Source organism: Homalodisca vitripennis, chromosome 2, assembly GCF_021130785.1.
Source record: "Homalodisca vitripennis isolate AUS2020 chromosome 2, UT_GWSS_2.1, whole genome shotgun sequence".
Lineage (NCBI taxonomy): Eukaryota > Metazoa > Arthropoda > Insecta > Hemiptera > Cicadellidae > Homalodisca > Homalodisca vitripennis.
Window position 1 is genome coordinate 192914451 of NC_060208.1, and position 72089 is coordinate 192986539.

The 72089-nt window shown below is 30.2% G+C and overlaps 1 long non-coding RNA gene across 1 annotated transcript; it reads right to left on the minus strand.

Moving 5' to 3' along the window:
* Nucleotides 1–23849: 23849 nt before the first annotated feature.
* On the minus strand, nt 23850–27670 carry LOC124353385. The gene is made up of 2 exons (XR_006921594.1): nt 27194–27670; nt 23850–24064 (listed from the first exon to the last, which is right to left on the minus strand). It is a non-coding gene; the product is annotated as an uncharacterized LOC124353385 (long non-coding RNA).
* Nucleotides 27671–72089: the final 44419 nt, after the last annotated feature.

Consider the following 72089-nt stretch of genomic DNA (forward strand, 5'->3'; position numbering starts at 1 on the left):
TCAGCACTATGCTGATAAGAAATAATTATGAATAAGCTGTAATAATTTGAATATTGCTCGGTATTTGTGTCCTGTACGTGAATTTAATATATGTACATAACTGTGGATTTTGATAAAAAGTCTATGCAAAAGGAAATTTCCTTGTAGACGAGTTTCAGAAGTAATTTTTTCAAGTAAGTTAAATTTTAGCACAAATGTTTGTCTGTAAATTTACTAACAAGCGATTTAGAGTAGTTCTATAAAAGTAAATAATTTATAAAGACTGTAATCTGGAGGTAAGCTTAGAATCAGTACGTTTTTTAAAAGATATAGTAAAGAGAGTTCAATAAATAAAAATCATTAATGCATACATTGCAATGCCATTGGTTTAAACGATTTTTATTAACTAAAACTTTTCTTTTCTAAAAGAAAACGAACAAGTTTAAAATGTAAATTTTTTCAAAACTACTCTTATGTGTTACGGTGTTTTAGTCTGCAGTTAACAGTTTACAAGCAAGTAAACAATGTTATGACTGTATACAGTAATCTAAATTAATTATAACAAGTATTATTGTGATTTTGTGAAATAATAAACGGATTTAGATCATTTTAAAATTTTAGATATTTTAATATAATGATTTATGTTACTATCAATTATATTTATACTTATTTTAGCTACTGTTCTAGCTACGACTGGACGTTCTGAAGTTAGTTTGATATTTTAATAGGTACGAAATCCTGTCTCTCGAGATGCTGGACAAATTAATTTCTGTCAATCTATTATTATAATCCTAAAAACGAGCTTACCTGTATTTTTTGAAATTTTTATAAGATGTAGCGTACTTGTACATTGTTATATTACTAGTATACTTATAAGTGGAAATATGTTATATGACAGTTTTTAAAGGGTAAAACAAAACGATAGATTGAGAGGTAACTCATGATACACAATTCATATAAAATGTTTAACCAATAATAAATGGTTCCCTATTTTGAGATCCCTTTCAGATTCTATAAAATATACACACAAGAGTTATATTTTGTCCGCTATTGATTTGTCCTAAGTGAGAATAGTAGTTTACGTGTGAATGAATGAGAGCCACTTTTTTCGCCACTCGTTATATTTACTGTCTTAATCTTTTGTTTTACAATTTTATTTTGTGACGTAATTAATTTATATATTTATAACCTTAAACATTATGTTTATTTTATATTCATATTATAATTGTATTTTATGGTTAAAATAAAAATAATAATGTATAATTTTACGTATTAATGCTCCAATATTGCTATTCATATTTTATCAACAATTGGATTGAGGTTTTTCGTAATTGCAAATAACTATGTTTGTATTGAGTGTAAAAGTACGTATAGATCATATATTTATTTGTCTAGTCAAATAAAAAGCTTATACACTTATTTATTACTGCAGTAAATGTGCAGTGCATTTTTTATTTGCACCCTGAATCCTTTATTTTTTTTTTTACTTTTATCATTGTAATAATTATGATTGCTTGTTCTAATAAAACACTTATACCGTTCAACTTTTAGACGCTCTAATACTTTAAATATCTATAACATGTAGTATTTCAAGAAATGTGTCAATGTGTATCTCCTTGCTAGGTGGCAAACCCGACACTTAGATAAATGTTTTGGGACAAAAACGTGCAAATTTCAAGAGTTTTATATACTGTGAAATTGATTCATGTATATAGAATACAATATTTAAACTACATTTGAATTTATTAAAATCACTTAATCCTTTAACTAGACAAGAGGGCTGACCATAAAACTCAGACGCTGCTTTATATACATGAGAAGCCGTTCGGCCTGGGCTCGGAAATTGATCTTTACCACATTGTTGGAGTAAAGTTCGTTATTGTACCAGATCTATCCTGAGGGTAATCTATGCAAATGCTTTAGAGTAGGGTAGATACTTTAAGACATTTTTGAACTATTTTCGTTATTCTTTTATTTTAATATCGATATAAAATTATATTTATTACAGAAATATTTAGTTAAATCCTTCTAAAGTATTCTTGATATGAAAAATATAAAAAAAAAAATAATTTAAATGCATAATGATATTACTAATATTATTTATATTTTACTATAAAAACTACATAATTAAATATTGTTATATGACATATAGCAACTACAGTAAAGTTATGATTTAATTCATTATGAAACTAAGAGCTAATACGTTATATTTTTATAATGTAGACACCTTTTGCTTCTATGATGTTCAAAAGAAAAAAAACTGTTCGTATAAACCATTGATAATCAATGCGAAATAAAGTATCAGAGTTACTCGTAGTAGATTTGAAACTGCATATATCAGTAATTATAACGAAGACATGGTTTTTAAGCAATTATAATGTTATTAAGAGTGCTTCACAATGGATTAATTTACCAGCAGAGCGAACACATTGAACAAATTACATTAAATTAAAAACAAACATAACCGCCGTACATGAATTCAAACAAACACTGAATTTCTGAACAGTGTATATAGGCTATTGCTAATCTCATTAGTCAGTGGAGATGCTGAGTCAACCAATTTATACTGGCATTGATGGTGATAATCAGTTGTGTAGGTGGGGGGAGGGTAGTCATAATACTTGTTTACCTTTGGATTAGAATTGCCTATCGCGTCATTTATCCCCTCGATGTGATGTTTAACTTTAATGTACAAGCTGCAACAAGATAATAAATAAGTAAAATAATAAGCAATCGTGCAACAAAAGTTTCTATGTATAAAAGAAATAAAATTTACATATAGACGAAACTGACTACAGCTTCACTTCATTTTCTACTCGGTTCAGAGTCTGAAATCTGAGCATAAATAGAGCTGAGCTCAATTTTTATATTAAATTAAACCATCCAACCATACCTACGTTACATGTAAATAGAACATATTACATAACGTAGCTGTGGTGGAAAGGGTTGATACAATGTGAATGTTGCATTTAGCTCCAATTCACCCTACTCCCAGCTGTCGCAGAATTGACTAATATAAGATTACCTTTTCACCTAGATTACACTACATTTTGTAGTCTTATATCTAGACAGTGCAAAGAAATCGACTTAAGCTTCTTCATCGTCGCATCTTTTGGATCTATTTAATATAATATTACCTGTACTTTAGATTTTAGTAATAAAAGCCAGCAACATCGTTTGATTTCATACGCTAATATATTATATATTTTACTTGTTAACTTTGGACGCAAACTTTGTAATGATGTCCAAAATCTGTTTCGTAGTAGTTAGTAACTACCTTTACTTTTTTTGTTGCAGTTTTAATTGTTTCCTAACTTATATTTACTTATAGTTAGTAACAGCTACAAATATAATAAGACGGTTTTTGTATATTGATATGTATTAGTATCAATACTAATATAAATAAGTTATTATTTATGTTAATATTATTTATACTGTGTATAGCATATAACTCAATGTGAAAAGGTTTTATTTCGGTGAGCCAACTTATGAATGGCCAGTTAAGCTTGATGTTCTACCTGAATCTTGAATGGAAGAACAGTATGTTTGCTATTCATTTACAAAATAGTTAAAACATCATGTCGTATTATCCTATACTTGCTAATTACAAAACTTTGTTTATTATGTCCACGCAGAGAAAAAAATATTGTGCATAAATAATTGAACCGGTGAATCATAGTCTATGTACCAGTTAATAACCAATTATTTGTTTAAAGTTTGTTTGTTACATATTTTTTTTCCGAACATATGATATGATATCGTTCAGAGATAAAAAAAATCACTAACACTACGTTTCGAGATTAGCAATCTGATCTCTTTTCGGGTAGGGGAATCTATTATGATGGTCTCTTACGTAAAGAAGAGACCATACTACAGATCTCGAAACGTAGAGTTACTGAGTTTTTGTAATAACCAATGTTTACCCAGTGGTTAACTGCTAATTTATTACTACGGAATACGGGTTATTTCGGATGAGTAAACCAGTCAATAACAGTTCAAAGTTTTTGAAAAATTTCTAAAGTGATTTTATCCAAAAAAAGACTGCTGATTTTGTTTACAATAATTTAACTACTATTTAGTCTTATGAACTTTTTAAATTCAGAGATTGTGGTTCTGCAGTTAAACAATGTAAACCGTTTAACGATATTCTAACAGTTTTCCCCATAGTTGGTATATACCTATTTATTTTATAGGTGTTTAGTATGTATTAGGTCACAGAAACCCCCATAAATAAACTGGGTAAAAGCAAGCAAATGTGATATATTATTTAGAAGCCTAGGATAGTTTTATAAATTTTAAATCTACAAATAAGTTATAACTGTATTTTTTAAAACATTACACAAGTGTTCTCCTGCTGTTCTCCTAAAACATAAAAAGAGTCAAATATTATTACAGTGTTGAAATTTTAAAATATAAAGTAAACTTAGGTGTTTAAGCTCTATTGAAACCCAAACCTATAAACTATTAACTGGCAACAACAATTGTATCAGTAGATGAACTCTCAGTGGCATAGGGTATAAAAAATAACGAATTGAAGAGGCGTATGTAAGTTTAATAAATAATATATAATATTTTAACAAAACTGCGTTTTTAATCTGAATGTGAATTGGTAAAATATGTTACTAACATATCCATCAGCACAGAACAAATTAGAGTATCAAGATGTAAACACTTTAACTCAAGGTATATTGGATTTTCGTTTGATTTCGGGTTTCTACTCTGACAAATCAAGTTTTACTTACAATCGTTACCTTATACAATTACTTGAGAAATAATTAAACAAAAATAATTTAAGTGCGTAATAGATTTATTCCTTATAATCACTTAATTTGAACATTTAAGGAAGAACTTTTGGAGTTCTAAGATTTGATTTCTTGTGTGTAAAACTAACGGAAAAGAGGAACACTCATTTTAGTACGCACTGGTGCACGGATACATTATTAAAACTTTTAAATCTCTGGATTAATGAAAACTTTAAATTGAATACGTATATAGCATACAACAACAAAAGATAAAAAATGAAAGATATTAGCTAAAAAAGCAAATGCTTGGATGCAAGAGAAGGAAAACTCAGGCTACAGGCGGCTCTGTTCTTATACTCAGCATGTTCTGTCCCCAGTAACTCCTGTTAGTGACAGCTGACCACGGTAGCACAAAACAAACTATGTCTTTGTCTACCAGTACATTGTTACATTTTAGTTATTTACTGCATCCTTAGGAAAATTAATGGAAATTCTTGGTGACATCGAATGATATATGAATTTTATTGGAGGGCTTGAATAATATGTATTTATCTAATGCGCATTGCTATTTATAATATGCTCACATTACTAAAATAACAAGTGACTATTTCTTTACTAACAAATCCAATAATTTTTAAAGCACTAGATATAAATAAATTAAAATCACTACTTTATAGCACAGTTGTATCGTCGTTGTTTACCTACTATACACAATATTATATTAAAGGCATATGAGGTATGCTACAATTCCGTTCTGATATTAAGCTTTAACATTTAAAAACTAAGCTATTAACTGACGCGTGTGTGATTTAACATTAGTTGTATTACTTATATATAAAGCAATATGAAGATAATGGCAAAACTACAACCTTTATTGTTCAAAAAGTAGTGAAATTGTTAGAGAGGATTGTTCGTTAAACCAAGTTAAAAAACATATAGAGTAGGTCATCTAAGGTGTCCTGATCAACAAGTTTATGATTAAAATTATAACCATGAAAATTTTAACCTAGAGGAATCACAACAAATAGAAATTTATATAAAATATTTTCATAAAAATAAAAGAAAAATGTACAATAAACCAGAGGTAGAGATTTTGAACCTAAAAGTTTTCAAATGAAAACATGTGAGGTATGGCATTACTGTTTTAATTTTATGGCCGATAAAAAAAATGTGGATGAAGATAATTTTTTTCATCTTTTCTATCTCAAAATAGACTAGTGCATAACAAAATTGAGCTTTTACATAAAACACATTATTTCCTACAAATATCAATAGTGAACCTAGCAAACTGGTAATTAGCAGTAAATTTAAATTAAAAGATCTGACGCTTGAACTTATTTAATGATACTTGCCTATCTAAAAATGTATATGCCTATCTATAATATGTTATAACTAAAAAAAATTTAAATTGATGTACGCATCGTTTTTTATGCCATATTTCAAAGGTCAAATAAATATTTTTCTTGTTTATACGATGTCCATTCTTGTTATCAACTAATATAAAACGGCTGAGAAATCTTTATTTTTTAATTTTAAAAAGTCTCTATTAGCCAGATAACTAACAAAACCAAGATGAGTCTGAAACAACGTAGAACACTTATAGTGAATAAATAATCGAGTGTTGTCATTATGTGCAGGGATTAAAGAACTTATATGTATTACAGAGCAGTTGTCAGGAAGCACTGCGAGTATTCAAGAATATGGAATGAAAGTTCTAGGTGACATTGAAAGATATATGAATTTTATTGGAGGGCTTGAATAATAAGTTATTTATCTTATGCAGTGTTGTTCAAATTGCTAAAATAACAAGTAACTATTTCTTTACTAACAAATCCAATCATTTTTCATGCACTGGATATAAATAAATTGAAATCACTACTTTATAGCACGTCGTTGTTTTTTCTCCTATATACAATACTATATTAAATCCATATATCAAGGTTTAAAAATTGAAACTAAGCTATCAACTGACGCGTTTTTGATATATATATATATATATATATATATATATATATATATATATATATATATATATAATGTATTAACTAGATATAAAGTGGTATGTGGATAGTGGCAGAAACTACATCCTAAAATGTTCAAAGAGTTGTGAAATTAATATTAGTAGTAAATTAATAAGTCATGGCTGACCTTATAAAAATTAAGAATATTCCTAGCCTTACTATTAAAATGTGAAAAAATCGTAGAAATCAGAAGCTTCAAAAGACTCAGTACACTTAAAATCCAGTATCACGTTCAGATACGTGTTCCCTTATATTGGTGATGTCTAGACATAGTAGTTGTTGTGTATAGTCATGGACTTCAGTACCGAGAGGTTTCAAAGGTCCATGTCATTTATGAAATACGACAAAAAGCAATACAAATTGATTCCCTAATAAACTACAGGTTTATATTACTCTTTATTATATTTCCTTGTAGTTTGTAAAATTTTTGATGTACGGACCTACTTGACTCATAAATGCATAAAGAAAATGTACATTTTTGATGACGTTGTAGTAACTTAATTTATTTTTTCACGGAACAATATGTATTTTTAATAAGTTATTGTGAGAAATTAATTTGTACTAAATTCGAAATAATATTTATTGTGGTTTACTGATTTTAATACAATTGTCTTTCGATGAATTATTGATTTAATGGTATAGGTTCAATAGAAGAAATATATTCCATACTTGTTTTTAGATTGCCGTATTTACAACACTAACGAAATAAATTAACTAATATACTGTAGTCATTAACTCCTGTGAGATTCTACAGACTAAATTAAAAATATCGATTCATAGTTAAGCAATATCCTTTTGCTGTATATTATAACTTAGTATATCACTTAGATATATTCTGTAAACGTTTATTGTACGTTAATTTCACAAGAAGGAATACAAGTTACAGAACAAATTAGGTCATAAATCAGCTGCCAACTTGGGAGGTCTGGAGTTTCAAGGTAAACTTTCCTTAACTTGTGGTTGTAAACGTGTCACGGCTTGTAACTTTACATCCTGACTCAGCGACATCTTGAATACTTATGTTTTATACAAAGCCAATGTTTTTCTAATATTGTTTATATTTCTATGTTTATTATGTATAATGTACAATAATATTTTATGTTGATTTATAAATTCAGAATTGTTTAGCAATTCGTCACAACTTAGTAAAGTGTTTTAGGCTTATTTAACACAAAAAATAATAAATGGTATAAATAAATCAAATATTATTATTACAAAAATTCAACTATTTTTTATTTTCAAAGAATATTTTAGTCAAAAAATAATAACAGATTTTACTGAAACGTATCAATTAATTAATTCTTCTATATTTTACCGATCTTGAAGCTAAATAAATAATAAATAAATCAAATTTGAGAATATATATATATATATATATATATAATATATATATATATATATATATATATATTATATATATATTCCCAAATTTTATTTATTCATTTAAAATTTTTTAACTGAATACAAGTTGATTACGTTCTTAAAAGAATATATTTAATATTGTTATTTTCAAGAAAATAGTTTTAATAATATTTTAGATACACCAAAAAGGAAGATTGAGTAAAAAACCTTTGTGTGATTTGTTATTACATTAGCGTTATTCTAGTTACGTGTACTACAAAGGTATCAGTTACAGTTAGAAGCCAATGACAGAGTGAACAGAACATGTGTGAGCGCAAGATCCGACCCTTGTAATTGTGTTCCCTTGTTAACTACTATAGAGGCCCTTATCTCAAAGCTTATCATTAATTAGTAATCAAGCGTGAGGCGCACATCAATGTGCAATTACAGCGATCGGTTGTATTGTTTGGAGTTGAAGTTTGTGGCATTATACACACGAATTATGTTGTAATATTTAAAGTGTTCATTTAACAATATTTATTGGTTCTATCAGTTGAAGCTGTTGGATTATTGAAATTTAATGATTAGAATAAAAAATATTTAATCTACTTACTTGTACAAAGGTATTAGTTTACAGTTTGAATGCCAATGACAGGGTGAACAGAACATGTGTGAGCACAAGATCCGACCCCTGTAATTGTGTTCCCTTGTTAACTACTTTAGAGGCCCTTATTTTAACGCTTATCATTAATTAGTATCAAGCGTGATGTGCACATCAATGGGTCCTAGTTGAGGTTACATCACGTTACAGCGATCAGTTGTACTGTTTTAGTAGACACACAAATATATTATTGACATCACGGTGCTTTTGTTAAATCTGTTTTAATGGTTATATACTGTTAGTTGTTGTGTATTATTCTTACCAGTTTAATCAATAAATGTACATAGACTAAGATTTTAGAATTCAGTCATAACACCAAAACGTCATGAGATTCAAATTGTTAATTTAAAACTTAATATACTGTGAAGGTACTTAAAACATGGTAAAGGTACGCAACAAATGTGTCATGACAAGCTTAGGTGAAGAAGCCTGAAAGTTGAAAATCTTTAGATTATTTTATTCTTTAAGTGTCCTGTGGCCAGACATGCAGAGAAATAAACACACACAAAAAGAAGCAAACAAAATATTACGCCTTTTAGAAGTAAATTTTATTACAATCATTTTATTACAAATGGTCATATAACATTTTAAAGTCTTTCGTATAAAAATAATTTAGGACATAATTTTGCTCATTCAGATAATTCACATATTATATCAAAATATTCTTTGTGTTGCAATAGTCAAACTACTTGCGGTTGAATTGTAATGACAGAGCTAACGGCGGCGTTAACTGTGTCTAGAGCGTTGTTGGCCGTAAATCTCTAGAGACAGTAATTCTTCACTACCCTTATGCAATGTAGTAGCCTGCATTACTGAGATACTTGAGTACTGAGACATTTGAGGAAAATATTAGATTGGAGATAGTGAGAGAATGATTGGAAGAGAACGTTGTTTAACTTATTGTACTGTATTAGTCTACGTTAGCAAATTCTTTTGCAGAAATAGCAGAAATATTGAATCTAGGATGTTTTAATGACAGAGCTAACGGCGGCGTTTAACTGTGTCTACATCATTGTTGGCCGTAAATCTCTAGAGACAGTAATCCTTCACTACCCTTATGCAATTTAGTAGCCTGCATTACTGAGATACTATGCTGCCATAACTGCATTAGCATCTTATATAGAATGTGTTCTTAAGAAAGAAAATTGTTTTGCTTATACTATTCAAAGAATTGCATAGAGATAAACTATAGTCCGTACTTAACGGAGGTTTATTTCCGATGTATTATATTTATTTGAGAAATTACTACTTTTGTAGAGCTAATTACCTACAGGAGTACGAGGTTAATTTACACATTATGTGAAATACCGGAGTATCGGCTTAAAGAAATTTTACAATAGGTACAACAGGATATTTAGAATGGCATATCAAAATAGTGTTGACTGGGTCTTGGAATACAGTAATAAAGCTTTTGTAGCTATGTAACACATTAAGTTTTTCCAGTATTTTCTTAATAGTCAAGTGAAATTTTATGCTTAATTATCAGTCCAATAACTTTTACAGACAAGACTGACTTAATTATTTACATAAAAATCAACACACTATACGTTCCATATCAGATCAATTAAAACTTATTAACTATTCAGTATAATAAAAGTTTAGTGGTTTTTGGTGACATTTCGAAGTATAGTTTAGATAAGAAACTCGTTCCTTTAGAATGCTTGTATTGTATTTTATACACAATTATTTCTTTATTGTATGCAACGAATAGCTAGATCCAGCGGCTGAGTTCCTTTTAAGCCTATTTTCCTATTGATTCAGTAGAAATTTCTCAACTATGTTTAATATTATTTATTTTACTGTTAGATCTAATATTCTATTGATCCCTAAAAAACAAATAAATAAATGAAATATTCTATGCGACTTATTCATATTAACACATCCTAACACTCTTGTCCCTTTTAATAAGAAAAAGCACTTCATATACGCCATCATCTTTCAAATATCATGATTATGTACCCTAGATTATATTTATAATAATCAAGTTACTAATAACTTTACTAACTGCATGTTATAGAGTGATTTTCTCATACATCATATGGTATAGAGTAATGGGTAAATTTACTACTTATAATTTTTTTACAAAAAAAGACTTTCAGCACTGTATCCAATCGCAGAAATATTGAACAATGCAGAGATGCCACACTTTGGAATTCTGACTCTGCCTTATTTTTAGGCTTATAAAATATTCTGTTTGTATGTTTGTCATAAGAGATGTGTGTTCACGTGATACTAGATTTAATGGACATTTCGGGCACATCAGCAAAGACTGAAACTATGAAAACTTCCCTCTTATTCTGGAAGGAAAAACCTTGCCTTATCCTTCCTTCTCGTCAAAGAAAACATGAAGAATTAAAAAATTCTATATTTTTGAAATCCAAACTAATATCCGTTTTAACCAATAAGATCTGGATAAATTTATAGAGTATATACAAAATTTAAATTCAACTTCATATTTTTTATAAACATTAATTCATAGTTTTTTTATTTAAGCAAGAAATGTATTGCCCAGCAATTAATACTTCTGCAGGTCATTTTTTTTAAACACGTAAATAAACTGTTTTAGATACTTTAAATTAATACTATGCAAATAAAAATTATTGAAACATTCAAAATTAAAAGTAATTTTAACATTACAAAGTATATTAAAAACGTATTGTGTTGTTTTGAAGTGTATTTCTTTAAGTGTATTGTTGAAAAGGAATAACAAATGTTTATCAATATGTAAATACAAATAAAATTTCAGCTATTTTAACAAACTTTAGTTAAAAAGTGTCACCAGCTATTTAGTATCAGTAAAATCTGTTATATAAAAAAAATATTAACATTAATCCTAATTCTAAGATCCTCAGGCAATATTTCCTTTTTTTACATGTAAACTTTCCTCACCATTCAAGGCAGATTATAAAGAGGAATTAGCCGAATCGGCCAAGCCGTTTCACGAGATTATAGATGATTCACTTGGCAACGCATTCAGCGACATATTTTTTATTTATAATATTTAGATTCATTTTCTGAAATTTTGCTGGGGATTTAACTGATAATGAGATGTGGGGTTTCCTTGTGGATATATCTGGCAATAATCGGAAGCCAACCCACAGGGATTTTTCTATAATAGTTAACGTTCTTGATACAATCTGTTTAATGTGATGATTGAAACCGATTTAAAGAATTTTCGGAACCTTCACTATAACTGATGTTCCCGTGGAAGCATTAACTGCAGAACTTAATATTCCAACTCTGTCTTTGCGCCGTGATGTAGCAGATGTACTCATGTTGTGGAAGTTAGTTGGCGCCCATGTGCAGTGCCCAGATCTTCTCGCTGAAATTGGTATCAGGATCCCTGTAAACACCAGATCTAGTGGGCTTTTCAGCCGCAAGTACCACTCCACGAACTACGACTTCAACAGTCCACTGGCAAGATTTGTTCGCCTGGGGAATCGTGTTGCATCAGAGTGCGATTTTTTCGCTGATGGCCTACATCAAATCAGAAAGCGGGCCACTTATGTTTTGTCGCAACACACTTAAAATCCCCCGTAACTTTAAGACTGTTTCATTTTTTAGCTTTTGCTATTTTGTATTTATTATTATGTTTCTGCTCTACTGCAAGGTACATTTCATTTAATTTCGACTTTTTGTATCATTGGTGTATTTATATTATATTGGTTGTTGTTATTTACGTGTAATTGTTGTTGTTATACTATTCTATTTTATACATTGTTGTTAATTCTATTGTACGTTGGTCTATTTCATAATATATTGTTGATTTTTATATGATATTAGTGTATAACTAAACTTTCTTGTTGTGATGGACAGTTATTGGGACTTGGAATCGATCATTGTCATATTGTGTTGTGTTCTGCCATTGCTAGCTCTGTATTATTTTATACTAGTTGTACTTTTTACTGCACTATATACACTGTACTGCCACCTTATTGCATAATGTATGTAAATTGGCTGCTTGCCGTTAATAATAAATAATAATAATAATAATAATAACTCTTGTTTCATAATATCTGCTTGGTTTCATAATAGCCGATACATACTTTTACTATATTATACTAATTAGGATCATGTACGCTTTGGTAATTTTTGTGAATTAGCTTTTTGTAATTAAATGGAAATCAATGAGTGGGAAAATATTATTCCTTTAAAATATATATTCTGAGGGTATGTATTTTGTTTTGCATTATTGGTAAATAAAACCTTTTATCCAGACAAGTTATATAACTTTATTTCAAATAATTTTCTTCCTAGTATTTTAGTTATCATTAATCAACCATTAGAAAAGCTGCAGAGAGTAATCAATGTAGCAAGACGCGTAGAGAATTCTGTTTTGTCAGACCGTAGTAGTTGGGGATTAAGATACTAATGTGGTAATGGAGGATGGCAGAACCATTATACAAGCTGCGGAGACTAATCAATAATTGACTAAAGTTTTAACAGAAATTATTCTAAACCCTTTATAACATTCACCAACACAAATGCAATATGTAAACCATAAGTAGCAAATGTTAGGGGAAAATCATTAAAAACGGTAATTTATAGATTATATCAAAACTACAGGTACAAATGTTTTTCTACTACCGTCACTAGGTGTTAGCCTAAGAACAAAAATTGTTTTTAGAAATCTCTAGTTTTTGGAAAATATCATGTTTAACACGGAAATTATCCTACACATTAAACTTAACAGTTAATATCTACAGCATCATTGAGTGGCATTTGAAAAAAGAAAATATTAATGTGCAAGATGTTTCAAAGTAAGTGTAATATAAAAATTATAATATGTGTTTAATAACTCCATGGTTTAATCTTCTGGGGACAAATAGTTCTCCCGTCTGTTGTAACGAAATTGTCTTGATGTCTACCACCAACTTGTCACATATTTCGCTAACTTATCTCCTGTTTCTTGTTCCACCCATCATCACTCATCATCACGATAAGCTGATTTAGTACTAAACCCTTTTTAAATAAAAACAAATTATTTATATTTTCGAGTTAATGAATACGTCTCATAAATGTATTAAACTTCGTTAATTTCTTGTAAAATTATCGCAACTGCTAACTAAGATTAGGTTAGGTAATATTAAGGTAATATAATTTTTTATCATACATGATTTTATATAAAAATCTCTGAGGAAGGAAACGTACATTTCCAACAATAATAAAACATATTTCTGCTTAGTTAAGATAAAATTCCTGGTTCATTTGAACAGAATCAGTGGTTTCACAAAACACTTGTATATATTTCATAATATTATTTCAGTTATCATTCATAATAACTAAATGCCCACTGTTTATAACAAGGTTTAGAGTGACGCACTTGTGAACACTAAGAAATGTGTTTCTAGTTCAGCAAAATATAATAAAATGCTAATTTTATAATTTTGTTGATAAACATATCTCGAATTGGATAAAATGAAAGTAAAAATCATTATTATTACAATACTACTTGTGACTCTGGAATAAATTACATTGCATACAATAAATTCACAGTATTTTCAAAAATTCCAAAAATAACTAATCAGTAGAATATATTCTCGGGGATATTGGATGGATATTATAAAACTGAAATATAAAATAGAGAATCACGAAGTGAAATGTTTCGCACCATTCGAGGAAATCATTACTAAATACATTTTACTATGTAAAATCAAAAACTAACTGCCTAAAAAGCGGAACATTATATACTTAAGAAGTTGTATTGTGTATTCTACAAGTTTAGTTTTTGAACCCGCTAAGTTTAATATAGTCTAGAATGAGATCCATAATAACATATATTTAATAGGTTTAAAAAATGAAACAATGTAAAGTACATAATTACATGAAATAAAACATTTCATACACCATTCTCCTACCGTCATCGAAAAAGTCTTCTGGAGAAAATAGTTTTAGACGTACAGATACAGTTTAAGATTTAAAGTAAAAATATAAAAATATGACTTCTGATTTAGACTTTGATGCTCGTGAAATTTCTACGTATTTACAGCGAAAAAAAGAACGAAGTAAGAAATACAGAGAGCATCTTAAAATAAATACAAATGTTATACACCTTATCAAATACACGCTTTTGGTGTGGACAAACAGAATACCTCCCAGCATATCCTCCAATCAACTTCTTTAGCAAAACGTCACCCACACAGACAGCTCTGAATTATCAATCCGTATCGCTGAATTAATGGTACCGTTCTGACTTACATATAAACTCACTACATAAATACTAATACTAATATCGGTATTTTGGAAGTACCTCTCTAGGCGAGGTAGTAACCAACATCCTGGCTTTGATGTTCTCCCAAAATACCGATATTTGCAATTTTATATTTTAATATAGAAATAATAGAGGTAGAGTTTAAAATTAAATTTTAATTTTGCAGCTATTGAAGTCAACTCTTTCAAAAAGTATAGTTTACATTGACTTTCATATATTTTCAATTAATATGTTCAAAAATGTCTTTAAAAACTCCCAGAACAATCACATAAATGTGGTATAGGAATATGAAATACTATTGTACTGTATGCCATATGTTTATATTGTAAAGATTTTAACTTTCTATTTTTATTCTTATATAATGACCAATAGGTTATGATTTGAGAACGATAAGTTAGTGTATATTGCTATATCTGCATACTTTTTAACAAATAATAATTGGTTGAATGGAACATTTTTCAGTTGTATGTGTTGTACAAGTCTTTTTCTAAACTTAATCTATACCATACGTCGGATGTAGCCTCTGTTGTACCAAAACACGATGCATCACGGTTCACGTAGAGTTTCACCAATACTCCACAATTACAACTCCCCGGGGCGCCGTATACATAGTGTAATCCCTAGGATGTTGCTAAACCTGAAAATTACGGTCAGTGATTACACCTGCAATCGTAGGTAATACCACACCTATCATGTTTAAACATGACTAACTGTCACCCCTAGCAATTAGTGGATTTCTTTTACTTATTTGTATAACTTATATATTATTATTCATTCAATAGAATAATGTAATATTTATAATTTCTTTACTGCTGTAGGCCTGCTTATTTTTGGTGTTAATTTTAACACGATACCCTAACACTATATCTATCTGTCTTAAATATATTGACAGCTTAAATATAATGAATGATAAATTCATACCTATTGCTATTATTTTAAATTAAAGATAGGAAATATTTGCTTAGTTACAAAGATTTACTTATTATTTTAAATAATCGACTATCAATTACAATAGGAGTGAAACCATATTGAATGAAGTTTGAATTACCCCATTTTTAATAATTTCAAAATATCTATTTCGTAATGTTTAGTAAATCCCTACTTAAGATTGTCTAATTTTTGGAACAATGTTGAGATATTAACCCGTGTACATAATTTAAATGCTCTGCAAAATTAATTAACACTTCCCTACAAGCCGGAAATAAGGATACATTATAAACTTTGTATTCGCTTATTACATTAAAAATTATTGTACTAAAAAAAGTGTTTTTATATCTTTAGTAATTTAACATTTTTTAAGAAACACATAGGAAAACATTTTGTAAATTAGAGAGTAACCTTGAATGTATTAGTTGTATATTAAAAGGATTAAAAATACGAAGTAAATTAATGATAACGATATTATTATTAGTTTCATACTCGTGGTTAGTTAACAACCAGGTAAATTCTCATTTAAGACGCAAGGACAGATTTTGACGTGTTAGGGGCATAAACTCTAGAGCTTGTAACAGAGGATTTGATACACCATGTGTCGGGTGCTGATGCTCTCTTTCTTTTACGTATCACAATTCTGCTCTGTCTTTATTAAAACATCACTTTATCAGTAACTAGTGATGTGAATTTTTTCACTTCAATACGTTAGATCCAAACTAAAAATAAAAGTGTCGTTAGTTTAGATAACGGTTTCAGCCTTACTGAGTTCTAAACCAATAAAAAGCGTATTTTAGATACTAATAGTTTTATTCCAATATTAAGTTAGTACCTACCTAATCATGAGGCGCTTAAATAAACTGTACGTAAGTATTATGGGTCAATGTTAACTTTTTCCTCGAAATCTTCTATACTCATCTAACTCATGTCCTTATTGATATAAAACTGAAATTGTTATATATTAATTCGATTAAACTGTAAGTAATAAACAATTTTTAAATGTACGTATACTTTTTATGTTTTGAGACGTTTGAAAAACGTGTTAAAACATTGTAGCAGTAAATAAGGCATTGCTTTATCTAACCTATGCAATATACAAGATGCATTAGACTAACTGCATTAGCCAAATTAATTGAAATTTTATGTGTTAACTAAAATCTCTATTTGTTTTATTGCATGTGCCTTTTGCATGTACCAAAATGGTTTCTGTGGAAAAGAATTAGTTCTGGAAAAGTTTTCAATATAAAATATGTAGTAGTACATCTGGTTAGAAACGTGTAGGAGCTTGATTAGAACGAATTATGAAATAGTAACTAGCGTTATATTTTAAATAATGATTCCATCTAAATTTACTAGGCTGATACATATTGTGTCCAAAACAATCTGAAATAACTTCTTTCATTTCTTATATCCACATATTTTAAGCCAGTCTTTTCAAATACAAATATTATTATCTAATAATACGTTTGAAATATTTTTAATATTAGATATAAGGAAGATCAATCATAATAAGTTTTAGAGTTAACATACCCTTAGGTATCCGCTTACTTTTATGTAATGATGGCGAAAAAATTACCCTTTATCACTATTTATGGTATTGAATATTATTGCATAACTGCAATAAATTACTTTTAACCACAATTTGTCTATAGAAAACTTACTAATTTCATATCTATTGGTCTGATTGACGCTACCAATAAACATGACAATTCCATTTACATGTAGAACGTTAGTGCCAATTTAGATGAATTTTATAAGAAGAGGCACAAGACTAGGATAGAATTGACGTATAACACGAAGCTTTAAGTATGAACTCTAAAGTATTGGTACTTAAACAAACTTTTTAACTAAAATTTTTAATTATTTAGATTTATTACTTATTATATTTTATCGATAGCAAATATAATACTATTAATACACCTAGGCCCCTATAATTTGATTCATGTACAATTGCTGTATGTATCATCAAATACATGTTTTTTATTTTTGTAATAAAATAAGTGTCTATCCTTTATTATTTCCTAATTATTAAGTTTTATAATATAAAATTAAACACATGCTCTCATATTCAATGATTTTATATCAATCTAGAGCTGGTCTCTTTATGAATAATGATAATTTAAAAACATATTTTCATTACACTATGGATTATACAAATTCAATCTAATCTAATATAGTTTATATTAAAATGGTTAAAATATGTAATTTTGGTAATTTTAAAATATTATGTATACCTAAAATTTACAGATCAAATATATTACATTTCCCTCAGTATCAAAGTCTCCACTTTCTAAGAACGGCATATTTAGCATAATGCCTTTATACATGAATTACATATGCTGCAATTTAATTACACACACACACACACAAATATATATATATATATATATATATATATATATATATATATATAATGAGTTTATTATTTGCTTTATATATTAACTTAAAAGTTGATAAGGAAAAAGACTGTTTAAAGACTATTGGAAGAATAACAATAACGACATTACACCTAATTTTGATCTTGGATAGATTCGTATCTAGAGTTATTATTATACTGAGACGGGGCTCAGTTTGGATAGTTTTGTCCTTTTTTCCTTTCCCACCTCGGCCACTTTTGTCAGTCGGTGGGGGAGTCACTCCGTCAAGTATTGATTATTTTCTGCCTGGATGGACTGATTGGTCGAGGTCAGGTGGTTGACCTTGACTGTTTACTGACCAGCTGTTTACCGGCAGCGGCTACTGTTCGGAACGGTCGGTCACGTTCGGCAGAAGCGACATTATTTTCTGGCTGTTCACTGCTCGTCCTGTTCCCCATGGCTGGCTAATTCTACTACTTTCGGCAGGGTTCCCCGTGAGTGCCGTCAACGGGACTGGTACGGCGAGTTTGCCCAAACAGCACTGGTAAACTAAAATTGAATGCCCGCGCCCTGCCAGCGCTACTGTACCGGCATCCAACTGGAGTGTCTGTGCTCCTATTCATTTCGTCTGAAACAAGGTTGGATCCAAAATGTTTTTTCCTTCTTCTCATACTGAACTTGAGAGGATTGGGTTGTATGGAGCGCTGCCAGATATTATATCTGGAGGAGGGCCAGGCCAGTATATTAACTAGTATGTATTTAGTTTAGTGACATGATCTGAAGGGGAGGATTTCATCTTTAATTCGGATTCGTGGAGGCAACTAAGCTCCCGCCTCCTTCTAAAATCGGCTTTAAATATATTTTTTAATTTTTTGGCTACAAACCTGAAAACCAAATTACTTTTTAAAAATAGTGGGCCTAGAAATTATATAACCTTTTCCTCCCCTCAGTTCATAAAAATTACCTGTTAAAAATTTTTTATTTACTACTGCCGTACCTGAAATTGTTATTTATATATCGAATTTGTATATTATATTATATTATTTATTTATTATGTTCTTATTTCTATTTATTATGTTATTGTCAATATTGGAATTTTATCTATTGTTATTTAGTTTGTAAGTTACGCGGTGCACCGTGGTGCTGCAGTAATTGTATTTTGTGTAAAAATGTTTGCCACCTAATTATATCATGTACTCGAAATTTTGTCTCTGTCTCTCTTCAAAATAATGGCATATGATGATTTTTTTTATTCTATGCTCCGAGTTTGGGAGGGGCGCGCTTCCGATACCTCCTGTCTATTTTCGCTAACTCGGGACAATACACCAAGTTGAACGATGTATCCTGTTAACAAAAATTAATAATGTACTTAAAAGAAAAGTATTTAAGTCACTAGGGATTTAAATTTGACTAGAGATATAAAATGACTCTTAGGAAAGTGATAATAGGTTACGGGCAAGCGTTTAGCACCTCAATACATAAATATTTATTGCCTTTTTACCACACGATTGTTACTGACCATAAAGTGTGAATGGTTCTTTTGTTGGATCAAACTTTTATAGGGTATGTTAACTGTAAAATTTATTATGATTGATCTTCCTTATATCTAATATTAAAAATATTTTAAAACGTATTATTATTAGATAATAATAATTTTATTTGAAAAGACTGGCTTAAAATATGTGGATATAAGAAATGAAAGAAGTTGTTTCAGATTGTTTTGGACACAATCTGTATCAGCCTAGTAAATTTAGATGGAATCCTTATTTAAAATATTACGCCAGTTACTATTTCCTCATTCGTTCTAATCAAGCTCCTACACGTTTCTAACCAGATGTACTACTACATATTTTATATTGAAAACTTTTCCAGAACTAATTCTTTTCCACAGAAACCATTTTGGTACATGCAAAAGGCACATGCAATAAATCAAATAGAGATTTGAGTTAAAACATACAATTTCAATTAGTTTGGCTAATGCAGTTAGTCTAATGCATCTTGTATATTGCATAGCTTAGATAAAGCAATGCCTTATTTACTGCTACAATGTTTTAACACGTTTTTCAAACGTCTCAAAACATAAAAAGTATACGTACATTTAAAATTGTTTATTACTTACAGTTTAATCGAATTAATATATAACAATTTCAGTTTTATATCAATAAGGACATCAGTTAGATTACATAGAAGATTTCGTGGAAAAAGTTACCATTGACCCTTCCTCTATTCACACCAAAGATAGTTGATACATTTCATTTGTTATTTATTAATATATTGATGATTCCGGTTTTTAATTAAAACCTTTAAAATATTTGATATATACAGCATATTGAGTTCAGTTATGAGTAAAACTTATGTTTTGATATATTACGTTATTCTTAGCATAAGCCCAGGTTTAGCATACTCTCTTAATTTTTATGGATAAAATATCTTATTACAGTCTACTTCCCAACTTCAACCACTTTCTAATTCAAACAAAATCCAGACTGTCTCTGTCAGCAATGACGTCTCGTATACCACAGTCATGTATAATTACTTGCGTACTTTGTAATACTTGGATTACAGTTAATTAATTACACTTCCAGGCAGCTTTAAACTCTTTTTTAAGCTATTTCGATTCATGTTCTTATAAATTTAGTAGTTGACTCTTGTCCTTTAATCGTATTATGTATTCGTAAATTTAATAATCATTTTAATAACAACTCCAAACATTTCATACTTAACAGTGAAAACAACTTATGTTGTCTCTTTTCATGTTTGATTCTAGTATATACCAGTATTATAAAATAGGAATACGCCATACCACATTTCGCGTAAAAAGCTTCGGTAAGATTTCCAGTCAATCTCAAGTGTACTGACGTTTCATTATCGAAATGTCTTGCAAGTAGGCTTACAATCATACAGAAATAAAAGAAGAGTTTTAAAACCTCTTGGTATACAAAAGAGAGTGATAGGCATCAATGATGTTCTGACAAATTGTATTGTCGGACATGCACTATCGTCTACCTAACTCCTGTCTAAAAATAAGTGACGTCTTGCCTCATGACATTTATATTTCTGACCATTAAGTTGTGTGTTGTAACAGTGTTGTGGAATATGCGTGTGTTAAGGAGTGAACTTCAAAAGCTCAACCCAAGACTGCACGTAAGTCAAATCTTGCCACCTAATTTACTGTTGAGTTTTCACTCTATATTGAAATAGTAAATTTATAAATTCCATCACCAATATACGTGCTGTAATTTTTGGGTTAGATAGTTTACTTGTGCTAATATATAACATTTTAAATCCCGTATGATGTTACCCAGCTTGTTCTCGATCATTTTAGTCTGTTATTTTCTTCATCACTACAGTGGTTTTATAAATAATCCATTTTAAATAAATATTTTTATTATTATTTATATTGATTTGATATCGTTATTTATTTTACGGTTACATTTTAAATTTATAGATCACGAGGAAGATCTCTCTTATGCTTATTTTACACTATTCTGGCTTCATAAGATAAAACATTTGTCGATCTATGTTGAAAACTCGCCTAAATGCTTGTAATATTTTTTTGACATAAATACATATCATAGAACACGTGATTCCTTTATTAGTAATCTGGAATTTTGAGAAACTGAGTACAATAGTAAAAGATCAATCTTGTACAAAAATATGCGAAGTAAGGTTTTCTTAAGTTAATGGGCAAAGTGGAAGTAGCGTCCAACTAGTTTTCTTGACACAACTAGTAAAATTCTTGGTCTAGTTAGATAAGGCTCATCTACAATTGTACTAAAAGTTTATATCATTCTAGAGTTAGAGATAGTATCGTATACATTACAGTATAAAGGATATTCTATATATATATATATATATATATATATATATATATATATATATATATATATATATATATATATATGATATAATTTGTAACCAAGAAAAGTATTACAAACATAAAATACCACTCGTGCAGCATATTTCAAAGTAAGGAATAAATAGAGTTTCAATTTTATAAATTATATTACCCCGGTACCGTTATAAAATATGACACCTGTAATAATACGAGTAATAGCACATCTATGGAATTCAAAATGGCTGATAAGGCCTATTGAATAATTTAGTTCCTAGAACACTAACTATATGGGTTTCGATTCTAAAACGGGTCACAAAATTGCGCACTACTGTGTGTGTGTGTGTGTGTGTGTGTGTGTGTGTGTGTGTTTGTGTGTGTGAGAGAGAAAGAGTGAGAGCGAGAGAGGGCGAGAGAGAGAGAGAAAACAAATATATAAAATTATTAAGTATTTATTTTCCAGTGTAACAGCTCCTTAGTTCAAGAACCTGTTCTAAAAATCTCTCAAAAATCTCACAAAGCACTGCTTGTGGTACCAAAATGTCATATGACAAGAAAAATATCTAAACGTAGATAACAGTATCACTGTAAATTGGAAAACACATTTCTAAACCTAAACCGTTAAATTTTCTCGATTCAATTTTTTAAATTATACCCTATATCCATGCGCACTATAATATCATAAAAACGATTAAATCATGTATTAAAGAAAAACATAAAACGTGAAGTAACCACGTAATGTACTTTTCCTAGTAAGCACCATTATTACTTCCATTACTATTATTACTTATAACTATACATCTGAGACCAGGCTTAACAAGTGAAACTTACAATTTTTAAGTCAATCCTACCCTTTAAGGTCATATTAACCTCAAGCCTGAACTGAAATATATGTATCTGACAATATTTTTTTTAATAACAGGTTATTTAATAAATGTTAATAATATTGATGGATAAATTTTATCTCCCTTTAAGTGATAACATCCAAATATGACTTTTGCAGCTTGGCCAGTTTTTGGGATTAGGATCAGGCTATCTCAAAAGGACAACATCTGACTGTACAATAAAATGATATAAGAGAAGTTTTATCTGACCATTTTAAGACCTATAATGGATTCCGAGTAAGTGAACTCTTCACATATACATTGGATTACCATTATAGCTATGAATATTAAAGAAAAAATCCAGTCATTATTTCTTTTCTGCAGGTCATTTCATTCTTTCATTTAGGAATAAGATTCAGTTCCACATTTAATTATCAAACCTCTTATTCCTTCAATATCAGGAATATATTAGATTTTTTAGCAGTATAAATGTTATTCGCATTTATGCTATCCTCAAAACCCCATAAAATAACATTAATTGTTACCTAACATAAATACAACATTTTGCAGAAGTTAAAACCTTAACACTGCTTCCATGTCTTAAATGGTTGAATGTTTAGGTCGTTTTAAGATGACTCACAGGCAGACATGAACCTCTAAACCACAGAGTTACCATGTGAAAAACCCAGTATACAAACTTATTAGCGAATATCAGTAGCCACTAACATACTTCAATATATTGTCGACTATTGCTGATATTAACAGCAATTCTCTTTATGCATCTACATTTTTATAGTATTACAATAATTTATCACCAACAAGTTTGTGTTATGCGTTATTGACCTAATTTGATTTGTTTGATTTCCCTTCATATAAAATTGGAAGTGAAATTAAATAAGTATTTTTACATGGATGTACATAATATTTACTGAAATAAATTCACGCAAACGTGTTACATTCTATACTAAAACGAAATCAATTACATACTCATAGTCATGAGTAAAACTAAAATGTACCATAAAACTTTCGTTAATAATTTCATCCTTGCACAACTATGTAATTTATTACTTCGCCGTCTTCCAGTGAAATCCTTGCCTATGAAATCCTTAAGGATGTTATAACCGCAGGTTTTCGCTTCCACATAACTTTGACATCACAGTTTTCTGAAACAAAAATTTTAATATATGAAGTTACCAAAAAAACTTCCTGATATACTAGGTAAATAAATAACGAACTTAAACCGGTAAAATATAGGGATCTGTCATAAAGTCTGTAAATAAATACACGTAAAGTAACGGAAGTTATGTCCATTAATAAAGGGTGAGGTGACTATGTTAGCGTACGGGATGACAGGAGTGACAGTGTATTTGTGAGCACACAGTGTCATGTCTCCTCTCTTTGTTTTGTTGTACCATAGTTGGAACGGTACATGTAAATAAAACAATGGATCCAATGTTGGCTTTATAATATTGAAAACAAAGCATTATAAAATACACATGAGACTCAAATGCTGGTGATCCTGTTGTTTTACTGCACTATAATGTTTTTGTGCAAATTATATCTTTGTAGTAAAATAACAAACAAATATATGACAATATTTATATTTTACTAAAATCTTTTTAGTTAATTAATTACAGGATGACTTCTTCACTATGTTTTATACATCTTTGTCAAACGGTTTTCCGGTAATAAACCTTAATGCCAGTAGGTTTTTGTAGGTAAATATTTTCAAACTTACCAATTTAAAAAACCTTGTTGGTTTAAAGGAATGTACCGTATTTAATATATTCGAATGTGGCTAAACTAAATCTTGTACCCTAAATCATACATCTTATACTCTTCATCTGTCATAAATGGTAAATAAGACTTAATCTACTTTTTTATGTTGCTAATTAATTAAAGAAATATTTCAACTTATAGTAGTCATAAAGTATCCAGGTACACTTTATACATTTTTAATAATGCTATTTTTAAGTATTTATCAGTATAATAGGTTTCCAGAAATGCTTTATAACTTTATAAACACAACAAGAAGCCTAAATAGAAATGAACAAACATTTTTTATATTAGTAAATTATTTCTAAATTTAAAGAAATTTAACGGTTTTCAATATTTTTCTTAGTTTTTAACAGCTTATTATTACTTACAAATTTCAATTTGCACTTATAGGGTGGTGTATTTTTGGTTATACATATAAAAACAGATATACAGTATAACCTTTAGATCAAGTTAAACATGCTATCGTATAATACATAACAAAATACTAAAACATATTTTCTCAGGCTTATACGTAGTTTAAAATCAGAAAATACCCAATTTTCGTCTGTCAAATAGTTTGTGCTTAGAGAGAGAGAGAGAGAGAGAGAGAGAGAGAGAGAGAGAGAGAGAGAGAGAGAGAGAGAGAGAGAGACACACGCAATTTTTTACCATTATACTAAAAGTATAATGGTATATTATATTATATTATCAGCATATATTATATTATCTGCTATCTCATTAAAAGAAGACCACAGTAATATACACATATCAGGGTCCCTGAATACTAAATATTTCTATTATGTTATTACGAAAAATGTAACCACTTTGTTCTTGAGTTTCACCTCCTCAAAATGTTAGCTTCTATTACTCGATCTTTACCGGATATATAACTTCGCCTCCTTTTGGAAAACTTGCGTCGAAGAAAGGAGTAGATATTCCGCTTAGTGGAGCTGTTTTTGGCGTCATTTCGTCTTTTCCGCCAAGTATAGACATGAGATTTCAGATGTCACTGTGGTACACAGTACCTAGTAGAAGATTTGCTGGTTAGTTACAATAACAAACAGTTTAGGAGACTAAACTCTACTACTATAATTTTAAGACTAAAGCGATCTGATAGACCACAGCTCGTCTCTTATATACTCACTTGTTGTTAATAATTTAACACCTGATTGGAGTTTATGTACTAACCTAATACTCATAACAATAAACAACAATAATATAACTTTTGAATTAATGTGTCACTGATACATTGCTATGAAAAACCATATGTAAATAACCATATTTATACCACTCATGACGACAAGGACTGGAACTATTCCTATATTCAATGGAAAGCGAGACTGTATAAGGGCACATTACACACAGAAGAAAGGCAATAAACATTCACGTTTATTCTGTTTGTTGGTTTCCAAGTGACTTCCTAACTGCGCGATTCACAGTCTTTCAGGAACGAGAGTGGTTAGTTTTCCACTTTGTGAACTTTAACCAAGAAAGGCACAAAGTTTTTATGTAAAGTACAAAAATAAGGAAATAAGTGAATTCAGTTTATGATAAAGTACATTTTTTATGGCAGAAACGGAAAAATTATAACTAACTATAGTTGTTCTCCGAGTTTAATTACTCCTGGGATTTAAAATAACGAATATTCTAAGGTAAATATTAAAATTTACAATATATCCAAAAGAGTAGGTTTTAGTTCATAATATTCAGCAGTTCCTTGTTAGTTTTAATAGTTCAGGGCATTATTATGCCAAAATTAATTCAGGTGAGCTTATCCAGTGACTGAAAGTCACTGATGAGTACCCCTCACTAAAAGGTCAACTGCAAACTTGATAATTGCAGAAATAATCTATGTGTAAAATCTTACATGTCAAGATAAAAAATACAGTTAATGAAATAGTAATCTTTGATAAATTAATTTGGTAAAACTAAAAAAAAATATTTTAAAAAAATTTAAGACAAAGATAAATGAAAGTATTCAGTTAAGTTTAAGGCTGAGTGTTAGTAAAGGTTGTCACCCAAAGAGATGGAAATATTGTATTTGTTTCTGTCTGTTTTGTCTGTTCACATCATATCTCTAAAAGTTACTTATTGCCTTGCAGGTGTTCATAAAGCTTCATTTTAACACGAGTAACATAAATTTCGATGATGATGTATGTAATTCCAAGGGATTTTACTGAGCGTTTATGAATATTGGTGTATTGGTAATAAGGGCTACACCATTTCAAAGAGAAATAGCGTTGTAAATAAATTTATAATAAAACTCACATTTTCTAAAGTCTTCGCTCTGTTCCAAAGCAAGATCACTTGTAATAAAAAGTTATATTATGCTGATTAAATTACTAGTAATTAACTAGTGTACATGAAACAGCGATAATTATAGGACTAAACATTAAAACTAACATTTAGTACATAATAAAAAATAACATGACATTGATATAAAATATTATCAGTCTGTTGCAGCTTCCCTTAATTTATTCATAAACTAGCAATAACATAAGTGAAGAATTGTTGCAACTCAACATGTAACTTACAGTAGAGAGCGAGATGACACTGGGAGAGTTAGTGAGAGATTGTGTTAATCGGCTAGACAGTATCAGAGTAAAGCCCTCATTACGGCACAGAATCTAATTTACAGCGGAGTCACTGATTGCTCAATCCCAGACGATCGCTTTATCTTGGATAATTGCCAATAATGCTAAGCCGTATCTCACCATTTCAACACACTGTAACTGTTTTTAATGGAACTACTAAATTTGAATGTCGCGCCGTCTTGGGAACTGAGGATACGTTAGTTGTCGGTTGACTTCTATAGTAATCAAATAGAAGCTTAGATGAAGGTTTTTCAATATTTCTATAATACAAATGTTTATTTATGTGTAACTTGTGCCTCTTTGTTAAGTATATTTTAGATTGTATACTAATAATACTTTTAATTTACATTATGCAACTAGGCATAAATTAGATCTTATTACCATCAGGTACTAATCCGACCATAAATAAGATTTTGAACTTGCGTATCTATATAAACATTTCATTTGAAATAACACTTTTGTTAAATGCAGGATGTTATTCTTCAACGAAAAAAAAACACATATATAACATGTATAAAAAAAAATTAGACCGTTTATTATTTCACTCATTAAAAGTCTAGGCAGTTGTCACCCTTAATGGTTGACAAAAATAAGGTTTGGCCACTGCCTAAACCGGTCACGATAATTAATTTTTAGTTCCTCTCCATTATGTGTCATTAAGACTTAATATTTAATATCGATGTTCAATCAAAAGATTCCCTTTTTCCTTCTAAATATGTGGAAGTAATAAGTTTGGCTGTACTCTTCTTTAATTTTAGGTGTAAATCTTAGCCAAACTATTATGTATTTGATCTTAAGTGTTTTATAGTTTTTGAAGCTTGAAATCTCTCATTTAGCACTGCATACTATAACATTTGCCGCATAACTAAGTAAAAGTTGTTTTTAATATTTAAATATGCATTTTTTAATTTTTTGGGATCATGTTTAACAAGCTGTGTGGTGCAAGCTTAGACTAGAAAAACTACGTTTTATTACCACAGGGTGAATTTTCCCTTGGAAAAGGAGATAATACAGTTTATGAAAGTAGTATTTAAATATTTAACGGACCACATAAAACCTTGAAATACATTTATTAGGAAACATTTAAAACCACCAATTTGTCATCTAACAACTTAATTTAGAACTATATCCCCAATAAAATTGTGTGGCTCTAAATATACTAACATTTGGAAAATGCATGGTGATTTCAGCTGCTTGATGATTCACATGTCATAAATTTAAAGATACAGCTTCAGTTTGGTCTTGACCCTGATAGAAGCGACAGTTAAATAAAATAAAAATATATATTTACATGTGTATAAGTTTGTTATATGTTAGTATGCTTATTTAAACGCATGTATGACAGATACGGCCAAATACAAAATAATTGAATCGGAAAAAGTAAGCGCTCTGTGGTGTAATTGTAGCACATTCACCCGACAAGTTAGAGATCCGGGTTCGACTCCCGGCGGAGCAAGTACTTTTTGTGATTCAATGTTTATTGAAATTATTTATATATATATATATATATATATATATACATAAGTAAGCCTATCAAGAGAAATACGTTGACATCAAATATATTTAGTATGATCAGATAAAAATAAATATACAATAACATTACATAGATAGGGTAAAGCGCTTCCCTTAATTCATATAAAAGAAATAAAATATATTTACACACGTATATGAATAATAAAATTGTGAACACACATTTATATGGACGAGACCTGTGAGAAAATATTTGCTAAGAAACAAAAATAAGTTATTTCGATAATTATTGTAAAATTTTATTTTGACAGCGTATATTGCAACGATTTCAAAATAAATTCCATATGCTAACAATAGTAATATATAAAACTGGACACTATTCTAACGTATTACTTAAAACAATATGTAATAATTTGACCTTGTACGAGAATTAACAACATAAATGACCTACAACGTATATTGTATTTGTCATTTTATAGATATGTTAAAGGGAAATATTTCCTAAAGTAAATTTGTTTTAGTCTGCGTAAAAAAGTACTTCCACTTGACTAAGAAATTAGTGTTTTTTTTCTTAAGTATTTTTTTACTTATGAAATTTTGAAAATACTGCGTTTTGAATGCAATAATTGGACTAAACCGATATACCACTGTATAAAACAAGTATCTATCAACATTTTTGTTAATCCTCTTTGCCTAAAATGTAAGATGAAATGGGAATATCGTTGGACTGCAGCTGTAAATCTAATGGAGGCTCAGACATATACTGTAAAATATGTATAATATTTGGTAAAGCTTCTCTACTCTGACACTTTATGTAGCTACGCAGCGCCTTTGTTTTGTAGAACTGACAATAAATTTAAGATCTTATATTTGTTTTCTGTAGATATTTATAAACAAATACCTAGTTATGACAGGTATATATGTAAAATTATTTTAATAAAACACAACAATTTGCATCATGTTCATACATAATCAACATGTCGTAAGAATTTGGCTAGCAAGCAGGAGTTTTTAAAACAATTAATTAACTCTTTGTATAATTTATAAGTGCCTTACTGTATTTCAATTATAGTGCCCAGGACTGTCACAAAAAGGATCCATTTGAAATTTTGGGAGGTCATAGCGTTATTTTATTTATATTTTACAAAATGAAACAAGGAGGAACAAATACGGGATTACAGAAAGTCCTAGACAATCATATTCATCGCGAACAACAAGGTTTAACTAAATTTGAAATTGTGAGTAAGTTTTTTATGCTTCTTTGAATATTTATTGGTAAACCATATAATTTCCAATATTTAAATGCATTTTAGATATTAGTGTTAGTGTACAGTCTGAGAAACTGTTACTTTCACTATATGATTATAATATTGCATCAACATCACAATATAGATCTTAGTTTATCAGTGTCGACGTCATGTATAGATTACTGAAAATTTAATCAGTAGATCTGCACTTAATAAAAAAACTATACACAATACTAATCATTAAAACTGAACTACAGGGTACAGGTCACAATACGTCTGTATTCGTCTACCAACCACCTACGACTGACTAGAGGTCACTAGTAAATGGCAATCGTCACCGCAGACAAAAACAACATGGCGGAAATAAAAAGGAAGGGGGACAGGAATGCGTCCTTTTGTTATTATTCGTTCATGCTAGATGAACTTCTTAAACTTTCTGATCCGTTTGATACTTTTGGTTTTCTTTTTAGTTTATTTTTTAGAATTGGCAACCAAAGCGTCCTTAATCTCGACTGATGGTTGCCTGATTGGTTTTTCTGCCAAGTTAATGTGTATTAATTGCCTCAATTAAATTCCTTTTGAAGAAATGTGGTTCCCGTTGTATTATGTTGACTTCATCCCACGTCATATGATGGTTTTCGGACCAACAATGGTGTGCAATTTTTGAATTTTCTGTGAGACCCTTTCTTGTGTTTTCTTTGTGCTCTTTTATCCTTACCTTTAGTGGTCTTTTTGTCTCGCCCATGTATTCTCCATTGCAAGTACATTTTATACTGTAAACACAGTTTTTGGAATCCTGTGTGCCATTTTTTGGTTTTGTTTTTACTAGACTTTGTCTAAGAGCATTGTGTGTTTTTTGAACATATTTAAATAGTCATTCATTTAGGATTCCCCTATTTTTAAAGTCGTAAATTAGTTTATCAACAATCTTAGAAAAAATATTGGACATTCTAAAAATTTAAATTATTATTTTAATGAAATTGAAGAATGATATCTTAAAATATAAGTATAATTCATATCTATTTAACCACTGTTTGGAAGTTTAGATTTGCCTTTAAATTAGGTTAAATCGAAATATCTTTAACTTTAAATATTTCTTAGATTAATCAAGAACATTCGATTCCTTACTTCTTATTATACATTTAATTATCTAAATAATAGAATTTATAATTTCTCGTAGTACCTGTTTGTATTTTCATTCGGCACTTATATTAAGTGAAGATTATAATAACTAAGGAAATTAAAATCCTGCTTGGGGCGTCCTTCAGAAAATAGTTGGTTAAACCAGATATGTATTCAGGGAATAATTCTCAGTCCTAACTCTTCAGGATTCCAGATATGCTCAAAACGAATAGAATTGAACGGGTGGTATGACAATTACCAATATATATATATATATACGAGTATTACTGGCTACAGACATCCGATTATTTAAGAAAAACGTGCACACTCATCAGTATGGTTGCTAAAGTTTGGACTTTATGAAACGACTTGAAACCTATGCGGGAACAATTATGTCCTCAAATTGTAATTTCTGATAATATAAGCAACAACTAGGAATTTCGTTACAATTCCTGTTTTGTAAAAACCTTAACGTTGATACATTAAATCGCGATGTCTATAATCCTAGATAAAATATGGATTGAAATCCTTAAATCATCCTAATATATGTTCAATATATCTTGAAACACGGACTAAAATACTATCTGTTTCAATGTTTACGGCAAAAAGCTGTATTTAAAATATTATTTAAAATAAAAAAAACCCTGCTTGCATTAATAAACCGATACATAGAAAGAACTGCAGTAAAAAGGTTATAAAGAGCATAACGAAAGTGTTATTGTATAGACGGATGGAGACATGTTAACTCCTAAACTAATACCGTTCTACTTAAACTAAAAGAATCCTATATGCAAGTTTTAAATATCAAGACAATTTATATGACGTATGAGAAAATAGATTAAAAGGTAGACAGACAGACAAAGAGATGTAATGCTATTACCTTTGAAACCTAAATCTAACAAGTTCTTGTGATTTTTCTTTCAAGATTGCTTAATTATAATAAGAAGGACAGATAAACAGACTGCTATATACGTTTTAGCCCCAAAATAAAAAGGTTTCTTTATTGGAACATAAGAAACCAATATACTAAGTATATATGACTTTCCTTTCAAAATCACATAATGATAGTAAAAGGAACAGATATTTAATTTTAGAAACATAGTCGTTTGGTTTGAGGATTCAATTAATACTCATAAGATATATTATTTCAATGTGAAATTCTAATCTAGATCATTCTCAGGAGCAGTAATATACATCTCACAACAATGATGCACTCAGACTCAAGCCTGGCAATTCTCAGTCGTATATCTCCCTTTGTAAGTAGTGTTTGGTGTCAAGTTTGCTATAATTTACTGCTCTACTACGAAACTTTAGCCTAATTCGCTGTTTCGGTTCTCTTATTGTATCTTACAACAACTACTAATAGACTAAGTAATACAAGCGTTAGTTTTATTGTTGATGAACTCTTATAAATGTCTGTCTTTAATGTTTATCCAACAAACATATGTATTGGCTAAATATGTAGATGAGCAAATCTAGCTTATTAAATTTTTTAACAATAATTCAATCCGAGAAGGACTTATATGAATATAAATATCTGAAAATTAAAAATTAACCAAAATAATTTTATAATGGGGATTTAATGGTAGATATTATGATCCATAAGTCGTATTTAACCCACTCTAAAATAGTACATGTATACTCTTTGTTTTGTTATTTGATGTTAAGAATTTTCAACAAACGCTATATTTTTTTATTAAGAAAATTTATACTTTTATTATTTATTTCTTCATGTCCTTCCCTACTACTGTGCAGTTTTTTTTATATAGTGTTATTATTTCTAGAGATAATAATATTTAAAAAGATTGCGACTAGCTGCGATACATTTATTGAGCTATGTTTACTAAAACGAAAATAATTTGTTATGAAAAATAACATAGCCGTCTACAGAGAGAACATACAACATTGTAAGAGTTACATACAACATAGAAGGGTGCTATCATTGTAACGGTCTTTATCCATAGGAGATTTAGCTCTAGAAACCGTACCAGTTAAATATGTGTTATTAAAAGAGAATCGGAATCACAGTCATCTTAATTTGTCAAACACACCATTACATGTCGTCCTCAAAATATCATGTTCAAGGGGAGACAAATATAGATAAACAGAAATTAAGTTTTATTACTTCCCAAGTAAATACGCAGCAGTTAGATTAATATCGGTTTATATAAACATTTTTATTTTGGTGAATAATAGTTACAAAAGTGTTTGAACACTTTGAATAAATATTCGTTAAAAATTTAAAGTTAAAATAAATTCAAATATATTTATTAAACCTCGTATATTCTTATTATGCTATTTAAGGACAATCACTTGCGTAAAATTTAAATTCATTAAAACCATTCATAGATGCTATTTTGTAAACATCATCAGTAAATTCATAAGGACATTTAAATATACATATAATCAAATTAATTTGCAGTACTATGTTTTAAAATAACAATAATTAATTATATACTTCGTAAAATACGGTTAATGATTGAATAAATGTGATTGATTGGATAACCTGAAAATTGAATATTTTGTGTTAAGGCAAACAAGTCCAGCAGAGACAAAGCATATACATAATCCGAGATGAGGGGAAGTTTGGTGTGGTAAACCTCGAAATAGCGGAGAAGTTTGCACCATCGTGTATTGCTTCAAGTTTATCTAGTTAGATTACATATCAGCAACTGGTTATGACATACTAAAATTAATAGTTTTCTCCTCTATGTGGCGAGATTATTGCAGAGGCTCACTAAACGGATAGCTTTCAAACGTTATTAAATAATGCTACTTACAAAACCTTATAAACAATCAATCCAATCTGATGTTATCTCTAGGTTACGGTTTAAAATTAATTGATTCTCACATTTACGATTAATCTAAAATGTCCCAAACTGTTGACCAACATAATATTAAGATAATCCACATTTTTATTTTGTACCTTATCTTCATCACATTAACATTTTCGTTACGACAGTCATTCAGGTTTAAAATATTTAACATGACAAAGACTCATCAGGAACCAATCAAGGGACTGGATAAATCCCTTTAGCTCATCTGTGATATCGATTATGTCATTTTTATGACGAATTCGTCCCTAATTATATAATCTTTCTCTTTTTTCCGTATTTCCTCTTACTTCTGATTTACCCTTACGTTATTCGCCAATGTATTCACTATTATTAATTATATCTTTCATGCTCATTAAGAGATCTCTGCTTGTTCCTAACTTCCTGTTAATTATTTACTAATGCATAATTTGGCTAAAATCAGAGTGTGACAAAAGATCATCATAGTAATTAAAATTATAGTAGGAAGAAATAATCATATAGGCATTTTATCTAGTCTGTAAAGCGTGTATCAAAATGAATGACCTGATTTTAAAACTCAATATCTATTGCTAAAAATGTACTAAAAAAATAATATTTATTGCAAAATACTCACAAAATCTTAAAGTTTTAGGTATGTTATTACAAATGTTCTATATGTCCACCAGCAGCAGCACGAACAACATCCAGACGATAGCTAAATTCCTCATAAACCTTACACAACGTATCTGCGTTCACAGACCTTATTGCGACAGTTATTCTGTTCTTTAGTTCTTCGATGTCATGAGTTAGAGGAGGAACAAACACTTTTCCTTCACATATCCCCACAAGAAAAAGTCGCATGGGGTCAATTCTGGTTGATCTTGGAGGCCAAGAATGAAGGGCATTGTCTCGAGGTCCCGTGCGCCCTATCCAGAGGTGGGGCAGAGTGTTGTTGAGAAGCTGCCGAACATTGTTGTGCCAGTGAGGCGGAGCTCCATCCGGTTGGAAAATGAAGTCACTAGAGTCTGCCTGAAGTTGTGGAAAAAGCCAATTCTGCAGCATTTGTAGATAGCTCATTCCATTCACAGTGTCTCCCTCAAAAAAAGAAGGGACCGTACACTTTTTTACGAGAGACTGTACAAAAAACGTTCACTTTCGGCGCTCTCGTTCATGCTGAATAACGTCGTGAGGTTGTTCGAGTCCCCATATGCGCACGTTATGTCGGTTTACTTTACCACTAGTATGAAATGTTGCTTCATCACTGAAAATTAATCGTGATAAAAATGTATCCACTTCCATGTCCTCAAGTAGAGCATTACTAAATTCAACACGTTTTCTTTTATCACCAACCCGGAGAGCGTGTACTAATTTTAGTCTGTATGGTTTGTACAGCAAACGACGTCTTAACACTCGCCAGACAGTCATTTGAGGCATATTTAGTTGTCTGCTTGCACGTACACTAAACGTACACGTTTTTGGACTGCGCTCATACGTTTGCCGAACTGTTTCCACCATTTCGTCAGAAGTGCGAGGTCGGCCTGAACTTTTACCTTTGCACAAGCACCCTTTCTCTCCAAATTGGCGATACCATCGACGAATGTTTTTAGGTGAAGGCCGATCAATGCCGAAACGACGACGAAAAGCACGCTGGACCGAAACAACTGACTCATCCTTGGCAAACTGCAACACACAAAACGCCTTTTGTTGAGCGGACGCCATTTTACTTCAGACTGACTGGAAACGAAGAAGACGCACTGACCGACATCTAGCGGCGATTTTATGAAAATTTAGGCCACGCCCATTCCAAATACACAGCTTACCTTGCCCTCACGCCTTATGTTTCGTAATTATTACCGTACAAAATCAGGTAATTTTTTTGATACACCAGGAAGATCTACAAATCTCTTAGTTTACAAATAAACCACAAAATGAGAGCTTAAACCTAAGTATCAAAGCACAAATATCAGGTCTTGTACAAAATACGGCTGAGATCAATAATGTACTAACAGGCATTTTAGTATTTGGTTAATATAACTCAATAACTGGATATAAGCTTCTGCCTTCGATATTTCGTAAACAATAGTTTTTCTACAGTTAATCATATTAGTATTTAAGATCATTGTGGAGATCTCTTTAATACTACGTTTGAATACTCATTTGCTTCATTTAAATAATAGAATATTCATCGTCTTGAGATAAAAGTATAAAGAACTTAGTTGAACCAAACTATCCCTAGTTTGGACCCAGCATCGGAGACGCTCTATGTGTACTGCAAACTATGTCACAACCAACAGTAAAGAATAAAGCTATACTCCTACACCTTTTGCTTCACCTCTATCCATACTAATAAATGCAAATATAATGGTAAGTGTATGTGTGTGTGTGTGTGTGTGTGTGTGTGTGTGTGTGTGTGTGTGTGTGTTTTACTCAACCAAAAAAACTTAAAAGCAGTATTATTTTGACGAATGTAATGTTATTATATCGTTTGAAAGATTATATTCATAAAGATTTTAAGTTTTTCCTGTTTTTTAATAATATAATCAGAATCAGTTGTGTTATGACAATATATTATGATTATTGTTGTATTAGAATTGTATCCTCTAAAAGTATTTGTTTTGAGTAAAATGAATACACTTTTGAACAATTGTGTACTCAAACTTTTTTAGATTTATTTTTATTACTTATCTTTTATTATTTTTGATGATGGATGTTTATGTCTGTAATAAATTATAAAGTTGATTACACGTTTATTAAACAAAATTTTATGATAAAGAATGATAGTCAAAATTGTCTTTGAGATCTATCAACAATTATTTAAAACAATCAGGTACTGAGATGACAAAATAAAGAGGTACACAAGCAAAAAGGTACATTGTTTGAAACTGTTTTAGTTCATAGCAATATTCATTATTTCACTATACTGTAGTGCAACAGTCAATAATGGTGAGTCTGACTTCTTGTACTTAAACGGAACAGTGCAATGAGGATTAATACGTGATTATTTGAAGATTTAATTAATGTTCCTATATGTAACATCAATTACCCAAAATTAGTTTAGGTTATATTAAACTCACGTCTGTAATTAAATTGATGCATAATTAAAAGAAATAACACCTGAAAATGTGTTTTAAAGATATTAGTACAAGTTTTGCAGCCATTGTGTTATAAATCAACATGGTATGTGATAGGTTTGAAGAGAGGTACTAGATGTGTACGTTTATAACGTTTATATTTATGCTGATCTATACGTAAACATGCCAAATTAATTCAATTGCAATGACAGAATCTGTTTAAAGGTGTTCAATAATATTATTAAAGTAATGTCTGACAACAAACAGGCCCAATACTGAATCTTTGACATTTACGTTTAATCTTGGTCATTGGAATAACTTGTTTCGTTTATATATAGTAATGATTAAATATACAGTTTGAATGGCCGCATAATCTTCTTCCTGCATCCATCAAGCTTAAACGCAATGTATGAAATAATCTTGAATTTAAGATTTTACATTTTAATACTTAATAACTAAGGATATTTAATACTTAGATTAAATAAGGGATAACTATTTTCTAATATGCATTATTAACATAATTAAATTTAAATTTAATCTGCAACAATAACTAATAATACTAAAAAGATTAATAAATTCCTTCTTTCAGAATTACAGCAAAACATAATCATCAAATTGAGCAGATTTATGATGAGGTCAGAATTTTTTATTTATACGACGGAAAAAACGCATATTTGTCACAAAATTACCTAATCTAGGTAACTAAGATACTCATAATAATCATTTTTAATATTTTCAGATGATGTATTCTTCTCTTCTTATCAAAGTATTTTGTATTTATTTGTTATTATGTTATTTACATATGTCTCATTTTAGAGTATATGGTTTAATTTTAGGAGCTTGTATTTATATGATTCTTTACTGAATGTGAACACAGTTTCATTTACCATTGACGACAACATTATTCTTAATCGGTTCTACTTTAAGCTCTCTAGTGTTAAGATGAAACATTTTCATACGTGACGTCTCAATATAACTAACTTGATACATGAGAAAAGAATCTATTTTATTACAAAGAAGTTCTAGCTGATTTACGTAGCAATTCAAAATAAAATATCGTTGGAATAATAAATGTTATTTAATAGTATGGGAACCTAATAACTTCCATTAGCGCTGGTGCAGACCTACTTACCTTAATAGTGGTATTTCTTCCTCTATTGTGACAAGTTTATTAAGAGATTCAATAAGTAAATGTATTAGAAATTCGAGATATTCACTTTAACAACTTGACTTGTAAATACAGTAGTATCACTAGATAAAGGAATACGACATTTTGCAATATATAATTTTTTTATATAAAAAACCTACAAAACTTTATCTCTACCCTAAATTCGTTTTACCCTACCATTAAATTTACATACGAAATTGAGCAAAACAATAGTATACCATTTTTAGATGTGTTAGTAATTAGAAACCAATCAAAATTTGAATTTGACATTTACAGGAAACCGACGCATATAAATAGATTTATTGTCAACGAATCTAACCATCCACCTCAACAAAAAAGAGCTAGTTTCAACTCAATGATTTACAGACTTTTGAATACTCCACTATCCATCGATAACTACAACAAAGAGTTAATCTACATCAAAGATATTGCTATTTTTAACGGTTACATCACACAACTTATTGACAACATACTTCACAAATCAATCAAGAGAAAATTAAGAAAAATCTAGAACAACATTACTACCACTTCAAGATAATAAACAAGAATTCATCTGTACAACATACAGTAACATTTCAAATCAATTGCAGAAAATTTTAAAAAAACACACAAACAAATCTATCACTTATAAAACAAACAACAAATTATCACAAATATTAGGAAATCCCAAGGACAAAACCACATTCGAAAACAAATCAGGAATTTATGAAATTAAATGCAACGACTGTGATAAATTGTTACATTGGCCAAACTAAAAGGAACATTAAACACGATTCAAAGAACACTTTTGCACACATAAAATATGGAAGAAATGAAAAATCTGCTGTGGCGAATCACTGTATTGAATCTGGACACACAATCTCTAACAAAAATTTACGATTATTAAAAGAAGTTACAAAAACAACACACTTAAATGCTTGGGTAACATTTTACATTACCATAAATCAAGAAAAAATTATCAATAATGAAGACGGACCAATTCAAAATTCAGTTTTACTCAAATCTCAATTTATAAAAAAATTAAAATTAAATTCTGATTAAATATTTGATACTGGCTAACCATACATCCAAATTGTTTACCATATGTTATTATAAAATTAATTATTATTACAAAAAATGTAAACATTTGATAATTTTTGAAGTGCCTGATGATGGAATCTTTGATTCAGAAAGGCCTTGCACAAAAAAAAATTATATATTGGAAAATGTCGAATTCCTTTATCTAGTGATACTACAATAAGTAAATGTATTAGAAATTCGATATATTCACTTTAAAAACTTGACTTGAAAATACAGTGTTGCATAATATGGAAACATAAATTTAATCCTAACTTAAATTATAACAGTGACTGTTTGAATACACTAAATACTTGTGTCAACCTTTCTTTAATACACGTGATATTTAGAGTTTAGAATGTCAAATTCCCTCAACGCTGCTTCTTCTACCGGCCAGTGATAGCAGAAAAAAAAGATTAAATATAAAGGAAAAAGAACAATCCTCATAAACAATCACTCCAATATCAGAAATAACACTTGATTGTAAACATGATTGAAAGTGCTGTTTTTAAGCTGTATAGGGATCAATATCTAACAGTTTGTGAAGGAGTAATTGTTTATGTGGAGTATAAATTCCAGGTCTCTATCCTTCTTTCATCCAATAAGTTTAAAGAAGAAAGGCCTAAATAATTATAAACTTTCTATATAAATAACACACGTCGTAATACAATTTGATATTAATTTTTATTATTATTTGAGTTAGAAATGCCTCAAAATTTATTTCTCAGTACAGATATGTTATAATAGCGGTATTTTTATTTTATTTACAAGTTATTATTAATAACCAGCTCTAGTATTTACGTTTACGGAGAAATTTATATTACTTTACTGTGTAAATTTAATTAATAATACCCGTTGAAAAATAAACTATTCGAGAATTGTTATAGTACTTGTTTTTCGGGGCAAAAATTTCAGCCTGACATGTGGTCCATTCTTATAATTAATTTCAAAATTTAAAATACAACTAAAATTTAAAAATATATATGGCCATACAAAAAGTAATAAACTTTTATCGAATAATAATGACAAAATCCTATAAATAGACTATTAAATATATATATATATATATTATATTTATTTATTTATATTTATATTTATACAAAGAAATATTTTTACTTACTCGTTTACATTAATAAATTTAAAAGTAGGCACACACAAACGCACGAACACACACATCTTTCTAAATCACAATATACAGCCCTAACCACGCCAGCTACGGTTATCTGTTACAGTTAATACTTTTTTTCAGTGCCACGTCCAAATTGAACGGCCGTCTATAGCGCAAATGAAATTATAAAGTCAAATTACAGGTTTGACTAGCGGTAACAATGAAATATTTGTTGAAGAACGTAATTCTATGATGAGGAATCGCAGTAGAAGAGTCAGAAAGCGTATTCCTTGAGCTTCTCACAGTTCCCGTATTCAGAGTCCCGTGAAATTTGTGGAGGAAAACCAGTCTGCAGAATTTCGTGGAAAAGTTTGAATATATTCAATCCTGTATAGTAAGAAGTCCCAGAGTAGATTAAAAATAAAACGTATGCAATTGTTCTGCGTTTGTGGTAGTCTGTCACTTAGTTGCAAATTCGTATCATTTACAACAGCTCTGCTATACTAAAACTGAGGAAACATCAGCGACTTACTTAGTAAACGTTTTAAATAAAACGATATAAATAGCCGTAATATCTTTTTAATTTATTTTATTTTGTCCCTGTAAATACCATATTAAATGAATTAATCACTGAGACAGCCCATCCAAGAGTATTATTTATCCTAAGCATTTCACTTTGTCTACGTACTGTAAAAATGATCTATTTAACTTTAATTTTGGTAGGATAAAATTATTTAAAGAGTTAGGCTAATGATAGTGATCAATTATTTATACAGTTTAAGTTTTGTACAAGGTAATTTGAGCCTATGATTTATTTATTTTTCTACTGTAAAATATGTTGAATCTCTTCATTGTTTTTTTTTTTTTTTTTTTTACATAATCTCATCAAAATCAGTAACTTAAAGTATTTATAAATCTGTAGCTCATCAGCGTAACAAGGAACACAAGTATAGTGAAGTACTTAAATAACATCGCTTATGTAAATAGTAAAAATTGATGGGTCTAGTATAAACCACTGAGGGACACCTCATAAAACAGGATTTAACCATTAAAATATGAACCAGAAAACCTTTCTTGATAGGATGAATTATTAAATTAGCATTCGGTTAAAAGGTATTTGTATATTTATGGCGTTGATTGCTTTTTTATATTACATTTGTAGATATCTAAGACTAATTTACCTCATCTTAACGCCAAATGGGTTAAATTTGAAATCTCCTTCTTAAGTAATTGTTCTTATAAACTCGCCCGTCTAAGAGAGAGCGAGGTTACTTACCCATCTGTGACTAAAGTCAGCAGGAGAATGCGGAACCAATTAATCTTATCAATGAAGGGCATTATATTGTTTGTTCTTAGAATAGATTTTCTGTTTTATAAAAATTTCGTTGTATTATACTAATATTTTTCAAATATAGCTACTTAATCTGCAATAAGAAATGATGGTCTAGCACGTAGTTTTTGGGCTAATTATTGTTGTCTAATTACAAGCGTTGCTCTTGTGGCCGTTAGTTTAAGTACGACTTAAGAGATAAAGTCTTACACTAGCTATATCCTGTTAATAGTGACTTTGTGAGAAAGCTATAAGCACTAATATTCTGAATTATATAAACAACTATGAGAATAATTCCAGAGAATAGAATTAGGGATTTCATCGTCACGGATTGTTTCCACTGATAATGTTATATTTGTTTATTCATTACGGTGTAAATTTAAATTTTCCCAATTTCTTTTTATAGTAAAAATTGTTTTTATACATGTATAAATATGGCTTTTACGTATGAAATTTTATCCATAACATTGTAGTGTAAGAATTATTTTCTGGGAATTTACCGAGCTCCTTTTGTAACAATTAGTTAAAATCTTGCTATTTAATTTATAATTTCCTAATAGAGTTTAATAACCATTTGCTGGTCCTTTATATCTTACCAAGTGGTTTGAGCCATGGTTCTATTTCATAAGCTATAGCTTTAAATCTAAAAAAAAAAACTTGTCTTTATGTACCAGAGAAAGAATATATACTTTTAGGGAAACTGAACTTTCTCTTTTGTAGCGTTAAAGTGTTTTCTTAATGTACAAGAAGGAAACTTTCTTTTCAACTTATATTTGGAGCCTACAGCAGTTTCTTTTGAGCAATCTAGAGTAAAAGAAATCAAGAGTTATAATTTACAAACTCTTTCGATACATTTATCTTTCAGTAGTATTACATAATTTGATATTGTTTAAATAACATATCGCTCAACAACATTTAAAGTTTATATTTTTGGTACAATAATATATATCTTTTTCAGTGGGCTCAGTGGGGAGAGTAAAAAAGACAAGAGAATTTAACCATACTTCTTATGAAATATTTAATATATCCTAAACATATAACCTCGTGTGAACGTGGTTGTTGTTGGTAAGTAAGGAAATGAAGATGAGAACATCCCTCACAGCATGAAATATGAAAGGGCTGTATGTTAATAACGGTTCGACAACAGTTATGTCAATCAATTGTAACTTAAAATTATAAGATAGGTTAGTATACATGTTTACATTTACATGTTTTACATATATTAACTTTTAACTAATTATTCACCTATAAATTTAAGAATGACATAAACATTGAGAACAGGTCAATGGTATTTATTTTGATAATTTTTTGTTTTTATCACTTTTAATAATGTGAGATATGGTTCCAGTTCATGTATCAATAAACTAACAAATAATTTTATAGCAATTTGAAATTATTAATCGTATACGTAACTATTATAAATAAATAACAATATCCAAAAGCAAATAAAACTTGGTAATTTATGTCGATATTCAGTATTTTAGCTTTAATACTACCAAGAACAGAATACTGATATAATATAAGGTACCTGTAGCATTTGCTACATATATTATTATAAATTTAATTAATACATAACTACAGTATGGGAGATAAATAATATAAGCACATTTTAGACTATAAGTGGTACTGTTAATGCAAAGTCATAATGCATTTTTCAAGAAAGGATCTATTTCCAGTAGTAGAATACAATTACCGATTACAATAGCATAAAACAGTTGGCAATTAATTTCATTAGACTCGTAACTGGATGGATCAATTTTATGATATTTGGAGATATAAATCTTAGCCAAAAAATGCCGATAGAAATTTATTAAAAATTTTATTTTACTTTGGAAAGAAAGTACCTTATCGTTAGTATACTTTTTCCTCGGGGCTCTTTCGCTTTGCTAAATACTCCTTATTTAATAATACTGAGTTGTTTGGTTTGTACATGGTTTAAAACATTACCATAGGCTCTTGGCCGTATGAAGAACGCTTTCCTGAAACAGAAAATCTTTGTGATTCTTTAAAAATTCTCATTCCGTTCCACCAGAGATGAAAATTTAACATTTGATGTTGCATAATAATAAAAATATTGTCGTCATCCACTCTAACGATAAAAATTCACTTTAAGACTCATAAGTCTTCCCTCAATATAAATACAAAATGACTGATCAATCACTTCCTGAATTTTCACTTTATTTTGCTATCTTTGCCAGTGTAAAAATCTTAGTCACATATAACACTCCGATCGACATTTGAGCCAGTAGCATACTCTGTTTAGACACAATCGTGTTTATTGTTAGAATACAGACTGTAATTCGCTATGGCATGTCTAAATTTGTAAAGGTCTTCATTTTCAGGACGCGGTAACTTGTAACTACGTCTCAAAGTCAGTTGACTTTACTTCTTAGACAAGTTATATTGCATATAAAGTCAAACTAAGTTTATAACTCTGTTTAAGTCGTTTAAGTCTAAAGTATCTCTTCCGCAATTTTAGTTTGTCAAAATCTATACTGTTAATTTATTTAAGAATTGTTTTACCCAAAAGTATACTTACTCTAAGACTATTTTAAAGTAAATTTTAGCAACAGTATTTTAATTAAATATATTTTATTATTTCTTTACGGAACTTCATACGCATTAATTTTTACAACACAATTTTTTGCTTAAATTGTGTAGTACTTGAGATCCGTTACTCTGCGTATATGATTTAGGGTCATTGCAGTAATGTATGATTTATACAGATTCTGTAAACACATATTAATTCTTTTCTTTCAAATGCATTTTTAAATCGAATCTTAATTCATTACACTACTTTGAAATGAGGAGGATGATGATTCCTTGTTATTTTATATTGTAAAGTAGTATACGAACCTACTTTACAGTAGTTATTGGTATAACTCCAATTTGTCTTCGTTTATTACGTTTGCAATATATCCAGTATGCCAATTAAACGGTTACGAAGAGAACTAAAATAGGGCTATGAGACTAGTATGTGGCAACTAAATATATCCATATACTAAAATAGTTTTAATAAGGTGGCCAATTGCTGCAACTGCACCATATCCGATAAGACTTACGTAAGCCTAACATCAACAGAATAGTTTCTGTGTTATTCGGTCAGTTTTAACGTATAAATACAATTAAATTGTCATGTGAGTTGAATTAAACCAATACTTATTAAAATTTTATACGTATTTAGAGTGCACTGAAGTGTTCCAACCCAGCTGAATATTTTTAACTTGCTACATGCAACGCAAACTGTCTATAACGTACTGCATAAGTTTAAATAACATTAAGTGCATGATTTTAGAGTTACTGAAGTTGACAAACAACATGGTGGTTGTGGTTCTTGACTTAGGCGTGCCACAACGCTTTGTTATGCTTTCTTTATTTTAACCTAGTTTGTAATCATGTATTAGGTTAGTTATTTACCTGAAGAAGAGATCAGATTAAAGATCTCGAAACGTAGTGTTACTAATTTCTTGTTTCACTGAACGATTGCAAACGTCCGGAAAAATCCTGTTTCCTTCATGACGTTTTGACTGATCATTAGATGTATAAGGTCTTAAAACACTAAAACGAAAATTTTCTTACTAAATTAGGCGTATGAAAGTACCAGATTGTTAGGAGTTCTCTTTTACACCACAGTATTCACTTATATAACATTTAAAGAATCTTTTTAAGGCTATACTATAAATAAATCCATATTAATTTATGTAAATATAATTTATTCTCTGTTTATGGTATTACATTATATATCTCAATAAAATTTTAATCATTCACAAAAATCACTTCGCATGTTCTGTGAGATGATTACAAGACTTTCACCCAAGTGAATATTTAAAGATTATTTTAATATACTCTGAAGGTTATAATATATTTAAAGGTACACCGCGATTTCTATCTAGAAAATTTAAAAAAAATGCGTTATACTTACTTACAGAAAGACAAAAGTTCGTATATTAAAAATTACGTACCTGCAGTATTTAACTGTAAACTGTAACAATAAAATTCAACGACGAGAAATGTATATAAAATTACGTAGCGTTATAATAATTATAATTCAAAATTAAAAACTACATTAGATGTTTGGATTGTTTCCTACAATCGACAAATATCTACTTAAAAGTTGTAAATTTTAGTGACATATAATCACTATTCTGTTTAGTTGGTTGAAACAAAAACAACTACAAATATAAAGATCTGTAGAACCGTAAAAATATACGATAACTACAAGAAGTTGTTTTACAATGTCGTAACCTGAGAGCAGTAGCGGTGTTCCAGTGGCCAATCTTGGTTGGAGAACTTCCAATACAATATAAGTATACTTGACTTGGTCTAACTTATATAACCTTCGGTGTTAAGATATGGTTGATTGATTATGGAATCTGCAATGTAATATATCTTTAACTGATTAGCACACATCTAAATTTTATTTAAGACTTATATAACGTTTTATTCATAAAGGTAAATAAAAACGATTCATAATGTTGTATACACTTTAAGATCGTTTTTACAAGAAGTAATCAATTAATTTAGGTTTCTGTTTTATAGTTAAAACAAAATTATTCAGGAAATCAAATCCAGTTGCACCTAAAATAGTAGCTTTAACAGTATATTATTTATTTATATTACAAATATATAATCCCTTTTATATACAAATAGTAGTGTTGAAATATAAGCAAGTGTTGCCACTTTCTTTTAAAACTCAAGGAAAAAGCATGTTATACAGTTACGCCTTGTTTGATTGTTTTTATTGTATCGTTGTACTATCTCAATAATAATGGTTACATTTACGACGATTCCAGGATTTTTTGTGTGAACGTTTTTAATACTTAAACAGGTTTGTATCGTTTTTTACAACGTTGTCATCAATTGCCCATAAATATCAAGAAGAAAACTATTTGAAATGGAGCTGTTTCCAGTTCCAGTATTCGGACATGTCGCGTCGTTGCTACCTTGTCGTGTGATCAATCGCTTGTCGATGCGCATTCATAGTTAACACACTTGAATTTTACTGCAAGTTTGCATATGTAACTAAACTGAATATACGCATTATTTTGGATTTTCGAAAAGCAATTGTCATGTAACTGAAGCTATTTACATAATTTATCGCGTTCTTTAATAATTATTTTAAACAATTAATATTTGGAAATTTAATTTACAGAAAAATGATTTCCAGTCCATCTTTGTAATCTCTTTAGAGTTTTAATTTTTGTATTTGACATCTTTAACATACAGTATTAAAATTTCAAATCCACAGTATTAAGCTATAGAAATGGCTTTTATTTTACTTAAGAATCGTATTATGTAATTACAAAACAGCAGGACGTAAAAACCATAGTTTGTAGTTTTATATGTATCGATATCATGATATATTTGGTAGAATATAAGTAATTATTGTTTAATTTTTTAATATAAATATTAACTTTCTAGTTGTACTTGTCACGAAACAGTAGTCGCTAAAATTCTCACAGACAAACTAGGAAGACTTGTGTTTTATTTAACTACATTATTCAACAAATGTTTTATGCTGGATAAACTTTTTCGGGGTGATTTATTAAGAAGTTTTTTTTTAAACTGCTGATTGTTTATTAACTTTGCTTTGTGTAAAAGTAAAAATTAATAAAACTTGTGAATGTTTAGATTAGCACCATTTAACTTTCTTCTTATTCCAGCGTCTTAAATCTGACACAAAACCGAATTGTCATCGGGATTTAGGAGTTCAAGCCCATCTGAAGAAATCCATAACATGTTGGTTATAAAGTCGATTGGACCGAACTGTTCGTTTATTTCGATATCCGATATATCTAGACTATCATAGATTCTTGTTTGGTTTAACTAAATGGTATTAAATTTAACTTCAATTTAAAAATGTGTGAATATTTCTCTCCAAATCCGTAAAACTGATCTTTTGTTCTTCAGAGAAGAAAAGGATACTAACAGTCTGTAAGTCACACAGTGAGGTGTAGAATAAAAAATTTATTCTCTTCAGTAAGCCAGGCGGAAGTACATAGGGACGCAACCGAGCAATCACGAAAAATACTTGCTTTGGGACCAATTATTGATAAGATATTACTGTAGATATTTGTATGATGCCTCCACACTCGTTCTAATTTTTTAAATTATAGATTTCATCAATTTTAAATGCTGTTTTATCAATAATGAAACAAAAAAGCTTCAACATGACAGATATTTGATGTCGGAAATATCTGTAGTAATAAGGTGTTGAATATAGCTGCAAGTCAAATATCAAATCAGGTAAAGATAACCTCGTTTTTTGTTATTAAACTAAATGTATGCATCGTTCTTTATTATATGTGCATTTATACACATTATAGTCACAGTTATTCAAAGTTTTCAAGTCAATTGCTCTACAAAATTGCCTAAAATAGGTTTTCCTTGAGATTTCAAGCTTTAAAATCAAGTTTGATCTATAAATATTTTCCACATTATTGAGTTAGGTGATGAGTTCTATTACAAATTGTTTTGTTATTTTCGAACATTATAAGTAGTGGGAATATCTTATGTTATTATGTTTTACTTTATCTAGCGATCCATAACAAAGATTACCTAAGTAAGAAAACTTACTTAAAATTACCCCACAATTTAAATCCCTCGTTAACCTATATTTAAAGAGATATATTTTATGTAACATATTTTTATCAGCAATAATAAGAATAAGTAATGTCAAAAGAAAATTTAAGCAAGTAATTGAAGTAACCTTTCTCTTCTCATGTAATTTTGAAAAAGAGGGATCAATGAGCATATAATTTTAAATAGCATTCACTGAAAGATATTCCAAACCTCGAATAAATGTACGATTTGTGTTTAAAGATGGGATCCTTTAGCTAATGAAATATTATGTTATAAGTGCCTTTGATAGATTTAAAAATGTTCTCGAACGTTTTCTGAGATTTGTGGATAGCTCCAACGATACCCAGTTATAATTCAATTATTTTAGATCATTTGGAAGAAATTAGAAATATAAAGGGCGACTAAAGTAGAGGTGTATAAGTTAATCATCACACTAATGAACTAATAAATGATGGCGTTTTTTTTTTGTTGATGATTAAAATTCAAGTAAAAACACATCCAGATAAAAGTTTTCCTCACGTAACATTAAAGTGTATGTGATTTTGATAGAAATATAAACACGTACATTTACCATCACCAGCTTAATTATGTATAAATTATCACACATGTTCTGGCCTATTTATGAAGTGTTTAATGAAGGAGATATGGAAATTCCATCGATAACCATAGATATTGACTTATATTGATAGGCATTAATACGTTGTTTTTAATGATAAATTATAAGTTAACAATCCGTTCCTATACTATTCTACAACCATGTACGTAACAACCAGGAAGTTTTATTTTTTGGCTAAGTAAACAGTAACACTAATCATTTATGTGGTTCTTTACTTACTTTAATATAATCAAAACATTAAAATTCTAAAAGGAGTAGCCTACATAATGACCTAAATTGGCCAGTACTGTGGGTTTAGAATTTTCCAGAACTGTAGGCAATATTAGCAGCTGGGTTGCGGTTGATTCCGTGGTAAATCGGTCAGAATACTGAAATTGGTCAGGGGTGACAATATTTAACAGGAGGAAACCGCATTATTGCCAGGTCAGTACGGTTTATTAATATTAATTATACATCACGGCTAATTTTGTGTGAGTAGTGCAAGGGTATTATAAATTCTCCAGGATAATACTAAATGTCAAGAATAAACGTTATTGTGATTAGGAACTCATTGCATTCTATAGAAATGTGAATTTTATAGTACCATCGGAAAGAATTATTTGGAACTAGGTCGTTATTAATAAAAATTTACACTAAAGGTTCTCGATTAAATTGGATAGGAATAGGACTATTGAATGGATCATGACCCTTTCTCTGATGTCCAGTAAAGTTTACTGTTATAACTGGTTTTCTTTTGTGACATATTATGACTGGATATTATTAAACTGTTCAATAAATAAAGCTGCATTATTATGAAGATTATCCACAATTGTCCGACTTCACTTTTTTCGAGGCCGCTCAGTGCAAGTATATACTCGTAAGCGCATCAAAAGTTACAAAATGTCATTACAAACCTATGCATCACAATCAACTACACCAGACCCACTATTACTCCCTAAAATAAACAGTTAACAGTAGTCGAGCGTAAATTACGCTCCTTAAATTAACCGACTCGAAAGTAATAAACTCAACATCAAGATGAACCGTAACCTTTACTTTCCATCTTTTCACTAAATAATGATAAGATAACACCAGTCAGCCTACACGAAATTGCGACCAGATATCTTTTCTTATAAGAAAAGCTAAGACAAGATTCGAGGAACCCGCTAAATCATACGCATGCGTGATATTGAAGGAATTCTTGGTTACAATCTCTTATAAACTGCCCATGAAATAAAGCGGTCTCCGGAGGGCGTTGGACTGAAGTAAAGTGCCTGCTGTAACTACTCTATGCCGCTTTATGTGTAATCTGATGGGAGGTCGTTGGGCTTACTCTATAAAGCAGACTAGCCAACAAATGGATTTGGAGTTAATGATTATAACTCCTTCAATTGACCTGCCATAATCAAATGAAAAATTGGTAAGACAGAAATTTTTTTTATTTATTGGTTAGTTGAATTGAAAATGAAGTGCACTAAAAAAACCATTTCTTATAAGAGACTGTTCATTATATACTAGGTTTATTTTCTTCTTGTATATCAGGTAGCTCATATTACCATAAATTATTTAGTTTTATTATGCCGAGTAAACTGATGGAGACATTTTGTTTCGTGATGTCTCGTCGATCGATACAATACCCTTTTTGATCACTGGAGGCATGAATATACCCTCTGACTGTACATATCTGCAACTTAAGGTGCTGTCTGAATGATTTCTTTTGGTTTATCACCAGTAGTGATAATATTGCATATTATTAACATGCATATTTAGTAAAGCCAAACCGAATCGGCTCGGTTAATGCTTAAAAAAGCAGTTATTCTCGTATCTGGACGACCATTCTTCCCGTATTTGATCTGTAGTTTTTTCCAGACCGAACAAACACAATATTTGCCTCGTAAAACTATCCGAAAGCAGTCTGTTAAGTTAATATCTATACAAGCAAGCTGGAATAGAAAGTATTGGTTATAAACAACAAGAAAAAAAAACAATACTTACTTTTTACAATGTTACAAAACCTAAATGTAACCTAAATGCTTACGTGTAGCTTAAATTGTATTCCGAGACGTATAAGTAATGTACGGTCCTTCAGAATGGTTAAAATTGTAGCTTTATATAACTGCAATAAATTGGTTCACGTATAATTTTTAAATAAGAAGCAATGCTATTTTCTAAACAAAGTAATTAATGGTGTTATAGATACCATATGAAATATTTTGTCACTGATAAACAAAGAACTCTCTACTTTTAATTGTTTGGAGTACCCTGGGGTACGGTTTGATTCACTAAGGTGGAACCTGCCCAACCGTAGTCAAAAATATTATAGTGTGTCAGAAACATGCACTGCGCACAGATTATGGTAAAGGCGGATGGAGAGCATGCGTTATTCGTTTTTTGAACATAATATTTTGATAGAGTATAGTGCTGTAATACATGTTTATAAATATTTATAACGGTATCAGTTTAGATAAATTAATAGAGTAACTCACAGTACACAATAAGTGTTTCTTGATACGCCATTTTTTTGTAAAGGAAATTTGTGTAAAACAACTTTGTTATCAGGAACGTAGACATTATAATGCACTATTACGGAAACAACATACTATTTGAAGCTAAAAGTAAATTGAAAATGAATTTTGTATCTTTTGTGGGAAACACAATTGCGTAACATACATATATATAGTTGTTTAAAAACCTACTGGCTTTTGGTTATTTTATATTTGTTACAAAATGGTTTTTACATATTTCAATCATGTTTCCAGTTCCTGTTGAAGTTCTTACTATGTTTACGTTATTCACTATGATCTTGTTGTTTGGTTTGTTGTACTGTTATTTGTTATTGAATTATTTAAGGATATTAGAATATTTATTTTTCAATAGGCTTCTTAACGAAGTTTGTTGTTGGAAATGAAGTTATTGTTATTTTTTCCACTATTGAAAAACACGTTCGGTATTGTATATTTGTTGTTAAATTTGTTACTTTTTTCTTTATTATTTATTATGAAGTTTATAATTCCTGCATACAATTAAATCATTGTTGTATACCATGTAATTAATGCGTTTCATAAAATCTATGGAATAGGCGAGCTACAAAGAAGACTCGGGAGGACATTAAATGACTTGTATTTATTGTAATTGTTAAAATAGTAACATTAATACCACGCGCAACCTATGACTTGCATAGAAACTGTAGAGAAATATACAATGTCATTTTTTTATAAATAAAAATTATTTGAAATTTTATCTTTATTATAGTCTCGGCCGCGTGGCCAGATCGCTTGGCCTTCTGTACTTAAGTATTAAACTTTCGTATGTGGATTTTTGTCGGATCCCCCCCTAGCTTCTTAACTAACTCCTTGAAGTTTTCCCAAAAGGTAAACTGTGTAGGTGATTGTATGTACGATTCAAGCTATAACGGTTTTAAAAATAGGAGATAGATCGCAATCCACATAAATATGAACTGTTAAAGACATTATCTGTAACATATCACTTGAAATTCAAATGTTACATTTGATAATAATATATAACAAAACTGTCACCATTCAGTGCCGGATATTTCATAATATAATCCCAGAAACAATGTGATTTCAACCTTATACTATATATTTTAGTAGATTGTATCAATTTTGATTGTTGGATTTTTACTTTTACAGTTTGGAAGAAATTTTAATGATAAACTAAAAAAAACGATATTTAAATGTAGAAAAATAGTATTACAGCATTATAATATAGTAAAAATATTACATTACTGAATAAGCTTTAAGAAAGGCTCCTTATGTGTGAGCTCAAAAGAGTCCTTATCTAATAATCTGTTTGACTTCCTCTAAGACATCTTTACAACGAAATGGCTAATAAATAATACCAATTGTAAATAAAGTTTAATTTTATATGTGAAACATTGAGATTAATGAAAGTGCAAGTCACTAAAGGAATTTGGCCAACCATTATCGAATATTATGGGTAACCATAATCATGTTATGGGTAACCATAATAATAATGAGAACATTGTAGATTGAATACATTTGAAACAATCTCAGTACAGTTATAAAGTATACATTCTAACATGTTACATAGTAACAAATATAACCAAACAAGACGAGTTATAAACTTCAGATTTTGCATGCAACCTCATCGACGTATGTTGTAAAACCCATGGTACGGTGTACTTGTACCATGTATAATTGGACCTCTGTTTAAAGTTTGCAGAAGAGATGAAACCTTATAAGTTTTTTTGTATTAATGTTTACTACATATCCTGATTTTTGTGATATAGAATATCCATATAAAATTGTCATGTTAAACCAAGAGTAGAACTGCGCGGTAATCACATACGGGAAATATGTGGTATACGGATGGGCATCTGGCCCTCGGGGGTTTACGGTACCACTGTAGCATCCATCATCATATTATATAAAGCAAAAGGAGATCTTTTATTAAATCTAATTTTTGTCTTTCCTTCTCTTTTCTTTTTTGTTTATATGTTAGTGCTAACATGTTTGGTATCTGTATGTAAATTTGCTTTATATACAACTATGGAGATCATACAGGTAAAACTTATACTTAATATATTACTATTATCCTAGTTCATTTTCTTGTGAACTCTTGTAAGCATTAATTGTGAATCACTTGTAAATACCAAAAATATATACAAGTAACATTATTACGTATTTATTTCAGCTCATGTTATAGATTGCATTATTGGAAAGAAGATCTCAGTAGTAGCAATTATTTGAGTACCGTACCATTTTACTGCAGCAAACCGAGTAAAACTGCAGACAGCAGTAAACTGGAGACTATAATGGAACAAAGGCAATATAATCGCAATAAAGGGCCGAAATCAATCTTTGTCATAGAGTTTTAACCTTGAATTCTCTATGTATTATTTTTTCAACTTGCGAATAAGCTAGATATCTTAATGCATCTCACTTTAAAATCTTATATGAATGTACTGAGGTTGTTTCCAATTTATATATTCACGATGCCTTTATGCATTCTAAACGTATGTTAAATTAATTACCAACAGTGTTGCCTACATACTGATGGCGAGAGAAAAGAAGAGACCTGGATTCTGGCCTATCTGAAAATTGTAGGCGCTACTACTAGTATGTTGCCGCGCCTTGTTTCGTAATTCCATTATTGTTTCACTGTTTTCATTGATTTGCGGCGTAATTGTTATGTTTTATAAGACAATTTAAATGACGGTACTGTTTTGATCAATTAAAATTGAGCAAAATGTATGTTACCTTACTGACTATCACAATATTGAATATACAGTAAACAAAAAACCTCTAACGCAAAAAAATAGGAACATTTGTAATTGGATAAAAAAAGTTTGCTTCAACAGCTTTACAAATACCACGTCAAAAGAAAATTATTACATTTTGCTAAAGTTGTAAATTGTTGAATATGAAACCGAGAACACAGTTTAATCCTCCAATGGCAAGCATGTTCGGAAGATAACATAAAAAACTTACTGTTAGTAATGTTGAAATTAACAACCCATTATTTTACATTTAAAATTAAACAAGTGTGTTCACATTCATTTAGAAAACATTTTGTTCTCTGTGCTTGTATCAGTGTCCATCGGCAATGGTACTGCTAATTCTTCATCAGACTCAGGGTCACTAGGGTCATCCGAACTGTCAGAGCTGGAACTATCATCGTCATCTGCTAGGATAAACAATTCGCAGGGCTGGCTGTGGGGCGAAGCGCCTGAAATTACCGCGCGGCAACACACTAGTACACAGCTGTGCGCCGGCACGGGCCAGGTCTCTTCTTTTCTCTCGCCATCAGTACAAATAAAGTAACCCAGAGCATATATAAACAGTCTTCGCTAGCGCTCAGTTTAATATTCTTAGAGATTTAAAGAAATAACTATAAATTAATCAGTAAACATTTTCTGATAAACTACAATATAATTATTTTTATAATAAACCACATTTTACTTAAAACTATTTAGCTTATTGTAGGTAAACATCTTGATTGAATCGATATTGTTGACCAGAACAATGGATCTTAATATTTAAGCAATGTTAGGGGTAATGACTAATATGTAAACAAGTTATTAAAATCACATATCAAATATTAATAATTACTGACAGCTAAGGATAATTAATCATATACAGCGAGTAAAAATAAATTCTGTTATAATTATCTAAATAAGAGTATTATAAAAACGGATCTTATAAAACAATGAACAAAAAATAACAGGTGCTTTTACAGCTATTTTTAATGGATATTCTGAGCATTGTATAATTTCAACAGCAGGTTTTCTAAAAATCTAGAAAATTTATCCTTTAGAAAGACATCGAATTTCAGTGGTGCTACCTCAAGCGGAGGTTGAAACAGAAGGGTATTAAAAGCTTAATGAATATATAATCATAACTTTTATCAGATCATACATGTTTCTCAGCTGAATAAAAACTTAAACCAACAGTCTTTCTTCTTTTAAGGGGTGGCCTATTGTGGTGCACTTAAAGCACAAGAGCGTTTTGCCATAAATTGGCCTGGAAGTATGAAATGAAGTCGGGCAGTTTACAAACTGAACAATTATACAAATATTACCTCAGGGTGTACCTCAGGGTTCAAATTTGGGTCCATTATTGTTCTGTTATTTATTAACGATGTCGTTAGTTGTGTTCAAAATAGTCGGATTCTTCTTTATGCCGACGATATGAAAATATTTCATGAAATTAACTCTCTAGGTGACTGTATTAGGCTTCAGAGTGGTTCTTGTATTTCAAAAGCTCTGGAGTGTACGCTTTTTAATACCTTATTCTCAATTACTATCGCTTTTTGACATTCACAGCCTCCATAAACGCAGGAACTTGGGTATGCTTGTCTTCTTACACAAGTTAATGAATGGTCGCATAGATTGTGGTGAACTCCTATCTCAACTTAACTTCCTTGTGCCTCGGCCCGCGTCCAGAGTCCAAGCGTTATTCAGTCCTCAGTTTGCACGCACCAGTCTCGGGGCTCACGCTCCTGTCAATGTTATGATGCGGCTGGGTAATACTCTACCTCAAAACATTGATTTATGCTCGTCGACCTTGGCTTTTTTTTGTCAGCAGAATTAGAGTGATTTTACCTGAAGATTTGTATGTTGAATAAGCTTTTGAATTGTATTTTGAATCAACATTGGATAAGCTTAAAGTTATACTATTAATTTACAAGAATTTTTTGTGTACAATAATATTGAAATTTTTAGAAACTAATTTAAATTTTGCTTGGTTTGACTATGTCCTAATTTATTTATAAATTCATTCTTATATTGTGTTACCATTTGCTTAAAATGTCTTCAATAATATATTATTGAATATATGCTTTATTTATTAATATTGCTAAAAATAATTTATATGTACGAGCTTTAATAATATAATATTGTAAAATTAATTGTATTAAATGCTGCAATGTTATTGGATTTATATCTGTTTTGTAGCATCAATAAAGAATTATTATTATTATATTAGAAAGCAACAGGTCAGGCCCTCTTAAAGAAATTCAATAGCCTTTTGCAGACAAAATTAAATTTATGCTATTTCTTGATTAATACACGCGTTTCGTCTACAACGTTACCGTTTCTTTGATACAATCATATTAATGAAGGGGTTATTTAATTAATGAGATTTATCAATTTTACTTGCATTAGTACATTATACCAAGTTTCGAGCACTGAAAACCGTCCTCTTCCTTTACGTTTCAAAATCGTAGGACATACCATACTCAATAACTTAAAATATACAAGTTTAGCGATAAACGCAGTAAACTTGCAGAAAACTAAATTCACAAACAGAACGTGTAATATATAAATAATATTTAGAATATACGTAGCTGGTAAGTCAGGTGCCTGCTATATGTGTTTTATAGTACTCTTTGCTGTATGTAGCAACACCGTTTTAATTGATTATAACATGTAGGGATTTGATTCTGTTATTACTAACACTTTAATAAAGAGTACACATTTGTTATGAAACTAACATAATCTAGCGAACTATACTTTCTTCTGTTTGGTTTCCCTTCTAGTCAGTTTTTTGTTGTAGTTTAGCTGATATTAACATTGAATTTTTGAAGAGAACTGTTTTACCTGACGCATTTTATTCAAATGAACAATTTGAAAGATTTTTAACATTTAAGTAAATACATAAAAAGTTGGTCTACGAATGTCGTGCATGTCAATGCATTGTTTTACAAATATACTAAGTTTTGTTTTTGAGAATTTTATTGCTTAATAAGGAATGATCAACTATAAAGTAAAACTGTTGTAATATTTTTATGACTGATAAGAATACTTTTCTACGCATTCTTTGAAATAAGATCACATTCCATTTTGTACTGAATGTTTTTCTAAGGGAAGTCATTTCCTTACTTTAAAAAAAATATTTTGCGACGCATTCAGTGCATTATTTCCTACATAAAGTAACGTAAAGAATCCATATTTTCATTAACCTACCTACAAGTACTTTCTAAGAAGTGTCACAAAACATTGTGTGATAGTTGCATATAACAGCATGATGCTGTAATGTATAAGGTACGATGTTGGGAGATTCACCAGGATAGATTGTCTTAAGTTTGTAGTTGTTTAAGGAGTGCCACAGAACACTGTGTGATAATTGCACATAACGGCATTATGCAGTAGTGTATAAGGTGCGATGCTGGGAGATTCACCAGGATAGATTGTCTTAAGTTTGTAGTTGTTTAAGGAGTGCCACAGAACACTGTGTGATAATTGCACATAACGGCATTATGCAATAGTGTATAAGGTACGATGTTGGGAGATTCACCAGGATAGATTGTCTTAAGTTTGTTAGGAGTGCCACAGAACACTGTGTGATAATTGCACATAACGGCATTATGCAGTAGTGTATAAGGTACGATGTTGAGAGATTCACCAGGATAGATTGTCTTAAGTTTGTAGTTGTTTAAGGAGTGCCACAGAACACTGTGTGATAATTGCACATAACGGCATTATGCAGTAGTGTATAAGGTACGATGTTGGGAGATTCACCAGGATAGATTGTCTTAAGTTTGTAGTTGTTTAAGGAGTGCCACAGAACACTGTGTGATAATTGCACATAACGGCATTATGCAGTAGTGTATAAGGTGCGATGCTGGGAGATTCACCAGGATAGATTGTCTTAAGTTTGTAGTTGTTTAAGGAGTGCCACAGAACACTGTGTGATAATTGCACATAACGGCATTATGCAGTAGTGTATAAGGTGCGGTGCTGGGAGATTCACCAGGATAGATTGTCTTAGGTTTGTAGTTGTTTAAGGAGTGCCACAGAACACTGTGTGATAATTGCACATAACGGCATTATGCAGTAGTGTATAAGGTGCGGTGCTGGGAGATTCACCAGGATAGATTGTCTTAGGTTTGGAGTTGTTTAAGGAGTGCCACAGAACACTGTGTGATAATTGCACATAACGGCATTATGCAGTAGTGTATAAGGTGCGGTGCTGGGAGATTCACCAGGATAGATTGTCTTAGGTTTGTAGTTGTTTAAGGAGTGCCACAGAACACTGTGTGATAATTGCACATAACGGCATTATGCAGTAGTGTATAAGGTGCGGTGCTGGGAGATTCACCAGGGTAGATTGTCTTAGGTTTGGAGTTGTTTAAGGAGTGTCACAGAACACTGTGTGATAGTTGCACGTAACGGCATGATGCAGTAGTGTATAAGGTGCGGTGCTGGGAGATTCACCAAGGATAGATTGTCTTAGGTTTGGAGTTGTTTAAGGAGTGCCACAGAACACTGTGTGATAATTGCACATAACGGCATGATGCAGTAGTGTATAAGGTGCGGTGCTGGGAGATTCACCAGGATAGATTGTCTTAGGTTTGGAGTTGTTTAAGGAGTGTCACAGAACACTGTGTGATAATTGCACATAACGGCATGATGCAGTAGTGTATAAGGTGCGGTGCTGGGAGATTCACCAGGGTAGATTGTCTTAGGTTTGGAGTTGTTTAAGGAGTGCCACAGAACACTGTGTGATAATTGCACATAACGGCATTATGCAGTGGTGTATAAGGTGCGGTGCTGGGAGATTCACCAGGGTAGATTGCCTTAGGTTTGGAGTTGTTTAAGGAGTGCCACAGAACACTGTGTGATAATTGCACATAACGGCATTATGCAGTAGTTATAATGTACGGTACTGGGAGATTCACCAGGATAGATTGTCATAGGTTTGGAGTTGTTTAAGGAGTGTCACAGAACACTGTGTGATAGTTGCACATAACGGCATGATGCAGTAATGTGTAAAGTGCGATGCTGGGAGCTTCACCAGGGTAAATTTTATTAGGTGTGGAGTTGTTTGTTAAACTGAAAAGTTGCCTATTAAACCTAACTGCAAGTACTTGAGTATCTAGAATACTGTGTAATACTGTAGAAAAAGGCATAATGCTGTATTGTATACGGTGCCTGCTATGGTGGAAGCTTCACCAGGTTAGATTGTATTAAGCTTGGAGAACGATCCGTTAAACCTAAAGTAGTCTATACAAAACGAGACTTGTCTTTAATTTACACTAGAACTGACTAGTTGTGGGTAAAGAAATAAGTGCTTTTTCACATAATAACGGTTTTACTTGTGCTAAAATTGTTTTTTTTTTTTTTTTTTAACTGAGAAGTATTTTGGTTATGGTTAGTCCATGATTCCAAAAATGTATAATGAAAACTAATATTTACATTTAAACAACTAAAACATGTACATTATCTATTTATGAAGCCAAATTTAATACGTATAACCATCCCATTTTTGTTAAACTACAATTACGTCATTTACATTCCAGGCAATATGCCTTAAGTCGCTCGTAATAGGCCAGGTTTCAATAAAATGGAAAATTATGTGATATCCTTAAGAATGAAATAAAGTATTAGTTAGATTAGTACTCCTACAGCAAAGAAAGATTTTTACTTTTTAATTTAGTGTTACTGTGTTTAGATGAAATACTGAAAAATTAAGAACGTAATAAATACTGCGATACTCATGAATTCTAGAAAGAACCAAAACGAGTCAGGTTAGAATAATGTCATTATGTACAACATGGAAAAGGAAAATACTAAAAAACATATAACAAATGTAACAAACCAGTCAGTACCTGGTTTTAAGAAAAGTAATTTTAAATTTATATAAAATACTAATACATTTAAATGGTCAAATTATTTAATTAATGAAAATCTTAAAAATTTATAATCTTTTAGTACCTATAATGCCAACCCGTTTATTTCCAAAATTTGAGCACGAAATATTACTAAATTTTTATGGAAAATACAAAACTGTGATCAAAAGAGATTGTTTTTACATGGTCGTACGAGTAAACATAATAGCAATGAAAGTTATGGTCCCGCTCAATCAGAAGATAATTAGATTTCACATGAGATCGTCTTTTCGAAATTTCAAACTGAAGATTCCTTATTACTTTACATGTTTAGTTTGATCAACACTGGTAAGACAATAACTCTCAAATGTTGGATTGTTAATATTATAGTAATACTTTAAAACATTTACAAGCCTGAAAATCATCAAACTCACCAGTCAAAAATTAATAAAAGCATCTTTATTTCTTTGTAAAATGACACTCAATTTATAGCAATGATTATGTTCACACACACACACACACACACACACACACACACACACACACACACACACACACACACACACACACACACACACACACACACACACACACACACACACACACACACACACACACACACACACACACACACACACACACACATACATACATGTTATTTGTTATGCTGTTATTTATTATAGATATATTTATGAAGTATATAATATTTATTTTTGTGTAGGCTACTTGAGGAAGTTTATTGTTGTTGTTGTTATTTGTTGCACTGTTGATAAATATATATTTGTTGTTAAACCTTATTGTTATTTGTTATCGATTATGAAGTTTATAAAATTGCTGTTACCATGTTATATATTTTATATAATATAATAATTATTTGTATATCTTGCTATAGCTGTTATAAATCACGTAATTACTGTCGTAAGGAGATTGTATAAATTATTAGTTTATATAGTACATGTATAATAATTTCTTCAATCCCACGCGCAACCTATGAGTTGCATGGGAACAATAGAAAAATGTATTGCATGTTATTCCTGAATAAAGATGATTTGAACTTGAACTTGAACTTGAACACACACACACACACACACACACATTTAAAACGAATCAAACTTATAATTATATATAATAACACCCACCATATTGAAACTTAAGGTCTGAATGTGGTGGGTGTATAACTCTTGTTATAAAAAAATTAATGATATATATTAATATTACTTGAAGACGTTAAGAAAATGTTAGGTTATATTACACCCAAAAAACGATTTTACCAAAATGTAAATAACAGCCGTATTGAAATGTTTTATTGCTTTTAGACTGGCTAAAAAACTCAACCATCCTATGAGTAAATAAGGCTGGAACTTGGAGACGACCCTTATTTTACTTGGAGACTGACAGTAACTTATTGAAAATTTTACGTAGTTTATGTTAAAAATACTGTCTTGTGTGCTGTACTTTTATGCATTTTTATATTTTATACTTTAAGCCTACAAATAATGGAAAGAGATGTGAAGTAAGAGACCAAAATGTTTCCACGTGAACAGCCATTGGATAGTAGTATGAATGACGCCCTGTGGGATTTAATTAAGAAGGGATTAAGGAACTGTTCCTGAAGCTTAGTGTAATGATTTGCGGGATCCCATATAGTTGCATAATTTCTCGCCCAATATGGTCGTGAGATATATTAAATACAATTTAAAAAGATCCTACTTTTATTTTATTACATATTATTATGTTTGGTTCAATATCTATGATTCATAGAGTTTGAGACTTAAAATTAAACACTTACAATTCAAAACTAGTTTTAAATATAAAGAATACACTTAGTAAATCAAATTGGGATAATATTTATTATAGAGTAATGATATCGTAACTGGTTAAAAAAACATGTAAAGAAATAAAAAATGGTTCTGTAATGAATTTTAATATAATCATTTTTCATATTTGTTATTTCATTTTACATATCTTTATAATTTTCTGTTTAACTTATGTTAAATTTTATTAGCACATTATTCATCTTATAATATATTTATGTATGCTAACGTACTACAACTGGTGTGCTGTATGCCTGTAATAATGTTTCTGCCAGCTTTTGTACCAAAATGATGTATTTTAAGTGCATCTATTATTATACACTATGATTTACTCCTTACACTTACTTTAAATATGGGAAATATTTTGAAAGTTTTCTCTAGTATTCTACTGCAGTTCAACTTGGATTATGATCCATTTCTGTGTTGTGTTTAGCCCTGGACGCACTTTAAATAATTCTGGTGATGTAATGTCTTTAATTATAGAGTTACTATCATAAGATCATATACCTATATCCGATAAAAACTAAATAACCCTAATTAGATTATAAGTAATACGTGTTTATATTTTGTTATATAAGAGTGAAAATATGAAGACTTAGTCCGTCTTTGAATACCAGTAACGAATTTAAAGAAAAATAGAACAATAATGTAACATGGTTATCTTAATTGAGGAATGCTCATATATTTCTGAGTTGTTTTTTGTAAGAAACGATTCTCAAGGTCATAATCTATATATATAAAAATGAAACTGTTTGTGTGTAACAGCATCACTCACAAACGGCTGGACGGATTCGCCTAATTTTTTTTTTAATTTGTTCGTCTTGATCTGTAGAAGGTTATAGGATACTTTTTATCCCTTTCCCGATTCAGGATTCCGCCCCACTGGTTACAGAAATACCCGTAAGAAATGCATTGCAGCAGCAAACATATGTTATTAAGTGAAAGAGTCTTTTCAAATTTTTAATCAGCTGTTCTTTGTAAACATATATAATGCGACAAAAAAAATATTTATATATAAATTTCTTTACACTTATAGTTTTAAAGCATAGAGTAAGCTTAAGAGAAACGACAAATTTTGTTTAAAACTGTTTCTGCAATCATAATATATAAAAATGAATGTTTGTGTGTGTTTGTCCTTTATAGACTCAGAAACTATTGGACCGATCACTATGAAAATTTGTATTTTTCTATGTAGAAGGTTTATACGCAATGCCCATTGATGTAACTAACCACCAGGCTGTACTGCAAGATATAAAAGTTATCAAAGCGCCTGCACATTATAAACTGCAATTACAAACACAGTAGTTACGTATATTAAAATATCCAAACACTATTTGAAGGCAAAGAAATATACGGGCAAAGCTTAAGAGACGCGTGCGAAGCCGCGGGAAACAGCTAGTAAAGATCATAAAACAGGTAAACAAAATATTTACTAGCCAAATGAAATAACAAACCGACTATCAATACAGAACCTTTTTATAACTTATGGGCTAGAACTTAAGAAAATTCTTAAGAGATATAAGGTATAGTACTTGTATGGTGTCTAGAAATTAAGGTTGGTATTGTGCCTGAATAGCACAAAGCTTACATACATCAATGTTTTCTGACCTAAATATCATATCTTTCTGTAATATTGTTAATAATTGTTATAACAGCCATAGTTCATAATAAAACTTACGGATATTTATGTGTGGTTTTCGTATGTAAACTTTAGGTAATACATACATATATGCTTACAAAGTAATTGGAATTGAGTACAGCCATGAATGAATGCTGGTACCCTTATCATTACACATTTTCTAATGAAGAATGAACTGTCTATTAGCATGTAAATTAAATACGTAGTTTAATTTACATTTAATTCTTTACGATTTAAAAGGAAATTGTATTATGTCACTTAGATGTTTTTAAATTAAAACATATGGTTAGGTGCATCTGAAAGTCAAAAGACTTACGTCAATATAATTTTATATTTTAATAATTGTTTTCTTTTCTCAGTCGCCAATTAAGAATAAAAATTCAAGTGATCATTACACCGAGCGATGAGAAGGAATAAGGTGTGAGATGTACATTTCTTTTAATAACAATAACTTAACTCACTTTTCCCGTTCACTAGGACATCATTGGTATTATTGCATTTATATATATATATATATATATATATATATATATATATATATATATATATATATATATTTCTTGCGTGTGTATGTCACTGAACTCCTCCAGTAGGGCTGGACTGATTTCAATGAAAGTTTTTGTGTGTCTTCAGGTGGATTCAAGAATAGTTCGGTCCAATTTAAAGTTTTTATTTTGACAGTTTGTATTTCTAAACTGTTGTTTATTTTGGAGTGTTTTAATATTGGATCCGACAGACTTCGCTACGACACATAATACAAAGTGAACTGATACTTAACAGCTGTTAACAGTTTCAGTTGAAGTTCATTAAAGAAGCAGAAATTGTTGATAATTTTTTTCACTTCAATATTAGAAAATATTTTATTATTGTTAACTGCTTGATCAGTATTGTAATGCAGGTATCAAAGACGAAGTTATTGTTTTGTTTTAAATTTTGATTGCGGCAATAATCAATAAACCACCTAATGCCATGAAAATGATATGTACTGTATACCCTGTTATAACAAGACGTACTTTATTGTAGAAAGCTGTGAATGTTTGCACAGAAGTTAATGGAAACTGTTTTGCTCCTTTGAGATTATGAATGATATTTTTAACGTAATTGAAGAAAAGAAAATAGGGATAACACACTCCTGGCCTTATACTAGAAACATATACCTTTATAAATATTTATTAATCAATGAAAATATTTAAGCACTTACGCACCAATAATTAATCTAAGTTGGATTCCTAATACCAACATATAAGACCATTTTTTTGGTTAGTGCAACAGCATAACTAAATTGTGAAAGCGTAAATAGATTAGACCGGGGGTGAATTTAAACGGCCGGAACAGAGTCATATTGACCGCAGCAACTTTTAAGTTGTGCAAGACACTTCCGTCATTGAGACGAAGAGGCAAACTATTAAGAGGTTATTGTTATTAAAATCGTTGGAGAACTTAAATAATTGATTATGGAATCTAGGAGGGAAATGCGATTCTTATAAAACTGATTTACGTAACTGGTAGTATATATATATATATATATATACTATATGTGGTGAAGAGAACATATATTTCCTTGAAACATTTGTTTTCATCTCCATCATTCTGTATATTAACCAGCTTTGTGTCTCTTCCTCATTAGGAATTATATATATATCATGTGAATATTATATATATATATATATATATATAATATATATAATATATATATATATATATACATGAGAAAAGAATTCGATTAATTAATTAATTATGAAATAGTTATATGGTTCACATTAAAGCCATATGGTTGTTTTGTATAAAATTTTCAAAATCATCATAATCAAAATAAGTACGAGGTATTCGTAATTTATCGTAATTTTACGTTCTGTCGTTTTACTCACTTTTGTCTGGTTCGGATACTTGTAATATGGGTTGTGAATTAAATTTGAGATGATGCTGTGAATGTAAATGAATCGCTGATTGTTAAAAGGGACCTGAGTCACTTTTGTGTCAATTTGAGAAAAACAATCAAAACTGAACAATCCGTTTAGTTTTATAGTAAAAGTAATACAAATTTTTTATAGTATCCTCTACATATTAAGCTATGTTTTTGACCAAGAATATTTAAATAAATCAAATTAGTGTTAATAAAAAAATAAATATAAACGTTGACTCAGGTCCCTTTTAACACTCAATAAGATTTATGCAGTATATTTTTATTTTTAGGGTTTGTGAATTAGTCAATAATAAATACATTTATAATTAAAATTATTTATTTATTATATCTTAAATATTAGAACTACATTGGAAGGAAACACTTGTGGATTAAAACACTTTTTTTTTAAACTTAAAGTTTACTCTGTATCGGTGCTAGGCCACTGAATAATTTCTCTGTAAAAGTCCTTGTGATCATCTGGAATGAATAGCATAGCTTTTATGATATCTTCTATTTTTGGTTTCTTGATTGAGATTTTCCCTTCAGGATAAGCTTCCTCTTCTGGCAAATTAACATGGTTCACTTTTTGAAGCAAAAATGTCTCCAAGGTTATAAAACCCCCCGACCTTATAAACTCACTTGCTTTCACAACTCCCTTTCTTAAGGCAGAATATTCAAAATAGTGGTACTTAGAGATGCTAAAATGGGATTTTTGATTTTTAGGAAGATGTCGTGTTTCAAAGGAAACAAATGTTTTCTTATAAGTAGTTGGCCACCAAGATGAATAACCAACAATCATGTTTGTATCTACAGGAGTAATAGTTCCTGGGTGTTTTTTTCCAGCATTAGCTATTAGTTCACATACCTCCCTTGGTGTGTAAATCCTGTCACATTTTCTTATAGGCCTTTTAATAATGCTGAACTTTCTGTCACAAGGATTGTAAGAGTGTCCTCGCAACGGGAAGAATTGTTTAATAGTTTGGAACCTACCAGTATCAGTTAGGGCAAGGCAGACTTTTGACAAAGTGTGATTCTTATTTAGTCCTGGGCAATTATCTGAAAATAGATGAAGTTCAGTCCCTGACTCTGGTAAAAAATTAGCAATGTAGTGCATCAAGAATGATGTTACCTCATCAGGGCCTTTGTGAGCTTGGCCTTCATGGTAAACATAGTAGTGAGCCAAGTCGGTTTTTGTGTTAAAAACACAAAATACATTCACTGTTAGTTGTCTTAGGTAGAACATTTCCTGTACAGGAATTTTCGGCAGACGGATATTTTGCATATAATCAAAAACTAGCCCTATAGTGTTTTCATTGTCCTTCGATAATTTTGTTGTTTCATGAAGAGCTGATGTGAACTTTTTCGCTCGCCTAACATGCACCATTAATTCAGCAGCAGCTACCTTTTTTGCAGAATCATTCAAGTGAGGACTTTTTATCTGTAACTTTTTTTCTTCACAAAAACAACAGGTATCAATTTACGGCCTTCCAAACTACAGGTAAAAATTATCATTGAAACAATTTAGATAAAACTCGTACTTAGTACACGTTCCTGGATACTTTATCTTATACAGGTCATGCATTTTTCTCACAGACAATTCAGGTGAAATATACTTAAACTCTCTAGTGCCATAGTGGGAAGTTTTTACAGGGAAAGAGCTTATATGCGTGTGTATGTTTAGAAGTTCATCTGGACCCACTTTGTTTACACTTGGGTGTTTTCCACGTTTGTCACGAGGTGACTCTCCGATAAGAAGCAATTTTCGTAACCGCTTTATTCTTTTATCAGTCACGTCATACAATCTGAAGAAGGCTTCACGGCAGACCTCTACTTTCAAATCTCTTAGAAGGACATGGTACTTAAAACCTTTTACCTTCAAAACAGCAGTACCATCATTTTTTTTCTGGGTCGGTGTTGTTTGACATCAATCACATCTATCATTCTCTGCAATTGGAGGTCCTGTTCATCTTTTGAGTGTAGGTTTGAGTACAGAGAATCATGTATGACAGCTCTGTCTACATCGTCAAACTTGTTGAAGCATTTCTTCTCACATCTGTAATCAATAAAAAGTTCTAGCAATTTTTGTATTATAAAATGTAAAATTGCCTGAAAATTGAAAAGGATTCGACAACAATTTAGCTTAACTTAAGTAAATTAGCCTAGCCTTAATAACATTTAACAATCAGCGATTCAAAAAATGTTCTAAAATGAATTCCTTACGTACAGGTGGTGTTGCTTAGTACACAATGGTGAAGAGAACGGAGTATATTTCCTCCCGTGAAACCATTGTGTATTTGTTCTCATCACCATCATTCTGTATAGTTCCAACCAGCTTTGTGTCTCTTTCTCATCTTGGTTTTGCTTAGGATGGGTTTTTTCTTTCCAGTAGAAAAAGATATATAATAATATTATGACCAATAAAAGATAGTTTTAAAGGATTAGATCAATATTCTGTGATTATAGGAAAGATTAAATTGCAAAAAATTGCTGTCAGGGACAAATTGAAACCAGCACTAAGATTAATTTAATTATGTGTTACGTAAATGCAATTAGAATATTGTTTCTGTAAAAATAAATGATTTTAAAATCCCTTATTGTGTCGTATATTGCCTTTCATAAAGGTCATTTTAAATGTGATAAGAATACGTTTAATTAATTATTCGCGAACTATTTATACAGTTTAAATTAAAACCATATTATTGTGTTTTTTTATATTTAAAATTATCATAATCAAAGTAACTACAAGGTATTCGTAAACGTAGTAAATGGATGGATGAGCTTTTTCTGATAGTGCCAAATACTTTGAAGTTTTAGTAACAATCATACTTTGCTTATCAAACATATTATATTGTAAAATAATTTTTATTAACTATCATACATAAATTGTACTATCCTTAAAGTATCTGTGTAAAATCGTGTCAACCATTGCAAATATTACCGTGTATATTATGTAAGCATATTAATAATATTAGAATTAAAATTTGAATATAAACTTCAGTACTTGAAGTAATAACAGTTTCCAAAGAGATATTACTGACATAATGTTTTAATTATATATTAGAAAATATCAAATTAAAAGTATATCATTATGTATCGTAATTAATTGTGGTAAGGACTGAGTAAAGACTGGTAGAATAGTGGCTACATGTTGATGGTGAGGAATCGAAGTAGTAAACATATATATATATATATATATATATATATATATATATATACTCGTAGTTGTTACATGAAATCTGTGTTGGTAGGTCTTTTTAGTTTATCTGTAACATTATGTTCCAACTTATTTTTTATTTTGTGATATTTATATATGAAATTCAATTCAGTTAATAATACTTGTAAAATAATAGCAGTGAATGTATTTTAATAGGTAATGTATATGTAATTGGTAATGGCTTTTATAGAATGAAATTCGTATAACCTTAACTCTCATGTAAATTACGAACAGAACTGTTAACCATCAGAGATCATTTGCTTTGAAGCTACAGTAATTGATCAGTCGCTCCACATCCACTATAGATAATGAGGGCGAAGTAAATCTCGCTAGGGCTGATATCAGTAGCAAGGTTAACCCTTTGCTTAAGGCAAATATAAAAGGAAAGATGCTGTGAGCCACTATAAAAGACGTAACTTTACGTACCATTGTAGGCTATAAAGTTAGATGATCAGTATTCATTCGTGGACACAAAGTTACACGTATTAGACTATTAAAACTAGATATTTAGTATTCTGTACAATCTAGTATAATGCCCATGTAGTTGAAGTAGGTGTAATATGAAATTACCAAGTAAATGCAAATGATAGAAGATATATATTTTATAGTCAGTAAAATATCACTAAATTGACCTAATCTGTTACATATTAGGCACTAAGTTTCCTTTTAAGATACAAACGCTCCTTAATTCTATCATGGATAGTTTAAATGCAAGTAAAATTCCATTGATTTAATTTCCCATTTGCATTAAAGAAATGCCAGGGACATATACGAATGTAATATTTTAAATCTTTTGTAACTTACTTGGACGCCTTGTGTTGAATTTAGGCTAAAAATATATTTATAAATAATTGAAAGAATTATGTGGAAAATAAATAATGGTCACACTAAAATAAGTGGTAATAGTTAGTTTTGATAATTAGTGGCAATATCCAAAACATAAATAATCTGTTAAATACGACATTATTATTTTTACTGATCTAGAAAGTGTTGCCAAATGCTATAGAATGAGTTAGTTACCAGCCAAACTGCATATAAAAACATACACCTGGACTAAAATACTGAAATTTCCTAGACGATAACTGTTTTGAAGCGTTTATCAACGCAATTACTTAGCGTTAAAATTTATGCAATTGTGTAACATTAAAATTGTAAAAAAATGTTTTCAATACTGCAGGATGAAGTGTTGACAAAGAATCCTAAATTGTAGAATGATAAAAAAATTAAACATTTTATATAAATTACACTTTGGTTATTGAAACAAAAGCATTTAAAATTATGACTAGCTCCATGCACTACAAAGAAGTGCGTGCGGAAGAAATGTATATATTACAAAAATAAATTTTACAAATATTAACAAGCGGTGTATATGTACACTATGTCCTTATGTTTTGAGTCTTAATAAAATAAACATTAAAATACTTAATTTTATACTTGTATATGTGTAGGTATATATTGTGTGTGTGTGTGTGTGTGTGTGTGTGTGTGTGTGTGTGTGTGTGTGTGTGTGTGTGTGTGTGTGTGTGTGTGTGTGTGTGTGTGTGTACATGTTCCCGCATACAAAAATGTTATATAGTCGATGGGCAAACTCAGAAAAACAGTTATAGAGTTTTATATTAAGAATTACTGGTTTCAGTTTAAATATATTGCCATTGTCTGTAATAATCGTTTGCAACTTCATTTCAAAATAAACTTAATTTTGGGTAATATTTAATTTTTACCATGCTGTATTATTATTTAAAAAATTGAGTTCCAGTATTTTAAAGCGAATGTTTATTTCATTCTTTTTTTGTTTTCTTAGGACAAGAAGCTTATAAATTGCCCTTCGTCCTATAAGAACCTTAGTGCTACTTTCGGAGTGACAGGATATTCGGCATGGGTTAGTTTAGGGGGTAGGGGCCGGCTCATATCGAGATCCCTAAAGAAGAATTAGGGCACTAATATTAGTCATGTCCCCTAGAAGAAAGGGAGGCCAGCTCTGAACCAACTTCGCCAATCAAAGTAGGCCGGGGGGTGGCACACCCTTATTGCGGCTAACAATAACTTCTGATACTGTGAAACGAACCCCACTCCCGCAGTAGACTATACCTATTGAGTAACCTTGCACCCAATAAAATCTCAACATTTGCTGTTAGTGATGTGCCGCTCCTGGACATCCATAATGTTACCCAGATTTAAGGACACGTCGGTTTTTGCTCTGCTTATTGGTAGTAGAGGGTATAAACCAGGCAGAAGTGATTCCTGTTGGGTATTCATTCTTTGTCAATACTTGATATATAAAGCAAGTTAAACTGCATCAATAAGTTACTCCTTGCATTTTAATGAAACAAAAATTATGTTGATATTTATAAACATGCATTACTACACTATATGCATGGGGTTATTTGAACAATATTCACCTCAAAGAGGTGATTCATTCTATCCGTTTTCTTTAACTTATACGTTAATCGTAAAAAGTTTCTTTGAGACTTTGCCTCAGAATTTTATTTTTTTGGGTATGTGCTACTATAATGCTTAATAATTTAATGCAAAACTCTTTAAACTTCATGGTACTACAAACAATTTGTTTTAAAGTTTTAAAAATATAATATTTACTGTTTACATTATTTATGATATTATATAATGATTAATTTAATTAATGCTTTATCAAGTTTATCCACTTGTTCATGCTATTTTAGGCGCTCATATATAAATATATACATTAATTAAATTTGTATAAATGGTAATAGCTGAATTTAATTTCAATAAACATTGAATCACAAAAAGTACATGCTCCGCCGGGACTCGAATCCGAATCTCTCACTTGCCGGGTGAATGTGCTACCATTCTGTAAAAAGCAAGAGTGCTAATTTAAAATACTCTTTTTTGGGAGGCGGAAGCTAAGAAGTTTTTGAATTCGATGATGGATTTTTAATTTGTTTAAAAAAGTAATACGCTCTCGTCTGTTTGTCAATTGGACTACAATTGGATTTGGTACGCCAGTTCGCTTTCTAAGAATTCTGTGAATGACTTGGATATCTGAACCAAACACAACTGGCTCATAAGTAGTTAAGAATATTATTGAATCATGTTCCCTAGATGTTGCAGACTAACATGAGATGCATGATTTACACTTCCAGGCATTCCTCCTCTTTTGCCACATCAGGTTCCACTTACTCTCCCAAACGATAATTTTACAAACTCAAAGTGATAATTTTTAAGGCATACGGAACATAAAGCAAAATCTTCATTTTTGGACAATAGATCCCCACACGAAGCACAATCATTTATATTGAAAGTACAAAACGTTTATATTTTGGGTTTATAACACTGGGTATATTACATTTTATTTTAATTTTATAAATTTATTCCGTCCGTTTAAATATTTGTGCTAATTTTTAGTTAGGAAACAGCAAATTTCATATACACATACATTAAATATTTATAATACTATTATACCTTTATAAATTAAGACTGTTATAGACTACGTGAGTTCAATGGAAATAGGTTTCTTTGCATTCCACCAGCTTGCAAAAGCTGGAAATTGCAGGATAAAATAAATTAAATATGGGCAGGATAAAAACCAATGGGCGCTGAATTTGGCTGAAATAGACATCCTAAATTTTCCTGAATCTTCATTAAACTAGTTAAA